Source organism: Pinus tabuliformis, chromosome 4_2 (assembly GCF_031772625.1).
Source record: "Pinus tabuliformis cultivar Carrire ecotype Pingquan chromosome 4_2, CPIR1, whole genome shotgun sequence".
Taxonomy (NCBI): Eukaryota; Viridiplantae; Streptophyta; class Pinopsida; order Pinales; family Pinaceae; genus Pinus; species Pinus tabuliformis.
Window position 1 is genome coordinate 1,061,467,063 of NC_142304.1, and position 72,089 is coordinate 1,061,539,151.

The following is a 72,089-nucleotide window of genomic DNA, read 5'->3' on the forward strand; positions in this document are numbered from 1 at the left end:
GACTGATTCTGGTGAACCCGAATGTTATGAAGAAGCAATGCAGGTTGAAAGCAGGAAGAAGTGGGAGGTAGCCATGGAAGAAGAGATGGACTCCTTAATGCATAACCAGACTTGGGATTTAGTCAGGTTGCCTGCAGGAAAAACCACATTGACGAATAAATGGGTTTACAGGCTGAAGGAAGAAGATGGAGGAAAACAGAGGTACAAAGCTAGACTTGTGGTGAAGGGGTTTGCATAGAAGAAAGGTATTGATTTTGATGAAATATTTTCTCCTGTTGTTAAAATGACTTCAATCAGAACTATTTTAAGTCTTGTAGCAGCTGAAGATTTTCATCTTGAGCAATTAGATGTAAAGACAACCTTTCTCCATGGGGATTTGGAGGAAGAGATATATATGCAGCAGCCACAAGGATATGAGGTGAAAGGGCAGGAGAAACTAGTGTGCAGGTTTAAGAAGAGCTTGTATGGCTTAAAACAGGCTCCAAGGCAGTGGTATCTAAAATTTGACAAGTTTATGTCTGAACAAGGTTATACTAGATGTCACTCTGATCATTGTGTTTATCTGAAAAAGAAAAATGGTGGCAGCTATATTATATTGTTATTGTATGTGGATGACATGCTTGTTGCAGGATCTAACATGCAGGAAATAAATGTACTCAAAAGAAAATTGGCAAATTCATTTGCAATGAAGGATTTGGGAGCTGCAAAACAAATCCTTGGTATGAGAATAACTAGAGACAGGAAAAATCGCAAATTAACATTGTCTCAGAATGAGTACATACAAAAGGTGTTGAAAAGATTTAATATGAAAAATGAAAAACCAGTTAGTACACCTTTTGCTAGCCATTTCAAACTTAGCAAGGAAATGTGCCCAAAGACCCAAGAAGACATGGATTATATGTCTAAAGTTCCATATGCATCAGCAGTTGGAAGCTTAATGTATGCAATGGTCTGCACAAGGCCTGATATTGCACATGCAGTGGGAGTTGTAAGCAGGTACATGAACAATCCAGGAAAGGAACATTGGATGGCATTGAAATGGATTCTCAGATATTTGAAAGGTACCACAAATCAAGCATTATGCTTTGGTGGTTCAAACATTTCTATATAGGGATATGTTGATGCAGATATGGCAAGTGACAGAGATAACAGGAGGAGCACTACAAGATATGTATTTACTGTTGGAGGAACATCTGTCAGTTTGGTTTCAAAAATCCAAAGTGTTGTTGCACTTTCAACAACAAAAGCAGAGTATGTTGTTGCTACAGAGGCTAGTAAAGAAATGATTTGGTTACAAAGGTTTATGGGTGAATTGGGTAAGGAGCATGATATGGGCACGTTATACAGTGATAGCCAATGTGCCATTCATCTTGCAAAGAACTCAGCGTTTCATTCTAGGACTAAACACATACAGCTCAAGTACCATTTCATACGATCAGTGTTGGAAGATGGAGAGTTGAAGCTGGAAAAGATACACACTAGCCAGAATCCTGCAGATATGCTAACAAAAGTTGTAACTAGGGAGAAACTGATAATATGCTCAGTTTCAATTGGTCTTCAAGGATGACGATGAAGAAGAGAAACAGCCAGGTCCAAAGAGGAGTCATTGTCCAGCAAATGAAGCAGCGGTGGAGTTTCTACAATCATTCTCCAAGTGGGAGATTGTTGTGTGTGGAGCATGATTGTTCAGAGGTCTTTGTTTCAGCCGGATGTATACACCAGGAAGTTTGTACACCCCTCCACGCGGGGGGGTGCGGGGGGGCTGATCCCCCCCGGCTGGGGGGTCCTGGGGCCAGCGGTCCCCCGGCGAGGGCTCGGGGGTAGTGCCCCCGAAGCTAAAAACAAATGTAAAATTGCCTTGTAAAAGTATAGTAATTTCTAGTCAATCTGGGTCGTTCATTAGGCAGATGATCTGATGATAGAACTTATGTTTAGGGTTTTTTGCCCTAGAAGGCAACCCCTTCTCTTTGTATGAGGGCATTGTATTTGAGGCTGAGATATAGATGTGTATTCTGTGAGCGAGAAACAGAGAGGTGAGGCTGTGAGAGAAAACAGAGGATATTACAGCGGATTTGTTGTAGGTTGTGTCTCTTCATTTTCCTGGATAATAGAAAGGAAGGACTGGTTGTTCGGGGTGGACGTAGCCCAAACTGGGTGAACCACGTATATCTGTGTCTCTCTTGTTTTGTGCATTTTCTGTGTTTATATTTCTGCAATATTTTATGTGTTCCATTGCTCCGTAATATATAATTTTCTAACAGTTTACATCAAGATGGACATAATACCCCAGCTACGACAACAAGGATAACATATCATTGTTGCTTCAACAGGTGATGGAAAACACATCATCACTGCAACACATGATTTACAAAATGATGCCAAACACTATTGTTTCTTTGACAAGCGATGGAAACACGACATCACTTTCACATTTTAAAATGCAACTCAAAATAAGACTAGACATCATTGTTGTTGAACAAGTGATGGAAAACACATTATCACTTTTACATTTTAAAATGCAACAAATGATTTACAAAAGCACGACCATGAAACGCTAACATATCTAGAAACAATTTCTCACATATCAAGGTGAACCGGTCGCCTCTCTGTGGTGGTGTTGTTTGTCGAACAATTGTTTTATCTGGTTCATGTATCGACACTTTTTCTTTAAGGCGCTGCTCTGGATGGAGCCTCCAACATGTGGCTTTTTGATGGCCACTTCTGTTGCAATGACTGTAATAGGTCTTCTTCCTCCAGATCTTCTTAACATGTTTCTTTACCTGTTGTTGAGAGGGTCTTTCATGCCTCATCCTTTTGTGTGCTGCCATTCTTTTCCAACACTTAGATAATGTATGGTTATGTAATCCACAAAAGGTGCATGTCTTTCGATTCCATGGTTCACGTTCATCTCTAATAACATGATTATAATCGAAATGAACATTTGAATGTCGAGAGTGGTTATACCTTTCCTTGTTGTCTCTGGTGTAAGTATGGTAAAGAAGTATGGTGTATCTCAAGCTTGCAAATTGAGGTCTCTGCACAACCTCCAATGGTTGAGTTATGCCTTGGTTATTAACACCAAGTTCTTCTTCTTTCTCGTGCTTCATCCTGGTAAGGAGCCTCATGTTTGTCCCTGTAATTGGGATCTCCACATCTCCAACAGAAATCATACTATGTGACGACGAAACCGAAAGGAAATCAACATATTTTACCTCCTCTGTCGATTTGGAAAGAAATAATGAGGGCTTCTCATCATCTATTGTTGGTGGTTCGCTAGCTGTCTCAGCGCATTCCCCAACTTCTTTCTTGACATACCCAAGTCATGCCTGACGGGGTAATTCTTCTACTTTGATGGGGTTTTAAATGCCTTGGCCATTAATGCCGAAGCCTTTTCCTTCATACCCAATTCTCTTCAACAATTTGGAGCCAATTCCCGTGGCTTGATTTTCAAAAACAGTGAAATCATCATCAGGACACATACATGAATTCAAAGAACTACTTTTTACCTCACATGGGTCACGTTGTAGCTTTTCCAAGGCCTCATCCTTTGCTTGCAGCTGTCATAGCAAACTTTGTTTTGACTCTTTCTCTTCATGCAGAAGCATTTTTACTTCAAAGTTATCTATTTGAAGATTTTGGTTGTTGTGCTTCACTTCTTCCATGGCCTCTTCTATGGCTTGTAACTGAAGTTGTAATCGCTCCTTTTCCTCTGTCTCTTTCTGTAGAGTTTCATACATTATTTCCACCCTTTTGGAAATTTTGAGCATGGTCTCGTACATCGCTTTTTCATCCTCTGTCGCTACACGTTCCATTGTTCACACTTGCAATTCACATCAATGCAAAGACCGCTCTGATACCACTTGATCCAGGTCTGGGTGTGACAAAGGACCCTTCCAAGACCTTTTACTTTCATGATGTGTTAAATTGCATTTTTAAAAGAACATAAGTGAATACATTTGCATGATGTAAAGAAGAGGAACATGTCAATCATCAACACATAAGAACATAAGCCGTTGATAATGGAGTTCGTCCAAGAGGGACTACGTCTCCGGGCCCCGGTGTCAAGATGGTGTAGGCCACTGCATTAAGGGTTATCAATAGTGATGATGTACATAGAGGTGACGTCATTATCCTACAAGGAAAAATTCCCTCACGCAGGAGTGGCTCCAAGAGATGTTTCGCTATAGAAACTCTCAACCAAAAAAGGAATCCTATTAGTATGACACAAACTCATGCATGATGAGCATCCCGCCAACATGGCATAAAAGGGATCTCAATGCAAACATACATGGCGACAACATGAGTATCACATCAACATACAACAAAGGGATCTCAAAACACAACATGACGAATCATGACAACAAGTACATCACATAGATGATTCTGCATCACATCAAGCAGTAATCATGAAATCAAGTAAGAAACAAGATCCCACATCAAACAAGGATCTGTAGAAATAGAAGTACATGAACACACTGCATATACCTCACATCTAAGGGCCATCTAAAGAAGCGGATGTCAAACTGTTGAAGCTGTTCGGATCATCGATCTCACGACATTGAATCGCATGGGAATGACTGCTCGCTCATGAATGCTGACACCTGCACTCCACTTAGAAAAGTGGCTGAAAAATAGAATGAGAAAATGGAAAATCTGAACACACCATCAGATTTGTGGCATCGAATAATACAAAATTGACTGTCAAATTTCTGAATTCTGAGAAAGTGGAAATCTCGGGCTCAAGGAATCTTTTAGATTCCCCCTAGATTCCTCAAATATTCCCACCTCTGGGTCCCCTGCACATCGGCTTCTCAGATCAGGGAACTGACTGTGCCATCGGGTTCATGTCACCGAGAGGTGTAAGATCGACATAAAATTTGTCCAATTTGGACACTGCAAGAATTTCACCCTCCTGGAAATTTCACTCAGTCATGGTTCCACCTGCATAAAAATTAATTAAAAAATAACTCTGTCTCGTTTTCCGTGCCCGATCCTGGTTCCTCTATCTGCCTGGGCACATTGTGCAAAAAGGTTTATATAATTTTTTGCGGGCATATCTACCGATGGTGGTCGTTTGACGCATTAGCAAGTAAGGAAAATGGTTGAGGAGGGGTCGGGTGGTCAAATCCAGCACCTCCCTTTTTAAACACATTATCATTTTAATGTTTAACCAAAATGTATTTGGGGGGGTCAGGTCCACATTGGGTGGCCCACCCCCATAACTCCCCGCAGCTCCGCGTTTATTTGTTTTGTGATTGGGCATGGTATGTTGGTACTGGAGTTCATGTATTAATGGGGCCACCCGCTTGGGGCCCAGCCATGTGGGCTAGGCGGATTCGACCCCCGTCGGCACCCTTACCAAACTTCTGTTGTCGCGTTATGAGGTTTTGGGGGTGTGGGTTGGGTCCACCAGAGGTGGCCCATGCCCACCCCATTAATATTATGTTTAAACATAGGAGAAGGGTGTGGCGGGGTCATGGCCGCTCACCCAACCTTTGATAATTTGTTTTGTGTTGTGGTTAGGCCGGCGGGGGTCATGGCCCATCGTCCTTTAAATAATTTATTTTTGTTATAGAATTTTTGGGGTGGTGGGGGTGGTGGGGGTGGTGGCCCGCCACCATAATATATATATATTTTTTATTTTATTAGGAATAGGGGAGATTTTCCAACCTTTAGAAAATAAGGGATATTGGGAAAATTAACGAGGCCACAATTTCGACCGCTTTTGGGAGCTAGGTTTCATGCCCCGGGGTTGGTCAAATTGTAGGACACTTTAACGTGGCCCAAAGCGCAACTTTGTTTTTTGCTTAAGCAAGAGTGGGTCCTTCTTATCCATTAATAAAATACAGCATTTACAAAACGCCACCCCGAATGGTGGCGAAGGAGAATAGCCCCTCAAAGGAACCAAGAACGGGCCAAGGCAAAAGACTCGGCACAAAAACCTTACCTCTCAATACAACCAAGCTGAACCGGAAAAATCCAAAATGTACCAGAAACTACAGTGAAGAACCAACAGGCCCAAAATAACGGCTCAGAACTAAATCACCCAGGAAAGAAGTACGCCTCTTAACTGGCAACGCCTCCAAGCTGCTCGACCCATCGCCACCGTTGCTCAAATAGAAAAGGATCCAACGGTCAAGGGACAGAACACCCCACCAAGAAGGCCGACAAATAGCTTGCGGGGATTTTCCTAAATTGCACGATCGATCCCGATCGTTGAAATTCCTCACTCCATCGGACGGTTGAGCTGCATATCGCGCGTCCGAGGTGCTCGGCCTATAAGCAGTGGGGAAAGTGGTATTTCGAGCGGGCCCGTCTCCACGTGTCACGCTCTCAGTGGCATCGCTGCCCAAAACAAAAAACCACTTAAGAATTAAAAGTCGTGCGATACTATGAACCCTCTCCGGAGGCGGTATTACCTCCAGCCAATGGAAAAGCCCCACTAAATCGCACGATCGATCCCGATCGTTGATTTTCCTCACTCCATCGGACAGTTGAGCTGCATATCGTGCGTCCGAGGTGCTCGGCCTATAAGCAGCGGGGAAAGTGGTAATTCGAGTGGGCCCGTCTCCACGTGTCCTGCTCTCAGTGGCATCGCTGCCAATAATATAAAACCACTTATGATTTAAAAGTGGTGCGATACTATGAACCCTCTCCGGAGGCGGTATTACCTCCTGCCAATGGAAAAGTGGTTGATGCGTACAGTCATGAACCTTTGGCACTGGTCCTGGAGAATAATCTCGATCGTGGTCAACTTTGCTGCAAACCTAGACATACCTCTGACAAAACTCTGACGACGGTCGCTTAGCATAATCCAGAACTTGGTCGACTTTGCCGCACACCTTGTCGTACCTCTCATCGTGAACATATCAATCCAACCTAAAGAAGCCCTCTGGCTGCGGTCCTTTACTGGTTTGATGTTGTTCTTTTCCTTCTAAACTCTGCTTTGTCCTCCTCTGCCTGGTTATGACAGAGTTTTTTCAGATTGCTCTGCTCCATAGTGTTCCACTTCCTTAAAATTGTGTTGTCCTTGCAGCTGACACCTTGATTTGCAAGAATGTCCACCAATTTGTTGGCCTTTCTCCTCACATGGATGAATCTGAGAGTGCGAAGTTCCCGTAGATGTTCTTGGATCCTGTGTAGAACCTGAGTTAACCTCCAGTGTTTAGTGACCTTTTCCGGTCCTGTACCATTATTGATTCTCTTGGCAACATTTATGACCAATTCTGAATCCGCTTCTATTATGACATTTTGACAGTTGTTCTGAATAAAAAATTCTAAGTGTTGTTCCAAGGCCATTAGTTCAACCATAGAGGAAGTTTGCCATAAGCGTCCACTTCAAAGGTTCAAGTAAGTTACTGAGTCCATCATCTATTTATTGGTATCAGAGCCCTGTTCTAGTCCTGAGTTTGTAAACTACAGACAGAGCCTAAAGAAAGCCAGGTAGCCTTCGAAAAGCATCTTTGTTTTACATTGTGCTGAGTAGATAAAAGCTTCTTTAGTCGGCCTCTGGTTTAGTTTATAAAACATGGCAAATCTTTTACGCTCATTCTCTTCCATTGATCGCAAAGTTATCACTGAAGTTTCATCAAGGTCCAATGAGTCTAAAATTGCTGAAAATGAAAGTCATGAGATAGTTGAGAACCCTGCAAATTGGACTCCTCCTGCTTTGCATGCTACTGATATATATAAACTGCCTATGACTTTTGTGCTGAAAAGAAAGAATTTCCTGAAAGAAGTAGAGATTACAATAAAGATTTCAAGACCATCTGTTCAAATCCTTGCTTTAAATATGTTTTCTGATGATGAGATTAAAAAGTTCCATCAATATGCCAAAGAGGGAAAATATTTCTATCTTCATTTTGGAGGTATAAGGATAGGTCTAGCACCATTGTTCCGTCATGGTATAAATACCCCTTGCATTGCTGAACTGTTTGACACTCGTCATCAATCCTATGATAATGCTAGGATTGGAACCATAATGGGAAACATGTCCACAGGATGTCAATATGGGACGATATATCCTGATTACTCCATTAGTTTAAATGATGCTCATTTAAAAGATTGTTGGAAACTGTTGACTGGGGTTCAAGGTCTAACCATGGCAGAAGAAAGCGAATATCTTTCTGTAATAGGACAAGCTTCATTTCAGTTGACAAACACTGCCCATCCAAAGCTGAAACAACCTGTGTTAAAAGACTGTGTCACAGTTGGTTTATCTAATGCCCAGGTTGAAGGTGTTTTATATGACCCTGCTGAATTACCCGACAATTGGTATTTCCAATACAAATCCATCGCTGATGAAAAGAAGCCTGAGTCAAAATTAAAAAGAGTCGCTATAGATAATGGCCAAGTAAAGTTGATTCCTCCAAGACCAAAAGCGCCTCGACCAGTAACCAGGCCAAAAAGATATGTTTTTCCTATTGCTCCAAGTGAAGTTCCATCTAGTAGTAATGATTTGTCTACAATTCAAGAAGTTAGTCAGTCTGAACCTCAGTTGTCTTCTACTGAGTTGTACATACCAGAGTCAAAACCTTTTCTTCCTATTGTAAATAAAATGCATCGTATAGGTTATTTTCCTCCTGTTGAAGAATGGCAATATGCCAATCGTCGGTTTGTCAAAGGTGGCAAGTGGCCTCCTCGTACAAAGTTCTGTACAACCTCTTCATCATCCCGACAACCAGCCACTCGTGCTGACTGTGCTCCCCTGATAGAGCATAATGCACAGAATACAAATGATTTGGATCAGACTTACCAGATCGGTAATTATCTGACCACCTGGTGTGCACATGCCGAAGAAGTACTTGATGATCTAGGTTGCCAGAGTGAATTAATTCTTGCCAATCTTAAATTATTACATGATGAACAAACAGCAGATAGACAGAAGAGGGAGGATAAAGAGAGAAGAAGAAGAGAAAAGAAGAAGAGAGAATCTCAGCCTCCAAAATTTTCCAAAACCATGGAAGTTCCTCAAAATTGGGCTACTAGTGAATCTCAAGAAGAAGATGTAGCTGAATCAAGTAGTCAAGTTGGACATAAAATAGAAAGGCCAAAACCAGTTATTGTCCACAAAAATAAAAGTGAATTGGCTACTTTAGAGAATGCTGCTACTTTGTTTCCATCCTTTATAATGCCATCACTCCAAAAGGCAAATGTGTTTACCGAAGCCAAATATCCAAGAGTAGAAGAAGATTTGTTTCCCACTAATTCATCTGGGTATGTTCTAGATCTTGATAAATCAAAAAATCCAGCTGAATCCATCAGAATCTGGATTGGTGCTCTATACCAGATGCAAGTTGTCTCCAAATTGGACAACTATTCAATCTTCTTATTAGCAGAAAAAAGAATGGCCGGTATTGTCTATGATTGGTGGATGGGTGGAACAGCTGAAGAAAGAGTAAATGTTGTAGCCTCAGGATTAGCTACTCTAGAAGTCCTTTTGCTTACACAATTTGTCCCTGAACCTGGAGATGAAAAGAAGCAGCTTATTACAGATTTAACAAGAATGGAATTGAAAGACTTAAAGGATTTAGATAAATTTGGTTATGATTATATGTCAATAATATACAAAGCTAATCTGACCAATGATGTTACTCAGAAAATTTCCTTTTTGTCTAAGCTGCCAGGAAATCTAGGAGATATGATAATGAAAGATCTAGAAGTCCAGGGCAAAAAGATAGATCAAATCTACTGGATAGATCTTTTATTCAGGTGTCAGGAAAAAGTAAAATATTTGTGTTGGCAAAAACAGGTTCATAATGTTTCACCAAATCTGAATGTCTGTCGTTCTGTATTACCATGGACTCCCTTTAGGAAAAGAAGATCTAAAAAATATGGTAAGTACAGACCAAAACGTGTTGCAAATCCAAGACGACCATTCAGAAAATTCAAGTATATCAAAAAGAGAAAACAACCCAAAAGAGATAATGCTTGCTTCATTTGTAAGCAAGAAGGACATTTCGCTCGTAAGTGTCCAAAGAGTTCATCTAATAAGTTAAAAGCCTGTATAGAGTTTGAAGATTTTGTAGATAATTGGTCAGTTGTCGATTCTCAAGATGAAGTGTCCGATGTATATATTTTGACAGACGCTTCTTTGTCAGATGTTGAATCTAATCCCGATGTCAGTCAGAAAATGAATATATGTTATGGTGAATGGGAAAGTGAACCCAGTGAACAAGAGCTTCATTACAGTGATGAATATGAGTCAGAAGATTCTACAGAAGAATACTCAGATGACTCTTCAGTTGATACTGTTATCACCACAGACTCTAAGAATGTCACCCCCATTTTAGATTCCCTGTCTCCACAACCCATGGTGAATTCTTTTTGTCCATATCCAAAAACAGTTGCGTCATCCTCATCATCACTTCCTGTAAATACTACTGCTCTTGCTGAAGAAAATGCTTTTCTAAAAAAGATTGTCAAATCCAATAACCTTCTATATATCCCAGTTGAAGTTCAAGTGAAAGGTGAATGGATCGCTGTTGATGCTTTTATTGACACTGGTGGCTCCAATAATCTTGCACGACCATCTCTCTTTAAAGGTTTATGGAAACCTCTACAGCATATTCTTGTCTCAGAAACTATTGGCGGATCAGTAAATCTCACCCACTATGTAGATAATATTTCTTTGAAACTTGGGGGGAGTATTATCAAAATCTCTGCCATACAGCATTATGATGCTTCTGCCAGTTTGTTTTTAGGAATGCCATTTATTAATTCAGTATTGCCTGTTACTATCAGTGAAGATAAAATTATTTGCAATATAAAAAAGAAGGCAGTTGCAGTTCCTAGGCTAACTTTGGCAAACTCTGAAGCAAGAAGAGAGCAGAGTCAAAAGAAAGTAGGTTTAAAGAAAACAAAGAATGAGTCTCATGATTGGAAAGAAGTGTTACAAATTTATGAGGCTAAATCTCAACCTACTCAGAAAGCCAATAGAAATCCTGATTGGTCACCAGAACAAGTCAGAATATATGAGGAATTGCTAAAATGTTGTTCTAACAATCCTCAAGCTTTCTGGCAAGTTGAAAGCCCTCAGCAAGAAATTATTACGTTGCATGATAATGGGGTAACTGGTAAATTGATACCCTGCACCCCTGCTGAAGAAAAAGAAATGAGAAAGCAGATTGAAGAACTGTTAGATCTTCAACTTATTGAACGAAGTGGATCTCATTATTCTTGTTCTGCATTCCTTGTTCGAAATCATTCAGAAATAGTCCGTGGAAAAGATAGGATGGTTATTAACTATAAACCATTGAATGCCATAACTAAAAGTTTTAATTATCCTATGCCCAGGCAAGAGACTATAATGCAGAAAATCCAAGGTAGTAAGATCTTTAGCAAATTTGATATGAAATCTGGATATTATCAGGTTCAGATTAAAGAAGAAGATCGCCATAAAACTGCTTTCACATGTCCTGCCGGATTCTTTCAATGGAGAGTTGTTCCATTCGGTTTGAAGAATGCTCCTGCTTTCTTCCAGAGAAGAATGGACCATATCTTCAGTAAACATGATTTTATTGTTGTGTATATAGATGACATTCTTGTACATAGTCCAGATTTAGAAACACATTTGAAGCATCTACAAGTGTTTCTTGAAGAAGCAAAAACACATGGTCTTGTGTTATCAGAGAAGAAAATGCTTCTTTTTCAAGACAGTATTGATTTTCTTGGAATTCATGTTAGTCAAGGAAAAATTCAGATGCAGCCACATGTTTTGACAAAACTCTCTGAATTTCCTGATCAGTTGACAGATGTAAAGATGATCCAAAGATTTTTAGGAATTTTAAATTATGTACATAAATATATTCCTAATCTTTCTGAAAAAACTGCTCCTATTCGTCAGCATCTACATTCCGGATGGTCACCTGAAGCAACTAAAGCAGTTCAGCTCTTAAAGACAGAATGTCAGCATCTCCCAGCTCTGAAACCGCCAGGTAATGGTTTTTTAATTTTGCAGACAGATGCTTCAGACAATTTTTGGGCAGCCGCACTTTTTGAACGAAGGGGAGAAGGAGAAAAAACAGAAGAAGTTCTTTGTGCTTATGCTTCGGGAGAATTTTTAAAACATCAAAAGAATTATTTTCCTGTTGAAAAGGAAACTCTTGCCATCTTCAATGGAATCCAAAAGTTTGAAATTTATCTTGCTCCAGCAAAGTTTTTAATTAGAACAGATTCCATGAACTTTAAATATTTTCTAAATGCAAAGATCTCAAAACAGTTAGCTCGTGGAAGATTGTTAGCATGGCAAATGTGGTTCCAAATGTATGATTTTGATGTTGAATGGATTCCGGGTAACTCTAATTTTTTGGCAGATGCTTTGACCAGGGAAATGAACAAGGTTCATGTGCATCGGAATGAAATATTCAGCCTTTTAGGCAAAACCCCTGCTGATGACAATTTTGAAACGTTTGTTCAAAGGTTCCGAATTTTGGAATTCCTATTGGAAGATGTTACTCAAGAAATTAAAAAGCTGGTTGGCTTACGGTTGAGAAGAAACCAATGGATTCAAAGATGCCAAGCTTGGCAACATAAGAATGTTGGTGTTTTTCTAAATCTTGATGAAGAATTGGTAAAGGTTTATCCTCTACCAAATATGAAAGTAAAAGTTTATTTTAAAACTCTGGATGATACATGGAGCAGTCACTATACAGAAGAAATGATCAAAGTTTTGAAAACTTTGAACTATTATCAAATTATTGGTGGAATTGATTTCTCTGTTGCTGTTTATGTCTCTGCACATATGTTAGATTTAGTAGATATCAATATGAATGAACTAGTTCAACGTTTTTTAAGTTCATTGAGAATTCCTGATTTATTTGAAGAATTAGATGCAGCATTTCTGCAAAGGTTTGATGAAAATTATATTGCTACTGATTCTTTCCCACAATATGAATTGTTTCAACCTTTTGCTGATTGGGAAATCAGGAATGGAAGATGTCAAAAAAAGATTCAAGTTCGAGCTTCCCAGTGTATTGAAAGAACCCTCCAGTATCTAAGGACATTCACAGAGCCATGGGATTATCAGAGCATGGAATTTAGAAACCCAATCATTCCTAATCCTTTTTCTCAAGTCTATGGGACAGATAGTATAATGGAATCTACATTGGCAGAAAATCCAGAAGAGATAAAGAAAGTTTCTCATTGGCTGCAAGAATTTCATGGCTTGAAGCTACCTGAAAAAGTTTCTTTAATTAAAACTTTAGAGCCAATGCAAGGAAGATGTGGAGTAATGCGATTGATAATTAATCAAAAGGCACTAATCACAATTAGTGTATCTGCAGGATGTTGGACTGAAGATGTGGTATGTCTTATCAATTTGCTGTTATCAAACAGAGTATGCTCATCAATGATGTTCGAGATAGGATGGCAAGAAAAAGGAGGTATCAGTCATCAATGTAAATTATGGGTACAAGCTGCTATAGAGCAAGGTGTCAGCATGTTTCAAATATTCAAGTGGGAATTATTGGATGGTGTTGAGTTGGCAGTTCAGTCCTTGCCCGACTTTAGAAAAAGTAAGAAAGATTCTTTTCTTGGCATCGAAATTGATCCATTCGCTTATGTGAACAGGTGGAATAAGGATGATTATCTCTTCCCTCAAAAAAGTTTAAGAAAATCATCTGACTCTATAAAATTTTCATATGGGACAATCCTCAAAAGCAATATTCGACACCGGACAAAGTTCACATGCACCTCAGAAAGAAGAATCTTCAATAGTGATATCTGACTCTAAAGGAAAAGCAAAAGTATGGGACGAAAAAGAAACAGTATTTGTTGATGTGTATCAAGATGCTCAAGTACAGAATGACCCCACTTGGGAGAAAGAATATCTATCGTGGCTTACATCTTCATGGGAAAAGCCAGAGGAAATGCTGTCAAAGCTAACATATTCATGGGAATGACAAAGAACTCCACCAGATTCGGATTTTGAAGCAGATTTTGATAGTGACTAGCACTTGTTAGTGCGTCTTCTTTTTATAATGCGTTTTGAATTATTGTACTAAGAGAATATTGAGCAGACACCGTCATGACTAAGTAATGTCAGACAAGGACCCTCAATTATTCTCATATGTCTTATAAATAGGTGTGTTGTAGATAGTTTAAGCATCGTGTGTTTGAGTGTGAGTGTGTGTTTGTATTCTGAGCTCTCAAAGACCAGAGACTAGCAAGCTCTAATCTTGAGGCTTAACTTGGTATGTAATTTTTTGCTTGAATTAATATTGAAGCCTGCTGGGCCGCCAGTCTGAGGACTGTTCTGTTCCAAGATCATCTTAAGGAATGAGATTGTAAGGCGCGTTGGAGAAGCGAAAGGGTCGCGTTAGTCCGCGCATTTCTCAGGTTGATGTGAGGAAGTTTTCCTTAAGCGTCCACTTCAAAGGTTCAAGTAAGTTACTGAGTCCATCATCTATTTATCTGATACCAATAAATATGCCTCGAAAAACATGCATTCTCTCCCCTGGGCGCACCGTGTAAAAAGGTTGATATATGGTTCGGTGGGTGGATCTACCAGTGAAGGTGGTTTGGCGCATTGGCAATTAAGGGAAATCATTGAGGAGGGGTCGGGGGATCAAATCCTACTCCCTTTTATTATTACATAGTGGTTAAATGTTTGAATTGGGAGGCGGGTCCGCTGGTCCGGTGGCCCGCTCCCCTAAACTTCCGCCAACCGTTTGTGTGGTTATGAGTGGCATGGAGGGGAGGCAGGGTTGACAGCCCCCCCCCAATACATATATAGTTTATATGGATGCGGTGGGCACCGGGGGTGGCGGGGTCATGGCGCTCGCCCCATTTTTAATACATTTGTGTTGTGGTGGTTTAAGGTGCGACAGGCTCATAGTCACCCGCCCCATATATATATATATATATAACGGTTCCACCGCCCACTTAGAAGTTTTCTAGAACCTTAGGCGATATTAGACAAATTAATGGACCCACAATTTCGCCCAGAAAACTAGTCGGATTCCGGTGCCAGATTCTTGCCAAATTGCACCCTCCTTAAGCCTACCACATGGGTAAGTCAACCCTGAACTTTGACTTCTTCTATCTTCTTCATACAGACTCGGATTGGAGTGTCGTTCACACCGTTGGAATCAGGGCGATGAGCACTTCGATTTGATGTCAAGTTAATCGACTTTCTTCCACTTTGAATTTTGAGCCTTTTTCATGCCACTGGTGTCTGGAGATCCACCTGGATCAAAAGAGAAAACATAAATCTCTTTCTCCTTTTAATTTAAACAAAGATTTGGTTTAATGGTTTGGTGGTGAGCTCCAAAAAAACCCAGTTCAGAGTTAGGTTCATTCCTCATTGTTTATCTCTTTTTTTATTCAAATCAAAATTAAAACAAACTTGTCCTAGAATATTTCCACCACTTTTAACACCAAGTTAATTAATTTCGGACTTCTCTTTTACTCTTAATTTATCATTTCACTTTTCTTTAACCATTTTTTTCTCTTAAATATATTTGATAAAAGAAATGAAAAATATTTCCTTTAATCGCAATTTGATACAATTTCCATTCACTTCATACTCACCAATTTTTTCTCCTATTAGCTTTCATGTTTCTCTGTCCCCTTTCACCTTTTTGCCTCTACCTCTTATTCAAATCAAAATAGAAACAAACTTGTCCTAGAATGTTTCCACTAGTTTTAACTCCAAGTTAATTATTTTGAGACTTCACTTTTACTTTTACTTTCTCATTTCACTTTTCTTTAACCAATTTTTTTCTCTTAAATATATTTGGTAAAAGAAATGAGAGATATTTCCTTTAATCACAATTTGATACAATTTCCATTCACTTCATACTCACCAATTTTTTCTCCTATTAGCTTTCACGTTTCTCTGTTCACTTTCACCTTTTTTCCTCTACCTTTTTCTCTGTTCATTTTCACCTTTCACTTTTCTTTAACCATTTTTTTTCTCTTAAATATATTTGATAAAAGAAATGATAAATATTTTCTTTAATCACAATTTAATACAATTTCCATTCACTTCATACTCACCAATTTTTTCTCCTATTAGCTTTCACGTTTCTCTGTTCACTTTCACCTTTTTGACTCTACCTCTTTCTCTGTTCATTTTCACCTTTCTGGCTCTGCCTACTTCAACACAAAGATGTTGTTTCTGGAAGTAATATAAAATATATAAGAAATGTATTCACCTTACTTGTGGTCTCATATTCTGGAAACATCTCCATATTCATTTAATTTTTACAAATCCTTGTCAAAAAATTATGTAATTGTTTTTTACTTTCACTTTCATGAACCCTGAAGTATGTGGATTACATTCAAATGCCAAATATGGAGAAAAATATTCCACTAAAAATAATTAATAATTCACTTCAAAAAAAATGCTTCAGAGCTTCCATAATATTCAATGTTATTTATTCACTCTCGATTGTGCCAACAATACGAGTTACTCGTGGGTAATCACTTTTATCTTGATTTCTTTTAACTTTGTTTCCAACACTCCGACAATATTTATTGCAGGGTTTTGCAAGTAATGCACTCCTCAAAATGCATTTTATGAAACTTGTACATTCTTCTCTACATAAACTTCAAACTAATGCCTCCTTAAAAACAAACTCACTAAGCATGGAGTTTATAAACAACTCAACCATAAAAGCAAACTAAGTAATCATGGAGTTTATAAACAAATCAACCAGGCTCTGATACCACTGTACAAGCGTGAATAAACTCCACAATGAAATAGCACAATGAAAGAACGTCATATTAATGATAAAATCACTTATTTATACATGTGCAATCTAGGTACGAGACAATTGTATCTTGGTAACTTATTAACTGTAAAAACATAATATAAAACTAATTACATATTGTACAATAACAATCTCGAAAGATTAGTTAACATTATTAAATTTGGGAGAATAAATTCATTTAATAATACATATTTTTAACATTTAAAATATATATTTTTTGGATTTTAATGTATATATAAAATTTCCCGGATCCGGGTGGCATCACCGACCTTACCGTTCCCCATGCAAGGAATTAATGCCCGGTACTGCCAGCTGCAGAGCAGCGTGGCCTCCCGGAACGTAAACTCATGCGAGTAGGGAAAGGCTATTAATGTTGGATCGGTTGGCGGATTTGCATTTATGTTCTGCGTTGATCGACGCAACATTCCTTCTGTTATAATCATGCCGCTCCATCGTTCTTTCACCATGCCTTGTGCTCAGTCGCGCGGTAACGGAACCTGGTCTGCGGAGGCTGTTGGTGATGGTTTAATTCTGGTTCACTGCTGCGAGCTCCAAGCCAACTCTATCAAGGGTAATTTCTCCCCTGTTCTAGATTCATGCATTGTGTTGTTGTCTGCAAGTTTTGTGGTCATCTGTAAGTTCTGTTATATTGCATTGTCGGTTGCAAGCTCTGTTGGGCATCCCTCTCGCCTCAATCGACTCCGTCCTGTTGGTTATCCCGTCCATAATCCATTTGCGCCCTACCTCCTGTCTGTCATCATGGTTCGCTCGGGCAAGAGGCAGCGTTCAGGGGGGCGTCGTGACAGTCGCTTGCATCCTCCAGTCGGTCATGCCATGGAAACTGCGCCGGAACCCTTCAATCCCTCCCCCGTCCATGAAGCTGGGCCTTCTGTAAGTTCTGGTCGTAAGCCTATCCCGAACAGTGCTTTCCAAACCACGCACTTTAAATTCCAAAGTAATTTGCATAGGCCCCTGGTCACTGCTCACATCACCATTATTCTCTCGGAAGAGGAAAACCTAGTCTCCCCTTTGGCCTGCATCGCCCCTGATCCTTCCCCAAGCAGTGAGCATTCCTCGGACAAAGACAGCATGGAGAATTGGAAAAATGAGAAGCCTGAACAGGAGGATTTTCTCAAAGATCTTCCTCCCCTTGAAGATACAGGACCTGCGGCTGAGGACGGGACTCATGGCGAGGCAGACCATGCCATGGCAATCCCTGGCAGCGATTTGAGCGGCAATGAAGGTCTGAAGACTGTTGATATAGGTCTGGCTGAGAAGAAGAACCATGACCCGGCAAAGGAGAAGTAGCGCCACTTGGGACTGTCTCTTTTTGTTTCGGCTTCTGTTTCAGGATCGTGGTCAAGTTTCAATGCAATTGTCCTACTGTTTTTTGGCTCCCAGATGGGAATTTGGTGACACATTATATGCTGGGTTGCAATGTTTTTGTGTTTCTGTGTTGGCTCAGTTCTCCTTCTCGGCAACACATGTCTCTCTTTATGTCTGTTATCTGGTTTCTTGATCTTTGTAACTGGTTTCCCCAGCTTATGTCTATAAAGGGGCAGTTCTGTTCTGTCGAGTGCTTCCAAGCCTCGACACTATGTAAAAATATTTTGCCTTACAGTTACTAGAAGTTAGTATTTGCAGAGAAAAAAAAATGTATATATAAAATTATGATGGTGGAAATCATAATTTTTTAATTTAATTTTAAATATTAAATTTATAAAAAAATATTTTATTTAAAATAACATTTTTAATTGAAAATTTAAAGTTTTATTTAAATAAAATATATTTTCTAATAATTTCTGAGTGACTCGAGGTTCAAATTCCCTCGATTCACTTGTGCCTATGGAAAGGGCATCAGTAAGCACCTAGAAATTATAGTGGTAGCAGTTGGAATCCGTGAACCCACTTCTTGACTATATAGTTTTTCAATTTAATTTTAAATATTAAATTTATAAAAATTTAATTTTAAATATTAAATTTATAAAAAATTATTTTATTTAAAATAACATGTTTTTAACTGAAAATTCAATGTTTTATTTAAATGAAAAATATTTTCAAATAATCCTTTGTTGTGTGATGATGTTGAAGGTTCAAATCCCCTTGTCTATGAAAGGGGCATAAGTAAACACCTAGAGATTATAGTGGTAGCTGTTGGAATCCACTAAACGCACTATTTGATTACAAAAAATATATACTCCTAATAATTATTGAGATATAAAGTGATCATAGCCCATTTCTAAACAGAGGTGAAACATGTAAATAAAATGCATAATTACTATTGTGAATTTTAAATATTCTAAAAATATATATTGAAAAAAAAAATCTTGCACCAAATTCTTAATAATAAAAACTTACAACCAAAGTCAATAATGTAAATGGTTTGGTGTTAGTATATTTTGCAAAAAAAATCAATTTAGTAATGAAGATTTGTATGGTGGTCCAAAAGGTTAGTATAGTATAATGGAGGTTTCTATGGCGAGGTTGATCGGGTTTATGGACACATTTCTTATGTCACAAGGTTCATTGAACTTCAATTCCAAGGTTCAAATTTTGGCAAACTTTAAAAAGATTTTGAGGTTTCACAAACCTCATGGCCATTAACCAAGTCCATAGATCAAGACTCATAACATCATGTCAAAACTCAAGCTTGTAAGCCATTAACCAAATCCATAAATCAAGACTCATAACCTCATATCACAACTCAAGCTTGTAATCTAATTTCCATGCATTTTCTTTTACTATGAATATTCTATAAAGATTAAATATCCACCATCTACATAATAATTATTAATAAATTCTAATTCTAATTCCAAAATAAACATACTTGTCAACTTAACTAAGTAACAAAATTTTAAAAAACCATTATTTTTAATAAATTTTAATAAATTCTAATTCTAATTCCAAAATAAACATACTTGTCAACTTAACTAAGTAACAAAATTTTAAAAAACCATTATTTTTATATTTAAAATATAATTTTTTTATTTTTTTATTTTATTAAAATAATAAGACCTTACTATAAGCAGTTCAATCCTCAAGTAGTGGACATCCATGAGCCACCATGAACAAAGAATTCCTTCACTAGACTGCTTTTTGACTATTCCGTCATAACACTTCTCTCGTTATCCTTAAAATTCTACTATGGTAGATACTTCTTCCACTGTATTTTTGGTTTATAATTGGAGAATTCTCATTAATACACTTTGAGCATTGAAGAATTGAGTATTTGACTATTCCGTCATAACACTTCTCTTGTTATCCTTAAAATTCTACTATGGTAGATACTTCTTCCACTGTATTTTTGGTTTATAATTGAAGAATTCTCATTAATACACTTTGAGCATTGAAGAATTGAGTATTGAAAAATTTATAGTTGGATATTCATTTTCTAAAATTTAAGATAATATAATTAATTAAAGTGATTAGAATTATTATTATGAATTGTCTATTGAATTTTTACAATATTTTCTATTTTAATTTAATTTAATTTTTTGATATATTAAATATTACAATGATAAAAATATAAGGGTGAAAAAGAATGTGCAAATAGGTTTGTTTATGGGGTCAGATATCTTTTATTTTTGAGTGTCTATTTGTAAAATGGTAGAAAAAATATATTTGCTCAATTTACTTAAAAATTAGGAAGGTATATATGAAGATCTTTTAAACTAAAGATTCTCCTCTCTTTTGCTTAGGCTACAATTTTTACATTGAATATTTTGGTAATTCCATAATTACCACCCAAAAACAATAAATATAATTTATTAATATTAATTAGAATCAAAATAGATGAATCCACCGAAAAACAAAATTGTAATAAAGAAAATTTAAACTCAAATATTTAAATTCTCTATTATTAATTATAAAAAACTACTTGTTATAGAAAAATCAAAACTCTTTATTGTTGTATTATGGAAATATCAATTTTTTTTATTAAAATTCTTTATTATCTTAAAAATTAAAGAAAATTTAAACTTAAATATTCAAATTCTCAATTATTAAGTATAAAAAAACTACTTGTTATAGAAAAATCAAAACTCTTTATTGTTGTATTATGGAAACATCAAATTTTTTTAATTAAAATTCTTTATTATCTTAAAAATTTAATGAAGTTTGGGACTGGTTAACTTTCCAATTTTAAGACTGTAAAAACCAAAAGTGCAAAACAGAATAACTGTCAATATTATTATTCATAATTAGGGATAGAATTTGATGAATAAATTGTTTGTTATAAGGTGATTTGCCAGTCAAATATAATTAAAATATTTATAAAATCATCAAACTCTTTGTTTAGAAGTGTAAAAACGAGTCAAAGAGCCGTGAAAACTGTATTATGTCAATCCATTAATGGATTATAACAAAGAAGTGTAAAAACGAGTCAAAGAGCCGTGAAAACTGTATTATGTCAATCCATTAATGGATTATGTAAATCCTGCAGCATCCATAACAGTGAACCTTCTGCTGTCATCCTTGTCCTTTTAACTCTTTGTACAATGTTATTATTAAACTAGTACAATTATATAGGGCTGTTGGTAAACTTCTCTTTGTAAAAAGTTAAACTAGTACAGTTATATAAAGCAATTGGTAAATATAGACAGGAATCCATTTATTATATTAATTTGAAATAAAATTTATAATAATAAATTTGTTGGTTATTGGGATTTTGTTAAAAAATTTACAGATTTCGTTAAATCCCATGAGAATTATTTATATAATTTATAATTTAAATTTAACTAAATATATTAATAGTTTTATGAATAATATGTGCATCTTCTCTTCTAATTTTTTTACATAGTATCAACACCTTTACTAATAACCAACCCTTATCCGGATTGCAAATTCGCTAAACCTTTTGACATAGCTGTACGAGCCCACCATCTTTGTCACCGTTTATATAAACAGACGTTAGCATTATTACCAGAATTATTTATGGCTGGAAACGTTTTTCCAGCCAAAAACCTCCCCTGTACTCCGTAGGTACTAATTTTTTATATTTTTGTTTGCTTTTGTGTTTTTATGAAATGTATCAATGATATAAATAAATAAAAAATCTTTGCAAAGGAGAAAACAATAAAAATTATTTTAATATAAAATTAATAAAGGGAAAAATATATATATATATACGTGAAAAAATATGTATATACAAATAAATAAATAAGTGAATTAAAAAAATTATAAATTCATAAATAAAATTAATTTATAATATAATAATAATGGTTGTGATAACTATGTTATTTTTTATTAAAAAATGTGTAGTGACATATTTTATTTATATATATATATATATATAATTGTTTGTTTTTAAATGTAGATAAAATGTTTAAATTTATAATATGTATGTTGATTTAGTGATAATTAATATATTTAGGTTAAGGATAGTTTGGTTGGTTGAGTTTTGGTTGCTAAGTATCTTGTTAATTGGGAGGTCATGGGATCAAATTTCCTAGGATGTGAATGTAATTTAGCCTTGGTGGATGTGGATGTAATGTAGCCGTCACTAAACCTGAAATACATTTTATTTTATGAAGGCTATTTTGATTTGTTTATAACATTTATGAAATAATTGTATTTCATATAATAATGGTAGCTAGTTTAATATAAATTATAGCTTTTCCCTAATTTTTTGTATATATATATATATATATATATATATATATATATATATATAATTTAAAAGTAATATAATATTTAAAAAGTAATAGATTAATTATTTTTTAAATATTATATATAAAATTAAAATTTATGATATTACTATACTAATAAAAATTATGATATTATGAAATGATTATTTGGTTTTGGTTATATATATATATATATATATATAAAAGATATATGATTAAGTAAAATATTTTTTTCCCACATTTTATAAGGCATGGTTTATATGTTTTTATGAGACATTTGTTAAGGTATAATTGATAATGTTTTTGTGTTTTATTTATTGAACTAATAATGTTATGTTTTTATATAAGATTAGTTAAGATATAATTTAATACGGTGGGAGATTTGATTAATTATTAATGTCTTTATATAAGATTTGTTAAGAGATAATTTAGTGTAATGGTTTTAACAATTTTTTAAAACTGGAGAATTACCAACACATGACATGACTACATTTTCATATTATCCAATATATCACCCGGGAGGGGGGGATTGAACTGGTGACTTCACATCAAGGAGTGCCTTAACAAATCACCCCATCACCCTCTATCCAAGACCCCATGGACAAGGAATTTGGAAACTTATTTACAAGGGTAAGGAATATATATATGGCCAATAAATAGTTATAATTTGTTGGAAGAGACATTTTAGTAATTATTTAGGTACTATTTTTCTTTTATACTTCTCCTAGTAATAAGATCTTTTGATAAAGTTAATGAAAGTAACAACCTAGTGATCATGGCATAATTTGCAAACTCAATTCTAGTTTATATGAATGATGGGTTCAAATGTAAATTGGATTTGAGATTATTGTTGAACCTAACTCTTAATTAATTGTTATTCGATTTTCTTGATTTGAGGGCGTTGCATCTTGAAGATGAAAAGAATAGTGATAAAAGTCTCACTATGGACATTAAGAAAATACCATCAGATGTGAAGTAACATACAATCCCATAACATGCTAAACTAACCAACGTGACATATGAAAGTAGAGAAGACACTAGCCATTTAGGCAAGATGTGGATATGAGCAATAAATTGTCGTGGACATTCCATTGGATCAATTCATCACAATAGATCTGATAAAATATTAAAACCTTTATTGTGAATGTCAATTCCTTTTAGAACTTAGATTCTTTATTTATTGTTTGTGTGCTTAAAAATAAATTAGCTAAAATGTGAGCAACATAGAATGAAAATAAATACACACACCAACCAAAATAGACACAAATTTTTCCCTCGTAAACCCATATGCGAGAAAACCTATTTAGAAGATGAGGTTGTTTTGCTCTAATTCTCTAGTATGAAAAAACATGTAGATACAAAGAAAAAGGTACTATCTATTGAGTTACCTAAGAACTGTGGCTTGTAAAGTTGCTACAAAATCTTAACCCCCTTTGTTTTTCTCTTTAACTTCCCACACCTATTTGTTTTGCTAAAATATGGAAAAAAATACAATAGCATCGAGTGGAACCCCTAGTCCTCCTAGTGTCCAGGTATTTAACTTAACCTAATAACTAACTATGGGTAATGCTAGACTCCCTCAAGCCTCAACTAGAGGTACAATTTTGGACCTTCTAGTGTATTTTTGAAAGTCCACACATGGTTAGCTCCATATGCATGAACAATAGGGGTTGATGTGAAATCCACTTGTACCATAGTGGTTGATGCGATATATCAACTTGCAAGAGGCATAAATTTTACATATGAACTTCTAGCACTAGAGGGTCTCACACAAGTAATATTTTTTTGACCCCAAAAAATTGTTTAATGCCTCAAAATGACTCTGGAAGGTCTTAGACCTTAATTTTTCAAACTAGGATCCATTGATAAAAATGACCCTGCAAGTTGATTCCTCTAATTCTTCCAATCTGAAAGCATTAAGATAGATGACAAATAATATAATAATCCAATACAGATCATGAGAAACTATATTGAAATTCCTTAAAGTATATGTGATGAAGTTAAAATTGGAAGAAACTTACCCTTCAAATGATAGTGAACCTATGAGAAGATAGAAAAATAAGTATAAAGAAATGAGGGTTTTAAGAAATGAATGATGATAACCTATTGTAGTGCTCATAACCATTATCAATCTAGAATGATGATGTGAACATAAAATAGTAATAAATAGATACATAAAGTGAATATGTGGAAGTTTCTCAAACAAGTGTGAGAAATAAGCCAAAACATGATGCAAGTTTTTGGAATTAGGGAATAGTCATGATGAAATAACTTAGCACTCTAGTGATATCTTGTAAATGAACAACCATGAGGCAGGTGGTTGTAGAATCACATAAGTTATTTATGGAAAATGAAATAAACTATGTAGACTAATGAGAAAACACCTAGCATGAAGTGTATGAAGGAATGTTGCAAGAAATTCTATAATGAGACCTTGAGAAGGATTACGCATAATTGACAAAACAAGTGAGAATTGAATAAGGGAACTAGCATGAGAATGATGGCCCCAAAAGTGGCAATGGGGCCATCAGGAACACATTCCCATAGTAATTCCTACATGTTCCTAGGTGTCTAGGCTTGACAAGGCCTCAACTACCAACCAGGATGCATGATCCAAATAGAAAGAGGTATATGCCCATGGTATTGAATGATGTAAAGAAGGCACCAAGAATATTATAAATAATGAGCCTCACCTTGAAAAAGGAAAGATTGGCCGACCATGATGTAATGATTTGAATTTTATCTCATTTAATAAATGGGTTTCTTGAATAGTTTTCTTTCCTTCCACATGTTAGATGTATTTACTGCACATTTTTTTTCAATTTTTTTTTTGAGATTAGTTTCCTGGAAAATTTACGTTCCCACTTTTCTCTCAGAATTCAAGGTTCTTGGATCTTAGCACCTAAGATTTGGATCAGTGGTATCAGAGCCAAGTTACAATTCCATGGCAATCAGGGTTTTATAAGGGTTTCCAGGATCGATCTATCAACTTCTTGCCATAAATTGTTCTGATCAAAAGCATTTTGGATACATTGTTTACACTTTGTCCCTAACATATGGTGGGGTAACATCCATGAATATGTTCTCGGGAAATTATTTCTCGTCGTCTACCACATGCATCAACTAAAACATGATGAAAGCTTTTGGAATTAGGGAATAGTCATGATGAAATAACTTAGCACTGTAGTGATATCTTGTAAATGAATAACCATGTGGCAAGTGGTTGTGGAATCACATAAGTCATGTATGGCAAAGAATTCATATGTGGCAAACAAAATAAAGTAGGTAGACTAATGAGCAAACACTTAGCATGAAGTGTATTAAGGGATTCTACAAGAAATTTTATAATGATACCTTCAAAAGGAATATGAATAATTGACAAAACAAGTGAGAATCGAATAAGGGCATTAGCATCAGAATGATGGCCCCAAAAGTGGAAATGGGGCCATCAAGAACACATGCCCATAGGAATGTGTGCTCATTCCTAGGAACATATTCACTATGCCTCCCAAAGACATAGATGCACGCCTCCCTCATCTGGATTGTTTCTTGTTGCATAAAATAAGTATCATCTTCCATCAAACAATATAAATTTTTGAACTTCCTAGTTGTCAATTCCAAATTTAAAAAGTCCCCAGGAACAGTGGTTTGAATGGCCTCCATAATTTTCTACCAGGAAGGAAATTCATCGTTCAACATGGTTGAAAGGATGATTTTGGACTCTGTTGCTACCAAATATGTAGACACAAAAGATGCATGAATCTAGAGCCTCTCTTCTTCAGTTTTTAAAATGTGGGAACTCTGGATGATCTCCTCTGCATTTACAGAAAGGCTCAAGAACTTTGTGCCTACCTAAATATCCACATCATATAATTGTAGACAACACCTTGAAGAAATTAATTCATCAAATATTTTGGTAATTATAGGCTCCAGGGTCAAGGATGTCCTAAAAGAGTACTCCAGAATGCATCTCCTACACTTGCACATGAAGCCCCAACTCTTGCACTTGCCTTGGCATTGCAGTAAGGGAACGAGGACATCGAAGTAAGGGATGGTAATCTCTTCTCCTCTCCCAATGGGTTTATGCATGAATAAACATGGTGCTTCCCACTTCCACCTAGCTTGAGTTTGGCAAGCAGAAATGGTTTATGAAGGAGTGCAGCAGCCAGAGACCGCTAAAATAATAACCTTGCTAACTTAGACTGGCTTCATATATTTTTTTATTTTGAAGAAAACATCTTCTCAACATCAACATCCAAAACCACATTGCCAGAAAGTCGACCTCCCAAGTATTCATGAAGCGCTCTATGCGGGCATTCAAAATTCAAATTTAAAATTTCAAATGGGAGGGTTGTGTTAGTGAGGTGATGTATGGCCATCCCATCTACAAAATCTTAATGACTTTGCTGTCAAATGGATAGTGCTTGTTAGTTTGGTGAGCACCTTTGGAATACATATACAAACGTGAAGTGATTGTGAGTTTTTCGACTTCGACAGGGGATGGGTCTTCGTGTTTATGTAAACAGACAGAAACAAAGATGAAGAGTGGCCTAGCTGGCTATGTTGACAAGCCCAAATAACCTAAAATCGAGATAAGTTTTGCTATTGTAGGTTAAGAGCAAGAACAAGTTGTCTCCATTGTTTCCTTTGAGTGATAATGGTCTGCCTTGAATGTAGTCAAAATCCAAGACTCCATGGATCGTTGGGTGTAACCTATGAAAAATGTTGTTTGGTCCCTATACTACTAGTGTTAACCCTTATTGTTATTGTTGTGTCCATGTAGTCCCCATATTGTTATTATTGTGCCCCATAGAAGTCCACTATTATTATTTTTGTGCCCTTACATTACTATTGTTATGTCGGCTCTGATTATATTATGACCCCTTAGACTCCTATATATAGAAAGGAGGTTTTGTCATTTGAATCATCCAAGAATTATTCATTTTTGTAATGTAAAGGAGGTTTCCCCCTCGAAGAGGCTTATTTTGAAGTGGCTGATCTATAGTTTCTTCTATTTTGCGAGTTGGTTGCATAACATTTGATATCAGAGCTTTGGATTCTAGGGTTTTGTTGCTTCAAACAGGTCGTCGTGGATTTTTCACTATAGCGTTTTTTCTACGAAGTTTCAGAATCTGAAATTAAAACCCATTTGAACTGCAATCTTGATGAACCTCATGTCCAAATTGCAGATCTTGTCTCGCTGCATGTTCAGATATATGAGCTGAGGAAGTTAGGGTTTTTGCAGGCTCCATAATTCCATCTCAAACAGGACATCGTGGCATTTTCACTATACCATTTTTTCAACAAAAATTAAGAAGCTGAAATTAAAACCCATTTTAGCCGAAATCGTTCTGAACCATGTATATGAATTTCAGATCTCGGTTTGCTATATTTTCGGAGATAGGATCCAAGGAGGTTAGGGTTTGTGCAGGCTCCAGAATTGGATCACAAATAGGTGACCTTGGGAACATCAATATAACTTTCTCTCTGAGCATCAGATTCAAATTTATTAAAAAGTGACAGAAAGAGGATAGACTGTAGCTTGTGGGTTATCATTTGCAGGGCCAAAGGTCTAAACAGTGACTCGTGTCACGTCGTAAAAGTTCGTTCTACTAAACTAGTCTATAATCACGTCATCGTGGGATATTGGGCATAACTATTTCTTGAAGAATCCAATTTTGATAAGATCTTCGGGGTTGGAAAGAGGACTCAGAGGAATACCACATGACATAATTTTAGTCCTTTTAGATCTGAAATTACAAAGATACATCAAATTCAATATCGATCTCATACAAAGCGAAAAAAAAAGGGTGTGTAGTTTTTTTTTTAAATTTGCATAAGTTTTATTTGAGAAAGTAGTTTGAAGTGATTCAAGGGAATTATGAAGCATAATTATCATTAATTGATGGCATAAAGAAATAAAATGGAAACACCTAGTAAGCAACCCGAAATTTCTACTATGACACATGAAGAAGAGGAAGAAATGCAACATGATATATCAAAATTACGAGACCAAGTGCAACAAATTTCACTCTCACAAAAAATAACTGAAGCTAAGATGGATGGTTTAAAAAATGCAATGGAAGCTAAGATGGATGGTATAGAAGTAAAACTTAAAGGCATCATGGAAGATTTGAAGATACATTTGACAAAGGTGCTACAATAAATGCTTACTAATGGCGAAAGGGTAGTAAAGGAAACTCATGATGAGAACAAAAAATAATGTTAATCATGATTTCATAAACTCTAACGTTGGATTGAAGACCCACCACGTTCCAAAGATCGATATGAGGAAGTGTTGAGGGCCCCAAAATCGGGTCAACAACAAGGGGGATACCCACCCGGTCCGGAACCTGGTTGGCAGCTCCTTGCCCGTTTGGTGTAGCAGGTCCGACTGGGGATGATGGGACCAGCTTCCCAATCTAAAGGGTGTGTGTGTGTAGAGTTTGATTATGTTGATTCTGGAAGTACTTTAGAGCTAACTCAAATCTAACTTATAAACTAAATCTATGTTATTATAATCTAATGAGAACAACACATCTAATCTATGCTAACCCGGGATATAACTCTTCTATCATGCGATCTAAAAAGATTTCGAACAATAACTGGTAATAAAGATCATTCAGCTATTATAAGAATATAAATCAATTAAGATGAACCATTCTGCATAAAAAGTTAGGCAAAACAGTTGTGAACAGCATATCACATAATAAGTCATTCATATGTCAAGCACAAACAGATGATTCCACCGTACAGAAGTGCCAAATGGTAACCCAAACATCCATACATTAACATATAAACAACTAAAACTGCATATCACTTTAAGAATATAAGCAGAAATTCGTCAAGAGATAAAAGTACCATTTATGACTGATTTTCGGTCACAAACTTCAAGCAATAACGATTCATCTCTACTTACTTCTAACATCTACCAAGAGTACAGTAGTGCAACATCAGTAGCAGACATTAAAATGCAAACATAAATAAATCCCGATCCTTCCATTCATCAAAACCTCCTCTGAGGGTGCAGAAGTGCATGTTCCGAGGACAAGTTTTTGACAAATTTCTGGACCCTTCTCCAATGCAATGAGAAGGGTTAAAATACTACTTCCTAATTCTAATAATAGTATCATTACAAAATTTTAGGATACGGTTTTCAAATGATCGTCCTTTTTCTAATTTAGTTAAAAGGAAAAAACAACATTCTAAATGAAACCACTTGTGAACTTGGTCTTTGCAGTTGCAAGTGTCCGGCATAGGCTTGAGAAGAGTCGGTTGGATGATTTATGCGCTGAGCTGGGCTGCGAAAACGACATCTATGAGAGCTGGCGCTACCTTCTCGGCTGCGTTCGTAATGCACTTCACCGTCATCCATTGGCTGTGCGGTTTAACCAAGTACGTCCAGTAACCTTCCCAATTCAGCCTAGCCAATGCTTGGATTGCTTTCCCTTTTGCCTGCGCTTTCTGCCTCCATTCTGTCTCCAGTTGCAACTTGTTTGGTAGGTACCCCGGGGTGGTCTCTGTAATTAAATTGGCCCTGTGTAAATTTTCATTTACACAGTCGATAAGAATGCTTGCCTGTGTCGCCGCTGTCTCTGCTGCTTGCTCCGCCTGCGTGATTTGTTCGTCCCATTTATTAAAGAGCAGCTCCTTATGATTTTCATTAATCCTGGGTGCCCCTGCTCTTTTCCCTTCCTCATCATCTTGCCAAGTCAGATATTCTGTCACCCTCTTGTCGTTCTGATCATAGTCGCTCCGCAATTCCATCACCTGACTGGTGATTTTGTCGCTCAGCTCACAAAAGTGCCTCCACTGTGATATTTTATGTCCCAACTCTTCCTGTTGCTGCAGTAGTTGCTCGTTCAAGCCGATGGACTATGAAATAAACTCTGCCAGCTTAGGCTCATCTTTATGCATTTCTTGCACCGTCTGCAGTTGTTTTTCTTTTTCTTCAAGACTTTTTTGATAGCCTATCTGCATCTGTTGAAAGTCTTCCTGTAGCTTTTCGAGCTGTCTGGAAGCTTCAGTGTTCGTGTTGGCTTGTTGCAACTATTGTTGTAGCAGTTGTATATGATTTTCTTGTTCCTTTAAAAGTTGCTGAACTTCAGAGGCCTTGTCAATAGTTGCAGAAGCATTAGCTCCTGCAATCTGAGACAGCTTCGTGAGATTTTCGGTCAGATTATTATTTGGGTCTTTCCACACGACGTCCAAATGTTCAGCATTTTGAGACAGTGTATTCTCAAGCTTTCTCTTCTTTCTCTGTCTCCTTACAACTGCTTTGTGTTGGGGACTATAGAATACATCCAGTGGGGGAATTTCTTCTACGTTAAGTAGAAGTTCTGAGGTTGGAGCGACAGGAAGGTGTTCAGCTTCTGTGGCACTACTGACCATGGTCGAAACGACTTCTTGCACCACCTGTGTATTATTCACAGGTGCTTTCGGGACTTGCCCTTCAAGATTGATCAATTCATTGAACGTTTCCCACTCTTTATCTAGCTCTGTCGTGACAAGCGGTGTTTCGATGACAGGAGGGGGGACATCTCTTGGTGGTGAGGCAATAACTTGCTGCTGAGACATTGTACTCAACTGAGCTGTGTCTTTGGTTGTTTCTTCGTTTTTCCTTTATTCATGACCAGACTCTTCAGGATGCTCAGGTACTTCTTGTGCGGCGTTGGACTTAGATCTGGAAGTGCTGGAGTTTTCACTGAGGCTGATGCTCAGAGTCGGTTCTCTAGTAGGTACTCGCAGCCTCTCTAGTGGAATACTAGCCAGCCTTCTTTCTCTGTATAGCGTGAATTTCTGGAGGTCACCTGAAGACAACCTCGACTGGGCTTCCCGCAAAATTTCTTTGAGTGAGCTCTTACTCTGAAAGAGATCATCAAACAGATCTTTCTTTCCAGAGAACACTCTTATCTTGACGTTCGTTGTGAATTCTTGGGCCACATAATTTGGGTCGAATGGCCTCGCTAGGAACTTAAATAATTGAAGACACGTCACATTCTCCACCTCGCCAAAAGCGTGTCCTACATCGAACAAAGAGAAGGCCCCACAAGTGACGGGAAATTGAGGCCAAATGGCCTTCTTCTTGTCCTTTAGGTCCTTGGTCAAGCCGCCTTCAGAATAGGTTTGATAAGCGATTTCCCGGGCCAAAAGTTTATCAGGGATATATAGGGGTAGGACATGCGGAGGTACAGTGCTTCCAAAAACTCTAATGTAAGTAAACCATTCTTCCCCAAACCATCTTGCGACGGGGATGATGTCAATTTGGGCCTTGGGGGAGCACCTTGGGGGGTCCTTATCGTATATCATTCTATATAGGGGCAAAATAACCCCATGGCAAATCTGGTAAAAATGAGGGGCAAACTGGGAATCCCATAAGATCTTATGATAAACATGGATGGGCAATGGGTCTTGGGTAGTCCATTTCCAACCCATAGTAGGAAAATTAGATACAAGACAAACAGAATCCATAATATAGGCAGACAGATAAAAACGAGGATAGACCCTCTAAGAGAAGGATCTCTTAGACCGGTAACTGAGAACAGCCGTGTATAGAGTATCTGAAAGGATTTTGGCCCAATCTAGGATGTCGACGTTAGTGGCAGCATCAATTAGTGGTAGCCATTCAGATGAAAACTTGTTGATATCGGGCATACCAAATAACCTACAGAGCATGGCTGCAGCAAAACAATATGGAGAGGTAAGGGAACCAGTGCTGTACATACCGTTTTTATCCTTTTTTAACGGCTCGTCTCTTCTAGACCATTCTTTAGTGGTGTCTGATAGATCTGGATTCTCTACCGCGAACTTCTTAACAAATTGTGCATTATAGGTTGCTTGCGGTTCAGGAAGATGATACATAAGCTTCAGATCTTGGGCAGCAAACGATCCCACGAGCCCATGTCCATGAACTTTGAATTGCCTACCCTTCAATTCTGCATCATCCAATATCCACTTGATCATATCTGTGTATGGTAGAATTTTGGGTCTTGCCGCTATTCTGTGAAGGAATGAACACGCTAGGTCCTCCAAGGACGCCTCAGAAGAGTGTGGTGCACCCGCTACAGCAGTCACCTTCATTATTCTAGGCTTTTCTTCCTCTAGCAGCTTGTACATGCCTTCCCATGTTGATGTCCCTGCGTCTTTGTTGCAGGTTGTGTCTGTGTACAGGGGCGCCATCTCCTTGGTCTTCTCCTTCACTTCGGAGCTTTGAGCTCTATTTTTCTTTCCCATTTCTCTTTGCGTTTCTGTCTGAGACGTCTTAGCGTTTTGTTCCTGCAGATTACGAGTGAAATGGAAATGACTGATCCAGAAAGGTGATGGGAGAGTTTTAAATGCAAGAGATAAAACAAATATGCCACCTTACGTGAAGTAAATCTCTACCAAGGCACGCGTCTTTAATCCATTTAATAACTGACAACTAATTCATTTACTATCATTAAAAGCGCATGATTTCGGGTCAGATTATAGTAAGTGGCTTTTCTTTGAATGGCGCGCCCGAAGGATTCGTACTAAGGTGATTTATGATTTGCTGACGTACCCTCGCATGTCGTGCAATCGCAAATTGCACCGTCGCAAATTGCATGATCACAAATCGCATGGATGTGGTATCGCAGCGATCGCAATATCGCAAATCGCAGGAATTTGATGTTCACCAAATCTTGCCTGGCTCATTTCTGCGATATGCGATCTAGCAATCGGCGTTATCGCAGATCGGCGAATCTTTAAGTTTTTCTTTATGAGCGTTACTAATTTGCGACGCGGTGTCATTATTAACACGAGGATGCTGCGCATAAAAAGGGAAATGAAAGTGTTTCCTATCCTTTTGCAACGCGACCTTAAAGGTTTTCTCTTTTATCATAGACTTAGGCTTTAAAATATCCAAGAGGCTTTTTCTAAGCATATGATTGTGACTTCAAAAAGAAACTCTTGCTTTTCCTAAACATTAACTAAGGGTCCCCATTCATTCAGTATCATGGTTGATACTTAATTGAATAAGGGGGGGTGTTGCTGGCTACAACAATTGGCGATTCACTTGGGAGAACCAGTTATCTTTGCTTTTATATTAACGCTTTGAAACTCCTAAAAAATTTTCTTAAAGAAAAACTTGAACTTTATTATAAAAAGATAAAGCAAATGATACTTCAAACTGTCAATGATGTTTCGTTTCAACCTCTTTTTATTTCAATTACTTGCATCTTCAGCTTGTGCTTTGCATTTAAATCAGTCATTACTTGGTCTTGTAAAACATAAAATAAAGTCTTCTCTATGTATCAGCTCTTTTTAAATATGCTCCTTTGTCGCAGGTATAGCCTCTGCTGCCAGCAGGCGTCCATAGCCTCGACAGGGTTACCTATTACCCAGCAATGATCCTTTATCCTTCTTAAGGTTATTTACAACTTTTTCAGAGAAAATCCTTTTTTGACACTTTTTCCTTTTTATTCTCTAAAGAACAATGTCTTGGTTTGGTGGCCAAATTACGACACAGTCATTCACTTGATTTACACTTTTGCTGAACAAGCTGGCTCGTGATGAAACCCCTTGTCTTTTGATTGCAACAATCTTGAGTCATTGCCCTGTTTTGGTAGACATTTTTGGCAAAGTCAGCAAGTTATAATATCTGTGATCATGATAAGCCGGCTCGTGATGAAACCTCTCATTCTTTGAGATATAGTGTCTTTTTAGATTATTCCTCTGAATGTTGCGTTTTCCTTTAGCAGGGAGGAAGTCAAATTTTCTTTCCTTAAGAAAGTTCTGGATGACAATGATAGGGTTGTTTTTGGTAATGGTTGCTTTCACAGAGAATTTTTATTTTAATATTGATACCTTTCATTGTGCTGACCTAAAACAAATCCTTCACTGAGATAGCTTTCTTTAAATTTTTCGGTAGTTGAAACTATCATCATATCTAGGTTAAAGTCCTATTGATAATAAAGATCAAATTCCCAAAAGATTTGCTGTTTATAGAAGCAGAAGTTCAAAATCTTTAACAGAGACAAGGTGTCTTTAGTAAATGTCAAATGTTGTTTAACCAAAACAAACATTATTATGAGAGGCAAACATTCCCTAGGGTTATGTAGAGAATATGAATAACTTTGCCTATCGATTTATTAAAAGCAAACCTAAAAACCTAGCTAAATTACTCCTACTCCTATTCTAACTATATACAGGAAATAACTATGTGAAATGATATTTCCAATGGAACCATCTATTTATTATTATTCTTAGCCGTATGAATCTTCCAAGCATGAGTAAAAAGAACCAAAATTTTCTTGGATCATAAATATGGGCTGTGAAATAAGAACATACAACCTCAATTGGAATTCTGTCTGATTTTCCTTTCTCATGAGAGCTTTTTCCCAACTGGATACCTATTGGATCATAAAAATTAGGATGAATTCCTGTTATGAATTGATGATCTCTCAATAGGAAGGATAACAAGTCAAATTGTGAAAATGGTTTTTTAGTTTCAATGGCTTGTAACCTGTTGTTTGTTAACGCTGAGTTTTTAGCGATTTCGTTTGGAATGAAAGTTCTCATATATAAATCGCTAAAACATAATCTATCAAAAGTTTGAAAATTTAAAAAGAAATCCGATTTTGTACAAAATGAGTGCAAGTGAGAAAGAAATGATTGGGTATTTATACAAATAGTGTTACAGCACAACTGGGATTTACTTGTAACATCTTGCTCCTCACAAAAACTGGCCAGGTTTTGTGAATCAGGAACTAAGTTATGATTGCGAACAGGGATGGAGCTTTCCTCATGATATGAATCATAGATCGGGGTATTGTCTTGGATAGTAAAATTATTCAAATGAGCTTTTACTTTGAGATGAGGATCGGCCGATATGATTTCTAATTTAAGATGTTCCTTATTATCTGACCCTAGTTGAGTTACTTGAGATAACTCAACAACATCATCATTGTCAAAGTAACTATCGCAAAAGACTCTACAGATTTCCCTAGGTTCCTCTTTTTCATTATATATTTTCAGACAAGGGAGGTCAGGAAGCTCTTGTTTGACATTGATCAAAGGCTGTGCTAAAGCGGTCTCTTTATCTTGAAAACCTAATGATGAGTCGTTTGAATAACCCTCTGTGTTTTTTGAGATATGCTTGATATTGAGAGGGGAAAAATTGTCATCACTAAAAACATCGGGATAAAGAGAAAAATGTGAATCTGGAATAATGCATTTAAAAACATCATGAAAAAAATTTTGTTCATCAGATTCATCATAAACATCGGGCTTTAGATCATACCTTTGTGCGCTGATACTTTCTGAAAGAGAAACAGTTGGTTGATCTAACCTTGGCATCAGCATTCGTTGATTTGAAATGATATTGTCTGACTTTATGTCAGAGTCATCTTCTGGTTCCAAGGTAGTTTCCCTTTCAGCGTTTTCATCTTTATTTTCTGGTATTAGAGCATGCATGACTCCTAGGCTTTGCAGATTTTCTTCATTATGGATGATTTGTGTATTTGACTTGAAATGCTCATCTATATTAGAAGAAAACGAAACAAAGGTCGAGCTAATTTCTGCTTGGTCAGATATAGGAGGTAGGAAATACTCATCATAATCTGAAGATTCTTCATCTGTGAGCTCATCCTCGAGATCACACTATAGACATTTAAGATGAAATCGCATATTGAAATCCCTTACGGGTTCATCTTGTTTCCGTAGATAATCAATTTCATTATATACCTGGTCGTAGTCATAACAATCAAATTCCAAGATGAAAGTCCAAACGAATTGGTCCCAGCTGTGGATTGATGCAACTGGGAGGGTTCTGCACCATTTTCTAGCTTCCGCTATGAATGTAAGAGTAAAAATCCTGCACAAAACGCCTTCATCAATTCTCTGAATATCAGAACTTGAAACTTTTTGAATGAACTGAAGGGCATGATTAAATGCAGAAGAATTATTCTCACCGTTGAATTTTACCTGAGACAAGAGCCTTACCACATCTGGTGGAGTGTTGGAAGAGGTAGGAACATGGATGCAACTCCAAATAGGAATTCTATGAGCAGCCATCCTGTTTCAAGATTTATAATTTGGAAAACATTCCAACAGACACTATGCTCAGGCCCTCCTTCTAGCGCCAAATATGTTGAGGGCCCCGAAATCGGGTCAACAACAAGGGGGATACCCACCCGGTCCGGAACCTAGTTGGCGGCTCCTTGCCCGTTTGGTGTAGCGGGTCTGACTGGGGATGATGGGACCAGCTTCCCAATCTAAAGGGTGTGTGTGTGTAGAGTTTGATTATGTTGATTCTAGAAGTACTTTAGAGCTAACTCAAATCTAACTTATAAACTAAATCTATGTTATTATAATCTAATGAGAACAACACATCTAATCTATGCTAACCCGGGGTATAACTCTTCTATCATGCGATCTAAAAAGATTTCGAACAATAACTGGTAATAAAGATCATTCAGCTATTATAAGAATATAAATCAATTAAGATGAACCATTCTGCATAAAAAGTTAGGCAAAACAGTTGTGAACAGCATATCGCATAATAAGTCATTCATATGTCAAGCACAAACAGATGATTCCACCGTACAGAAGTGCCAAATGGTAACCCAAACATCCATACATTAACATATAAACAACTAAAACTGTATATCACTTTAAGAATATAAGTAGAAATTCGTCAAGAAATAAAAGTACCATTTATGACTGATTTTCGCTCACAAACTTCAAGCAATAACGATTCATCTCTACTTACTTCTAACATCTACCAAGAGTACAGTAGTGCAACATCAGTAGCAGACATTAAAATGAAAACATAAATAAATCTCGATCCTTCCATTCATCAAAACCTCCTCTGAGGGTGCAGAAGTGCATGTTCCGAGGATAAGTTTTTGACAAATTTCTGGACCCTTCTCCAATGCAATGAGAAGGGTTAAAATACTACTTCCTAATTCTAATAATAGTATCATTACAAAATTTTAGGATGCGGTTTTCAAATGACCGTCCTTTTTCTAATTTAGTTAAAAGGAAAAAACAACATTCTAAATGAAATCACTTGTGAACTTGGTCTTTGCAGTTGCAAGTGTCCAGCATAGGCTTGAGAAGAGTCGGTTGGCTGATTTCTGCGCTGAGCTGGGCTGCGAAAACGGCATCTATGAGAGCTGGTGCTACCTTCTCGGCTGTGTTCGTAATGCACTTCACCGTCATCCATTGGCTGTGCGGTTTAACCAAGTACGTCCAGTAACCTTCCCAATTCAGCCTAGTCAATGCTTGGATTGCTTTCCCTTTTGCCTGCGCTTTCTGCCTCCATTCTATCTCCAGTTGCAACTTGTTTGGTAGGTACCCCGGGGTGGTCTCTGTAATTAAATTGGCTCTGTGTAAATTTTCATTTACACAGTCGATAAGAATGCTTGCTTGTGTCGCCGCTGTCTCTGCTGCTTGCTCCGCCTGCGTGATTTGTTCGTCCCATTTATTAAAGAGCAGCTCTTTATGATTTTCATTAATCCTGGGTGCCCCTGCTCTTTTCCCTTCCTCATCATCTTGCCAAGTCAGATATTCTGTCACCCTCTTGTCGTTCTGATCATAGTCGCTCCGCAATTCCACCACCTGACTGGTGATTTTGTCGCTCAGCTCACAAAAGTGCCTCCACTGTGATATTTTACGTCCCAACTCTTCCTGTTGCTGCAGTAGTTGCTCGTTCAAGCCGATGGACTCTGAAATAAAATCTGCCAGCTTAGGCTCATCTTTATGCATTTCTTGCATCGTCTGCGGTTGTTTTTCTTTTTCTTCAAGACTTTTTTGATAGCCTATATGCATTTGTTGAAAGTCTTCCTGTAGCTTTTCGAGCTGTCTGGAAGCTTCAGTGTTCGCGTTGGCTTGTTGCAACTGTTGTTGTAGCAGTTGTATATGATTTTCTTGTTCCTTTAAAAGTTGCTGAACTTCAGAGGCCTTGTCAATAGTTGCAGAAGCATATGCTCCTGCAATCTGAGATAGCTTCGTGAGATTTTCGGTCGGATTATTATTTGGGTCTTTCCACAAGACGTCCAAATGTTCAGCATTTTGAGACAGTGTATTCTCAAGCTTTCTCTTCTTTCTCTGTCTCCTTACAACTGCTTTGTGTTGGGGACTATAGAATACATCCAGTGGGGGAATTTCTTCTACGTTAAGTAGAAGTTCTGAGGTTGGAGCGATAGGAAGGTGTTCAGCTTCTGTGGCGCTACTGACCATGGTCGAAACGACTTCTTGCACCACCTGTGTATTATTCACAGGTGTTTTCGGGACTTGCCCTTCAAGATTGATCAATTCATTGAAGGTTTCCCACTCTTTATCTAGATCTGTCGTGACAAGCGGTGTTTCGATGACAAGAGGGGGGACATCTCTTGGTGGTGAGGCAATAACTTGCTGCTGAGACATTGTACTCGACTGAGCTGTGTCTTTGGTTGTTTCTTCGTTTTTTCCTTGTTCGTGACCAGACTCTTCAGGATGCTCAGATACTTCTTGTGCGGCGTTGGACTTAGATCTGGAAGTGCTGGATTTTTCACTGAGGCTGATGCTCGGAGTCGGTTCTCTAGTAGGTACTCGTAGCCTCTCTAGTGGAATACTAGCCAGCCTTCTTTCTCTGTATAACGTGAATTTCTGGAGGTCATCTGAAGAAAACCTCGACTGGGCTTCCTGCAAAATTTCTTTGAGTGAGCTCTTACTCTGAAAGAGATCATCAAACAGATCTTTCTTTCCAGAGAACACTCTTATCTTGACGTTCGTTGTGAATTCTTGGGCCACATCATTTGGGTCGAATGGCCTCGCTGGGAACTTAAATAATTGAAGACACGTCACATTCTCCACCTCGCCAAAAGCGTGTCCTACATCGAACAAAGAGAAGGCCCCACAAGTGACGGGAAATTGAGGCCAAATGGCCTTCTTCTTGTCCTTTAGGTCCTTGGTCAAGCCGCCTTCAGAACAGGTTTGATAAGCGATTTCCCGGGCCAAAAGTTTATCAGGGATATATAGGGGTAGGACATGCGGAGGTACAGTGCTTCCAAAAACTCTAATGTAAGTAAACCATTCTTCCCCAAACCATCTTGCGACGGGGATGATGTCAATTTGGGCCTCGGGGGAGCACCTTGGGGGGTCCTTATCGTATATCATTCTATATAGGGGCAAAATAACCCCATGGCAAATCTGGTAAAAATGAGGGGCAAACTGGGAATCCCATAAGATCTTATGATAAACATGGATGGGCAATGGGTCTTGGGTAGTCCATTTCCAACCCATAGTAGGAAAATTAGATACAAGACAAACAGAATCCATAATATAGGCAGACAGATAAAAAGGAGGATAGACCCTTTGAGAGAAGGATCTCTTAGACCGGTAACTGAGAACAGCCGTGTATAGAGTATCTGAAAGGATTTTGGCCCAATCTAGGATGTCGGCGTTAGTGGCAGCATCAATTAATGGCAGCCATTCAGATGAAAACTTGTTGATATCGGGCATACCAAATAACCTACAGAGCATGGCTGCAGCAAAACAATATGGAGAGGTAAGGGAACCAGTGCTGTACATACCGTTTTTATCCTTTTTTAACGGCTCGTCTCTTCTAGACCATTCTTTAGTGGTGTCTGATAGATCTGGATTCTCTACCGCGAACTTCTTAACAAATTGTGCATTATAGGTCGCTTGCGGTTCAGGAAGATGATACATAAGCTTCAGATCTTGGGCAGCAAACGATCCCACGAGCCCATGTCCATGAACTTTGAATTGCCTGCCCTTCAATTCTGCATCATCCAATATCCACTTGATCATATCTGTGTATGGTAGAATTTTGGGTCTTGCTGCTATTCTGTGAAGGAATGAACACGCTAGGTCCTCCAAGGACGCCTCAGAAGAGCGTGGTGCGCCTGCGACAGCAGTCACCTTCATTATTCTAGGCTTTTCTTCCTCTAGCAGCCTGTACATGCCTTCCCATGTTGATATCCCTGCGTCTTTGTTGCAGGCTGTGTCTGTGTACAGGGGCGCCATCTCCTTGGTCTTCTCCTTCACTTCGGAGCTTTGAGCTCTATTTTTCTTTCCCATTTCTCTTTGCGTTTCTGTCTGAGACGTCTTAGCGTTTTGTTCCTGCAGATTACGAGTGAAATGGAAATGACTGATCCAGAAAGGTGATGGGAGAGTTTTAAATGCAAGAGATAAAACAAATATGCCACCTTACGTGAAGTAAATCTCTACCAAGGCACGCGTCTTTAATCCATTTAATAACTGACAACTAATTCATTTACTATCATTAAAAGCGCATGATTTCGGGTCAGATTATAGTAAGTGGCTTTTCTTTGAATGGCGCGCCCGAAGGATTCGTACTAAGGTGATTTATGATTTGCTGACGTACCCTCGCATGTCGTGCAATCGCAAATCGCACCGTCGCAAATCGCATGATCGCAAATCGCATGGATGTGGCATCGCAGCGATCGCAATATCGCAGATCGCAGGAATTTGATGTTCACCAAATCTTGCCTGGCTCATTTCTGCGATATGCGATCTAGCGATCGGCGTTATCGCAGATCGGCGAATCTTTAAGTTTTTCTTTATGAGCGTTACCAATTTGCGATGCGATGTCATTATTAACACGAGGATGTTGCGCATAAAAAGGGAAATGAAGGTGTTTCCTATCCTTTTGCAACGCGACCTTAAAGGTTTTCTCTTTTATCATAGACTTAGGCTTTAAAATATCCAAGAGGCTTTTTCTAAGCGTATGATTGTGACTTCAAAAAGAAACTCTTGCTTTTCCTAAAAATTAACTAAGGGTCCCCATTCATTCAGTATCATGGTTGATACTTAATTGAATAAGGGGGGGTGTTGCTGGCTACAACAGGAAGTTTGATGGCAAGGATCTCGTGACATGGATACTACAGATGGAGCAATATTTCGATCTCCATAGTGTGCAAAACACACAAAAGGTATGCACTGCAACTTTATATTTGGAACCCAATCAGTTTGTTTGGTGTTGATGGCTTTTCTCTCCTAAACAAAAGTTCACTTGGTCAATTTTTACAAAGGAAATGATAGCACATTATTAGGATACAAAAAGCAACACCTTCTTCAGCCAATTGATAAATCTCAAACAAAAGGGTTCAATGGTAGAGCACATTGAGGACTTCCAAAAATTGAATATAAGGGTAAATGATATTCCACAGGAGCATATGATTGATATATTCATAGGAACTCTAAAGGATAACATCCAACACGAGGTTTGTCTTTGGGAACTTGATTCATTGGAGAAGGCATTCAGGTTGAATACTTTAATACATGCCAATGTTGATGGGATGATAAACATTAAAAAGAACACTCTTTGTGATATTAAAACTTGTCTACAGTATACACAATAGAAGGTAGAATTTTTGGAGCTTGAATCTGATCTTCAACGAGCATAATTACAATAGTGGAGTGATCATTCTGAACCTATTTTTTTTCAGAACATTGAGATAGAATCCCATTAGCAGCAAATCAGTGATGTTGATCTAGTACCGAATGAAGGAACAAATTTGCAGAAAGAAGCAAAAATTCAGCATACACTTCCCAAGCCCATCATCAGACCTTGGGAAGAGCTTGTAAATAATAGAAATATAATAGGTATTGGATATGATAAGGATACATCCTTTCATATTCCAGATTACTCAAAGCCCATCCAGTTTCAGATTGTTGGATTTCTTTATGACAGTTCACCTTCACCTGTTCTAGATTTTGTTCCTCCACATTCACAGCCAAAAGTTGTTAAATGCAAACACTGTGACCAAGTTGTCCATATGAAATATCATTGTTTTGATCTTCATCCATGCAATAATTGTGGTTAGCGTACTCATTCTTCACACAAATGCTTCAAAAACAAGCCTCTTGCAAGAACAAAGATTCATCTTGGATGGATCGCTTCTTGGCAATGGGATTCGACATCCAAGAAGATATTTCGCTCATACAACAGGATTTGTTATCGAATATTAAAAAGTCTTGTAGTTGAGATCTCTTCATCTTCTCACCTTGTATCTGATAGGGGGGGAATTGATGGTCATATACAACCTTCAAAACCACATCAAGCAAGCTTGAGACACAACCTGCCATACCAGATTCAGAGTTGTAGCCAGATACAAAGATGCCCCTAAGCATGCCTTCGGTTGGTGGTCAACCTTAAACCATCTATGTGGGGTTGAGACCTCCCTTTTGAGGTTGAAGGTATCCCTCTTTACATCATTAGGGACACTTCCTCTAGCAAAATATTTCAACTTCTTTCCAGACTTGGAAGAATTCTGGGAATTTCACTAAGCATTCCAGTGTCAGCGGTCATCCTTAAACCACCACCTTATGCCAAAATTTCAGAGAGCACATTTAGCCTAGTGCTACCATGATTTTTTTCACATTTTGAATTACAACTCTCTTCTTGGACTCACACATGCCCCTTTGGATTAAGGGGGGGAATGTTGGACACCTAATCTGCTAAGGGTGAAGGTGTGGAAGTTGGGCAGTCAAAGGGAGTCCAAGAGACGTTGGAAGATGAATCCAAGAGTCACAAGAATGTATTATAAATGTGTATCTATGCTAATAGTAAATGCAATTAATGATTTACCTTTCGTATCTTATCTATGTTTAACAGATAGGGATTCTTTCTCAATAATGTCTTGGGTGTCCTTCAGGGGCCTTTATGATCATCTCCCAATTGTTATTCAAATTGAGTTTGACAATTTAAAAATTTGTTCCCCTTTGAAATTCAACAAAGATTGGTTTGCTTTGGAATATTTCTGCAATTTGGTGAATTAAGAGTGGATTTTGCTATCTGTGGAATCAACTATGTTGTTTATGAGGCAATTCGTTGATAATTTTTGTTGGGTGCAAGAAGTGGCTTTTAAATGGGAAAAACTCCACAAAGCTTCTGAAAAAGCATCTCTGATGAAAGTAGAGGATCTAATATCTTCTTTATTTCTTTCCATTTAATGCTCTCTCTCCTCTGGACATGAGGATATTGCACAACTTCGATCTTTAGAATATGTTAGACAATGCCTATTAAAAAAAGAAGAGTTTGAATGGCGCTTGAAGATTCATGCCATATGGATCAAGGATGGTGATAATAACACGAAATTTTCCATAGATACACCAATTTCAGGAAAATTTTAAATACTATATGGCACATTCATTCTAGTATTCTAGCAATGGGGATCTATGTTCCTAACTTGAAATGGTAGAAGAGAGCGTAAGGAATTTTAGCTCTATGTTTACTTAACCTTCAGGATGTCACATTCAAGTGATTGTGAAAGCCTCAAATTTGTTCTCGTCTTGTATTTTGAAAGAGATGAACTTCAATCTAGTGGTCAAAGTTTCTGAAGTGGAGGTTTTATATGCTCTTTCCTCTATGAAAAAAGACAAGAGCCTGGGTCCAGATTGGTTTCTGGTTAAATTCTATTCCAATTTTTATGATTTAATCAAACTTGATCTTTTGTTGTTGATTGAGGAATCTCAGAGGTCAGGAAAAGTCCTTGGCTACTTCAATAAGACCCATATAGCTCTCATTTCAAAGAAATACGATGGTTTCTCTTTTGAGGATTTCAAACACATATCTTGTTGCAATATTATATATAAGATATTAGTTAAGGTCATGGCTCCTTGTTTAGAGCCTATCCTTAGTGAAGTGATCTCAAAAGAACAATTTGGTTTCTTCCAAGGGAGACAGATTCATGATGCGTTGGAAATTGCAAAAGAATCTATCCATTTGGTCCATAAAGAAAATCCATCTAACTAGCTATCCTCCATGGACCATATTATTCCTTTGAGTTATTTTGATGGAGCATGCCAAGGAAATACTCCCCTTTGTGATATTGGTGTAGTTCTTTTCATAAGAAAAAATGATTTTGTTTAAGTCAAATATGTGCATCGTAGGGAACCAATACAAAGCAAAATTTTTGGGTTTATGGTCTCATACCTTCGGTTATTCATAGATGATAATGAAATAAGCAAACAATGAAATTGTCATTGAAAGTATACCCTCAACACTATTCTCCAGAAAGTTCTTGATTCCTTTTAGTGTTTCAAATGGCTCTCTTTCAAGCATATTTTCAAGGATCTAAATTCCCGTGTAGATAATATATCTAAGGAAGCAATGGAGCTCTAAGCTGGTACTGTGAGTATATGGGAAACTATTGATGGCACTTTCATGGAAGCAATAAACATCAGGGTATAGAGTCTTTTGCAGAATATTTCATTTGCAATGTTGAAAGAAGGAAATGATTTTTGTTCTTTGTGTATCAGTGGATAAAGAGATGGATTTTTATTTTCGTTTTTGTTGTATTAAAATTTAGGCTGATTTATATGCATAAATGAATTTACCAGTTGCCAAAGTGGAACCAAAAATGGCTATGCTCATCCATATATAGGTGAAACATGTATATTTCTTTTCGAAATATAAAGACTTTTTATGTTTGGAAAAATATAACATTTTATGAGTTTTGACCATTTACATGTAACTAATCTCAACAACATTGTAACTAATGGAAGTTCCATAAGGGAAAAGATTAAAATTTAAAAAATGCCAACCTTGCCATAATGGAAATCTTCAATAATTCTAGACCTTGTTTATTCATCTACATTGCAATGAAATGACATTTAATATAAAATTACTATTATAGAAGCAAAAATGCCATATATTTTCACTCTTAACTTCAATGAAGAAGAACTTGAATGTATGGAGAAAATCCGCCTCCATCTCCTTCATCTATATGCCCTTATTTGTATGTTAAACTTGAGGCATCTTCAAATTTATCTTCTATCCTTGTTTAAGCACTTGATCCAAATATTTCAACTTTAAGGATGCATACAGAATTGCATATAAAAGAGCATGTAACCAAGTAACTTAAACACATGAAAAGAAGTGGAAATCATAAATCAACCATGAGATCAAAGGCATATAAACGATTTGATTATGGAGTTCACCCAATGTGGGCTACGTCTCCGGGCCCTGGTCAAAGTGGGGTGGTCTTCTTTCATTAAGTGGTAGCAAAGAAATTAACTACAATCAACTTTACAAAAATGACCCTTATACCTCTAATCTCGGCCATGGAAGAAAAATACAAAGCTCAGATGAAAAAACAAGAATCACCATTGGATTCGTGTCGCGAAATCATATAAAAATGACTACAAATTTGTCAAATTATGACACTGACACCTCTGGACCCCAAAGGAATCTTTTCAACATCTAGCAAGATTCCTTTCTCAAGGTTCTGCTGCCCCTAGCCGCTCCTTGTTTAGTCGCTCTGCTCCTTCGCTACCCGGTCAAATATAAAATTTGGGTTTTTAAAGGTTTTCGTGGGTAGAGTTTTCAAATGACAAGTCGTTAGCTTGTTGGAAGCCATCGGCAGGTTCTGTAGGGGCGGGCTAGGTTCAAAACCCACCCATCCCACATTTGGTTCGAACTTGTTATAAAAACGTGACCTTGTTTTCTTTTAATGTTATGGTTGTTTGTGGTTGAGTTTAATGTGGTCCCACCAACCCGCATGCATCGGGCGGGTTCGAACCCCAGCGACCCCATGCAATGATGACACCTGTCAGGTGGGTGGAACCTCCATGTTATAATATATACATTTCCGTTGGTACCGTTGGGGGGGGGGGGTGTGGTGGGGGTGGCAGCCTACCCCCAAACATATATTTATTTTTATTTTTTACACCATAATAATTAAAAAAATCCCGCTCGAAATTGATTGTTACTAGACACATTAAGGAGGCGAAAAATTCACCTTTTCCGACTGCTTTTTTCCGTGCACCATCCCTTCACCAAATTGTTGCCTCGTTAGTGACTGCCACTTGGCCAAGTTTGACCAGAACTTTGATCGGCTATTACTTGAGTATATGAACTCGGATTTAAGTGTCGTTTGCATCATTGGAATCAAGGTGACGAGCACTACGATCTAGTCCTGGTTTCACTTCCATATAATGACTTTTATTTTTAAGCTATTTCAAGTTCATTTCTATTTATGGAGCCACCCAGACCATTCCTCCCAACTAATGGTATTTTGGACCACCAAAAGCTTTATTAGTCAATTGGAAAGTGAGGGAATTTCTCTCTCACTTTTTCCTTTTCAATCCATCGGACCTTACTTTGATGCATTCCTTTGAAACCAATACGATGGTACTCCACATCTCCCCATACTGAAGTCCTAGTCTTCATGTCAAGAATGATATCCTCTTGTAACTTGTCCAAGTATTCTGGTGCAAAATCGCCCATTGTAGGAACTTGTCCAACCTCTTCAGTGTCCATGATCAATGGAGGCTCATAAAGCTTCAAGTTTTCAACGTTCACCACTGAGTACATTTGCATGTATGTTGGAAAATCAAGACAAAAGGCATTGTCTCCAATCTTCTACAATATGGTGAATGGGCCATATTGGATTGGTCTCAACTTATTTCCTTCCCCTTTCATTCCGTCTTTGCTGATGTGGAGCCACACTTTGTCTCCAACCTATAATTGGTGATCGACTTAGTGTTGTTCATGTCGAGATTTGTATTGAGCTTGACTTTTCTCCAACTGTTCCTGCATTGCCTGGTGAAACAACTGAATTTGCTAAATTAACTTTCGTGCTTTGTCCCAGTCACCTTGGCCACTGGAATATTCATCTCTCCGAAATACCATGTCTAAGGGATCCTTTGGCAAATAGCCAAAGCATGTCTCGAACAATGAGCTCTAAGTGGATGAATGCACTATCCGACTATATGTGTGTTGTACATAAGGAAGTTACTCATCCCACAACTTTGGGTGCTTGCCACAACAGGGAGTAAGTGTATCACTATACAGTTGAAAACCTCTGTTTCTTCATTGGTCTGCGAATGAAATGTCATGCTCCTCTTCAACTTGGTGTCCATCATTATCCACAAACTCGTTAATAACTCTCCAAGAAAGTGAGAGTCTCGATCAGACATAATGGATGTGGGTAGCCCAAAGTGGACCTGATTTTTACAAGGCATTAAGACACACAGTTTTCTAAATTGATCCACAACGACATACAAATAATCATGACCTCTCCTAGACAAAGGCAAACCACCTACACAATCCATTGATACACTTTCCCATGGACGACTTAGAACAAGGAGTGGTGTGTAGAGCCCCAATTTCTATTAGTCGTCTTTCTCACTGAACACAACACACATCCCATTTACATATCGAGTCACAACATTTTTCATGTGAGGCCAATAACACAACCTCTGGAAATGACACAAAGATGTATGTGCCTCTCTGATTACATGTATTCTTTCATTGGTTGGGATAGAAAGTTTTCCAAGGTGGTACAACAACTTTCCTTTCAAATGGTAATTATCCACCTGCGATCCATGAGTCAACTTTGCATAAATCTCCTTAAAATAATCATCATCACCATATTGTTCAGCATAACTTTCAAAATACAAAGAGGCATTTTGCAAAACTATAAATGAAAAAATAGGAGGGCGAGAAAGAATATCTGCCACTTTGTTTTTGGTGCCCTTCTTGTATTTTATTACCAAGTGAAACTTCTAGAGGAATCACATCCATCTAAAATGACGTGCTTGTTGAAGCTTGGTCTGTGACTAGAGACTCTGCAAGGGCTAGTAATTTGTGTGAATAATTGTCTCCTTGTCGATCAAATAGTGCTTCCACTTCTTCACGCTTTGAACCAAGGCATACAAATTCTTGTCGTATGTGGGACAGTTCACAAAATCTTGGAAGAATGTCTCTGAATGGTAACATACAAGTTTCCTTTGCTGCATCAATACTACTCCCATGGTATATCCATTGGCATCTGTCTCAATCTCAAAAGGCTAATGGAGGTCAGGTAAGGCTAAAGCTGGTGCGGTACGGATCTTCTATTTCTGTTTATCAAAGGCTCTCTGTTGCTTTCCTCCCCACTGAAAGGTTTGCTTCACACTCGTCAATGCATGTAAGGGGGATGCAATGATGGAGAAGTTGGAAATGAACCTTCTCCAATATTGTAATGCACCCAAAAAGCTATGAACCTCTATAACATTGGTGGGTTTAGGCCACTTTATAATCACATCAATTTTAGAAGGATCTATTTTCAATTGTCAACCTCCAACAATGTGACCTAAATAAACCAAAGAGGTCTTCCCAAACTCACACTTGGACATTTTGACATACAATTTTTCTTTTTGAAAAACATCAATCACCTTTTTAACATGACTCACATGAGAGCTTTCTGGCTCTGCATGAATGGCCATGAACCCTTCTGATGGGGTTTGCAGGCCGGTCCACGGCCCTGTAAACCCCCACCTGTACCCCTGTACCTCCACCTTTCTTGCTATTGGCTCGCGCGACTGCTCTCGGGTCCCCCGCGCCCCGTGATTCACCTTTTTCTTTTTTACCCTGCTGCACTCCGCGTTCACGCCCATTTCACCTAGGTTTTTTACTCCCCCCAGGGTTTACTGCGCTCCCTGTTTTGGTTCGAAGTCCCCGCTCCGCTTGCCGACAGCTCGCAGGCGTCGTTTTCACAGCTGCCGAAGATCGTGACCTGCAGCTAGACCTCCAACAGTATCATCCCAAACGGTTACTCCGCTGTCGGTGCCGACGTCCTGCGGTTACCTGGTTTCGAGGCTGTCCCTCTCAGGCGGTTACCTGTTTTCCGAGGAAGGAACTGCAGCTGTCACCATGGATTCGGAGGAGGTAGATTATTCGGAGTCCCCGCTGGCGGAAAGCTCCATCTGGCACTCCACGTTTGCCTCCTCAGGGGGTTTACACAGTGAGCACTTATCTGCTAGTCTGGAGCATCTGTCGCCCACCATCGACCCTTCACTCCCCACCTCCCTTTACCCTGGCGAACCCTCCTCCTGGAACTCATTTGCGGTCCCCTCTCCTGCTTCACTAGGGTTTCTGGCGGATTGTCTACAATCTTCCCCGGTTTCTGCTTCCCCACAAGCTCCGGTCAATCCCTCCCACCCCCCTCCCCCGATTACCTCTCTGGAGCTCCCCTCCCTCTCGTCAGTAAACCCTCCCATCTCTATCTCAAACCCTCCCTCGGGTCCCTCTGCCCCCTCTGGTAGTTATCACGCGGTCCCTCCCCTCCCGGAAGCTTTCCCCTCTCTTGGGACCATCCCCCCTCCCCCTCCCTCCTTCCCTCCCCCCGTGGGTTCTCAGGACACTGCAAATCCGGGCCGTATGTCCTCCCGCCCTGCCAAGAAGCAGCGTTGTTTCAAATCTACTGCGGAGGACGTTTTCCTTCGGCTGGAAGAAGATATTCAGTGGGGCGACGTCATGGATCTAGCGGACTGTGTCCTGGTGGGTCGGATTAGAGGCAGACATGCTTCGGCTGCAAAATTAAAACAGTGGGCGACCGAGATTTGGGGACCATATCTTGCGGAGATGCCATCGGTCCAGACTTTTGTGCGAGGATGGTTTGCACTCCGATTTGCAAGAGCGGACCACACGAGCTGGGTTCTTTCCTCGTTCTGGCATTTTGAGAAAGCCCCGGTCCTCCTCAAACGGTGGACGCCCCTTTTCGACCCGGAGACGGAGCTTTTAGGCATTGGACCAGTTTGGGTCCGGCTCCCGGGCTTACCTCCGCAGTACTGGTCGGAAGATATTTTCAAAAGAATCGGGAATGCCCTTGGCACCTTCATGGAAACAGATAAGTCCTATATTGCATCAGGCTCTTTGGCATTCGCAAGGATACTTGTTCACATGGATACCAGGGGGGGCGTGCCTGAACATATCACTATTCAATGGAAAGCTACTTCTAGGAAGCAGAAGTTGGACTATGAAGGTATACCCTACAGATGCAGAAGGTGCCACCAGGTGGGACACCTATTCAGGGACTGCCCCCTCCTTCAGAAGTCTCAGCAGACTGCTCCGGGCCAGGAGCTACCCTCCTCTGAAGGAATGCCAGATCCTCCGGCTGCTGAGGCACCCAGAGCGGATAACATCATCAACTCGGATACGGTGGAAGCGCCCCAAGCCCCCCGCCGCAGGAAGCAGACATCTAAAGCGCCCAGGCCTCCATCCCCTCCGCTGACGCGTTCAAAGGCAGCAAAGGGAGCGGTCTTCTCCTCGGGTATGTCCACTTTTTCGTCTGCCTCTATTTCTCATTTTGCATCATTGAGTTTATCTTCGGCTGGCATCCCCCCCCCCCATCAGGCTCCCTCCCCCCTCATCCCCGTCGGCACAGGACCTGGTAAAGGTACCCTGTTCATCCCTCCTCCCTGTCGGCTCACTGTATGTTACCTGCCCCATCCCCGGACATACAGGCCATCCTTCTTTATCCTCCTCCCCCTCTTTCCCCCTCCCTTCCTTTCCCTCGCCGTCCCCCTCTGTAAACTCGTCTCCGAGATACCCTACCCGATCGTCCACAAAACTGAAAATCTCGGACTCCGTTGGGATGCCGGTGGATCCCCATCTCTTTTCGCCCAAGCAGGGGCGCGGTCGACCCTCCTCAAAATCGATTGCTCAGAAACAAACGGAGGAAGACATACTCCTTGGCAAACAAAAAACTCTTCCCAGGGCCCTTAGAGCGCAAGATACCCTCCCCCATCCCCCTCCATGATTATTTTGTCCTTCAACTGCAGAGGGTTGGCCAGCCCGGACAAAAAAATGGCACTGAAGCGACTCTTACTCTCAAACCCTGTGGACATTATCTTCTTACAAGAAACTTTATGCAAAGCAGACTCGGCATCCTCCATTCTGGGTTCATGGCTGCCTGGGTGGACTTTCTCGGCCATTGATGTCTCAGGCCGATCAGGAGGCATAGCTATAGGCTTCAAGAACAAATCTCTTATGCTAAAAAACATCTGGGGTGGAGGGGGTTTTCTGGGGGCAGAGATATACTCGAGAGACTTGGAGGAAAATCTCATAGTATTAAATGTCTATGGCCCCTGTGTAAACAGAGAGCATTTCTGGCAAAAGCTCCTTGGTTCCCCAATCCTTCAAGCGGAGAACATCATTCTGGGTGGAGATTTAAATTTCTCTATAGGGTTCTCCGAATCCTGGGGACATCTAGCTCAAATTGATCCCCTCTCTGATTACTTTGGGCAGCTACTTGAAGATCACCATTGGATTGATCTCCCTTCAGCTAAGCTCCAATTCACTTGGAAGAACAACAGATCAGGGGATCAAAGCCTAGCGAGAAGGCTGGATCGTTTCATCATGAAAGAAGGGCTCTGCTCCCTTTTCCCTCGAGCTCGTCAATGGGTGGGAAGTGGAGGGATCTCGGACCATAGGCCCATTTTCCTGGAAATAGAAGCAAGACAACGAGCTCAAAATGCCCCATATAAATTCAATGCAACTTGGCTCCGGGATCCATCATACTTAAAGTTGATAACGGATTACTGGAATGCTCACCCAATCTCTGAGAATATGGACCCAGCCAATGGTTTGGTTAGAAACCTCACAGAAATCAAAGGAAAATCTAGAGAATGGGCGAAAACAAAGAGGAAACAGGATGATCAGATTCTCTCCCAGGCGGAACAAGCAATTGAGGCCCTTGAAGAAAATTCAGATGGAACCTATATATCTCCTGAACAGAAAACTTTATTTGAAGACCTAATCAAAAGGAGATCTCAGATACTCAGAGATAGGGAGGACTCTTGGAGACTCAGGAGCAGAGCCATATGGCTCAAGGAGGGGGATGAAAATTCAAAATTTTTCCACCGTTTTGCAAATGGGCGAAAGGCGATCAACACTATTTGGGAACTGAAAGATGAACAAGGACATCAGGTCAGCAGTCAAGGGGAACTTGCACATCTTGCATCCTCACATTTTAAGAATATATACAAAGCTCCAGGACAAGCAAATCTCTTGGAAATAATGAGGGTTGCAGAACTTTTCCCAAGATTTGTGGATGAGGATGAGGCGGAGGAGCTGACTAAAGATATCTCTCTGGCGGAATTGGAAGCCACTATCAAAGGTTTCCAAAAGGACAAAAGCCCGGGTCCTGATGGCTGGACTATTGAATTTTTCTCAGCCTTTTTTGAGCTTATTGGAAATGACATCCTCAAGGCCATTAACCACTGCTGCCACAATGGATCTATCCCCTCTAGCATCAAAGCCACTTTCATTGCACTCATCCCAAAATCTGATAAGCCAGTATCTTTTAATGACTTCAGGCCTATCTCGCTCTGTAATTGTCTCTATAAGATCCTGGCCAAAATTCTAGCGAATAGGCTTAAACCCATCCTTTCGGCCAACATATCCTCTGAACAATTTGCTTTTCTCCACAAGCGCCAGATCCATGAAGCAATTGGCACTGCACAAGAACTCCTCCACTCTATGAAGAGCAAAAACCTAAAGGGTATGATCCTCAAGGTGGACCTCTCAAAAGCCTTTGATAGGGTAAATCTTCTTTACATCAGAATGCTCCTCACTCATCTGGGTTTCCCTTACCTATTCATCAAAAGAATCATGTGCTGCATCTCTGATGTATCTTTCAGTGTCCTCCTTAATGGTTCCCCCACCCCTTTTTTCACTGCTGAAAGAGGGCTCAGACAAGGCTGCCCCCTATCTCCCCTACTTTTTTTACTCATCATGGAAGGTCTAAGTAGATTGATTGCAGCAGAACACAGAAGAGGTCGTATAAAAGGAATCAAAATCACAGACAACTGTTTCCTCACACATCTCCTGTTTGTGGATGATGTGCTAATTTTCTTAAATGGAGGTATGGCTGATTCATCGGCATTACATCAGGTTTTCGATCTCTTTCAGAAAGCTACAGGGATGGTAATAAATGTTCAAAAATCTACCCTTTCAGCGATCAGTTGTTCTCCACAAGAAGTCATCTATACCAGGAATCGCTTTCCTTTCCATATTCACCCAATGGAGGAAGGGCTAAAATACCTGGGATTCCGGATCAAACATGGAGGTTACAGAATAGCAGATTGGATTTGGTTAATCTCTAAGGTGGAGAAAAGAATCAATGTCTGGTATAACAGATACCTTACTAGGGCAGGCAGACTCATTCTAATTAAAGCTGTGCTGGAAGCAACGCCGGTGTACTGGATGTCTTTGGCGTGGATACCTAGGGGGATACTATCTAGGCTTCAAAAAATTTGCTGCAGATTCTTATGGAAGGGATCAAATCAAGGAAATCTCTTTGCCTGGGTTAAATGGGACTCCATAGCTAAACCGAAAAAATGGGGAGGATGGGGAATTAAGAGATTAGATTTTTTTGCAAATGCTCTCGCTGCAAAAATGGGATGGCAACTCCTCACGTCCAATAGCCTCTGGCAGAAAGTTGTCTTGGAAAAATATATTGCACCTGAAAGTGTCTTCAGCTGGATCCGCAGGGAACATAGGGGAAGTGGTAATCACTCCATCATCTGGAAAGCTGTCCTAAACTCTCTTCCTCTAATCAGGGAGGGCTTGACTTGGAGAATTAAGCAGGGAAACTCTGTTCGCATTGGTGTCGACCCCTGGATTGGCTGTGGAAACATGCAAAGACTATCAGAGCGGCTCCTAACACATCTAAGGGATCAAGGAGTCACGCACATTGCCCACATTGCTGACCATGGAAATTCTGGTTTCCTCCATCAAGCTTGGAGGTCTTCCCGCGATCTCCACATTCCGGATCAATGGAGACAAGAATGGAATTCTTACACTGAGGCTCTCTCACAAGCTCACATCAGAATATCGGAGGGAGAAGATGAGATTGTCTGGGCCCATGCAAAATCAGGAACATACTCCCCAAAAGAAGGTTATTTGCAGCTAATGCAACATCACCAGCCAGACATCTCACAGCCATGGTGGAAATCAATCTGGCATCTAAAAGCCGCCCCCAGAACTCGGCTACTCATGTGGGCTATTCTCTCCAACAAGATTCCTACTGGGGCAAATCTGATCAAAAGGTCCTTCTATGGCCCCTTCTGGTGCCATCTCTGCAGAAGTAACGAGGAAGATACGGAACACTTATTTCTCACCTGTCCGGTGATTCTTGAATTATGGTCACTCCTCTCTTCTCGTTCCCCCTCCCTTCACCTGTGGCAAGGCCAGACTATCGCTGAGGCTTGGGGTAACTGGCAGGTACAACACTCAGGAAAAGACAGGAACATACCTCTCCTCATGTGTTGGTCAATCTGGATCGCAAGAAATAGAGCAATTTTCGACCAAAAAATCCCACACTGGCCGATCACCATTGCCCACATATTAGCAGACCTCGCTCTCATTCCTGATGATCCTCCTCCGGCCCTCCCTCGATCCATCACCCCTGAACTCATTGACAAATCTTTCCCCTGGGCATACTTTGATGGCTCAGCCCAAGAGGATGGCTGTGGGGGGGGAGGCATTCTTTTCTTGCGTGAGAACCATTCTTTCTCGCTACAAATTCCACTGGGAAGAGGCACAAACAATTATGCGGAACTCTCCACTGCAAAATTTCTCATATCCTTTGCACTAGAGAAAGGATGCACAAAATTACAACTGTTTGGTGACTCAATGATTGTTTGCAATTGGCTAACAAGAAAATCAAATTGCACTGCTTTCTCTTTGAGACACATCCTGGATGAGGCACTCAGACTAACAGATGCTTTTGAAAATTTTGACTGTCGACATATATACAGGGAGCGCAACACTCGGGCGGACTACCTATCCAAACAAGCAGCGCAGAGGCAAGAAGAGACCTGGTTAATACAAGAAGATCGGGATGGTACCTTCTTTCAGCACTATCACAGACCCTTTGTTGAACAGGCACAAAGGGATGCTCACATTTGAAAGGGGTCCCAACATGCATAATCTTACTGTTATTTTGTTTATATGCTTTTACTTCTTTCTGGTTAAAAGACTGTTATGGACTATGGTGATAAAAACAAAACTATTATTATTTTTTGTAAAATTTTGGGCAGCAAGCTACAGCTGCACAATGATGTCTGAACAATGAAAACTCTATGTTGTTTATCTTTTTTTGATCTTATACCTCTCCAAACTCCCTGCGTGGACAACAGTTTGATGAGAGGAGAGAATACAATCTAGAATATCTGGTTTTTCTAGTGGCTTGGAACAATGACAAGTCTATTTTGGTTTTCACTGAGAGGCAAACAGCCTCGGTATGCATATGCATAGCATCTACAAAATGTAATTTCTTATGATTAATAGAAATTGCGACTTTTTCTACGGGAAAAAAAACATGACTCACATGATCATCCCATGTCCTATTGTAAATAATAATGTCATCAAGATACACAAGTATAAAATCATCAAGAAAAGGTCTAAAAATATCATTCATCACCCCAAATGGCATCACCAGCCATTCAAACAACCCATGTTTTGTCTTGAATGCAATCTTCCATACATCTTGTTTTGCAATCTTGACCTGATGATAACCACTACACAAGTCCAATTTTGTGAAAGAGACAACATTTTTCAATTGATCTAATAAATCATCAATGTGAGGGAGAGGGCACCTATTCTTCATTGCTATTTTGTTGAGTGCCCTGTAGTCTACGCACATCCTCCATGTGCCATCTTTTTTCGGCACCAACATGATGGGTGAGCCACATGGAGCAGAAGTTGGCCTTATGACCCCTTGGTTCAACAATTCTTATACCTACTTATTTATCTCCTCCATCTGAATGGATGATAACCTATACATACCAATGCTAAGTAAAGGACCATCCTGCTGCAAGCGAATCTCATGCTGGATCTCATGCTTTGGAGGCAACCCACTTGGTTCTTGAAAAAGCCCATCATAGTTAGAAACAATTTCATACAATTCCTTTTTATGAGTGGGATCACAACCTTGGAAAGATTCAAATGTCTCGGCATCTTTTTCTCTCACAACCATGAGCATGAACCCTTTGTTGGAATTTATCAATCTCTTCATCTGACCTACACTTACAAGACTCACACTGATTTTGGTGCAATGAGCTCTAACAATGTATTCCACCTCATCTTCCATGAGGTGATACTTGTTTTCATGGCAAAAGAAAACTTATTTCCTGTCATACAAATATGGACTCCCCAATACAATACCACAGATATCCAAGGGTACAACATCAAGATCAACCTCATCTACTAGTTTGGATTCAATCACAATTCTAGCTCTACATTGTTTGGTTACATGTAATTTTTCTTTATCACACACCCAACCAAGAGGGTAGGGTTTCGAATGAGGCTTTCTCTCTAATCCCAACTTTTTAACCAAGGATTCTGAAATCAAATTTGGTTGTGAGCCCGGATCAAACAAGGCTTCCACTTTAGTATGTTTCATTACGACTCTAATGTGGAACAATTCAAACCTCTTTCATTTATTAACAAGATACTCATTTGAAGAACATGTACTTGCATGAAATTCAGAATTTTAATTAGCATGAAGAGAAGGAGAACCTTGGGTGGCCACTACAGTGATTAGTGTCTCATCACCGGAATCATATCCAAGGTCTTGTTGCACGTTTACCACCATATTTTGCTTGTTCTTCCCACCAAATCTCTTTTGTTTCAACTTCTGCAACTTCCAACAATGTTCATCATCACGGCCTTTCTTCTTGCAATGTGTGCAAGATGGTTTTTCTCTTTCCTCCTTCTTGGTTGTAGCTGCTTTCTTGTCCTTTCCCTTGCCTTTTCCTTTGAACTTGCCATTATGAGGTGTGAAGGAATATTTCTTTAGTTTCTCTTCTTTATCATTCTTGCCAATGCTTTCAAGGTGAGTGGCCTTCACACTAGTCACATCAATAGTAGTAGGCTCAAATAATAACAAAGAATTCCTGATATAACTATGTAAAACACCAATATACTTTGTTACAATTTTGTGTGAATCAAGTGAAATGCTAAAATTCAATGCTTGTTTTCTAAACTCTTCTGTGAAGCTTTGTACATTTTGACCCTTTCGTTGCCTTAAATATTGTCATTCCATTAAAGCCTTTTCTTGATAACCCAAAGGATAAAATTGATCTTTTAATTCAGAAACAAAATTAGACCAAGAAGAAAAGAGATTACCCAAGTTTTTGTTTCCTTTCTACTACTTTCTCTCCCATGAGACGAGAGTGGTGCCACTGAACCGAAGAGATGCTAATTGGATCTTGGCCTCATCTTCCTCGATTTGCTGAATCCGGCAATACGCCTCGATCTGACTAATACAATTGTTTAGTTTCTCTGCACTACATTCTCCATTATATGTGGGAAAATCAAACTTTACATCTAGCTTAAAAATGGCTTCTTAGATGTGTTGATATGATGCCTGTTAGAGTGATGAGAAGAAGAGGAAGAACTATCACTAGAGGATGGAGAGGGTGGTTTAAGAGGTTCTCCTCTTCCACCTTCATGATTTACTGATGCATGATCATCTGGCTCTTTCTTCTCAGGCTTGATTGTCTTCTCATATTTCGCAAAGAACTTGTCAACTTTCTCTTCCATGGTGAAGAAGATCTTGTGATAATTTTGCTCTTCCTCCATTTGAGCTTCCTCATCTTCCATATTCTGTCTTCGTGATGCACGCCCCATTTTGGGATCAAAGGATTTAGGTTTTCCTTCTCCTCTTTGGAGCTTATTCATGGTTAGCATTCACTGATGCAACTCGCATCAAGAAGACCTTCTCTAATACCAAACTTGATCCAGATATTTTAACTTCAAGGATGCATACAAAATTACATATAAAAGAGCATGTAACCAGGTAACTTAAACACATGAAAAGAAGAGGAAATCATAAAGAAACCATGAGATCAAAGGCATAGAAATGATTTGATTACGGAGTTCACCCAATGTAGGCTACGTCTCCGGGCCCTGCTCAAAGTGGGGAGGCCTTCTTTCATTAAGTGGCAACAAAGAAATGAATTACAATCAACTTTACAAAAATGGCCCTTATACCTCCAATCTTGGTCATGGATGAAAAATGCAGAGATCAGATGCAGAAATGGACATCACCATTGGATTCTTGTCGTGAAATCATATAAAAATGATTATAAATTTGTCAAATTCTAACACTGGCACCCCTAGCCACTCTTGGTTCCACCGCTCTACTCCTCCGCTGCCCATACGAATGGTAAATTTGGGTTTTTAAAAAAATTTATGGGCGTAGTTTTCAAATGACAAGTCGTTGGCTTGTTGGAAACTGTCGGCGAGTTGTGTGGGGGCGAGCTGGGTTCAAAACCCTCCCACCCCACATTTGGTTTGAATTGGTTATACAAATGTTGCATTGTTTCTTTTAATTTAACATCCTCACTCTCAAAAATACTCCATGAACAAAAGCAACATCCTCAAAATTACCCAAGGCTTAATTTTGTATTCAAAACATTGAAAACCAAAAAACTAAATTCTTCACCTAACTACCAAACTTTACAATGCCTTTTGAATGGTCAATCTTTAGCTATAATAAATTTTACTTCATAATATCCACACTAAGCTTCTCTACAATAGAAAAATCAGAAAATGGTTTCATCCTTGAAGGGGCTATGGTTTTCATTGTTTGATACACTTGTGATACCTAGAACATGCAAATGGTACAAAAGCATGAATTGAACAAATTAAAAACTACTCCCATCAATTCTATAAGTGGTCAAACTCTAAAGTTGTCCACATGAAATAAGCAACAAATGATAGAACAAATCTTTCCACTTTTAATATGAAACTTCCGTGATGTCCACTAATGACCTAAAATGTAGTCAGCAAGACTATAGTAAAAGACAGAATTGAGAATGCCTAATGCAACTCCAAAATTAATAAGAGATAATAAAAACGAATGAGAGCTACACAAGTTCAGAAAGTCAAAATAAATAACAAAAAATAAATCTTGGAATAGTGTAGGACCTTTAGTATGAAAGAAGCAACAATTGATACATTAAATGTTTCCAATTTTAACATGAAATAGCAAAGGAGGCCAACAATATAATTGCCTCCATTTTTCCTTCCATCTCTTGCTTATGTCAAGCCTTATGTTCTAAAATTGCTTAACAAGTTTATGTTAAATTAAACAAATCTTATGAACAATTGACCAAACAAGAACTCAAGATCCACTTTCCTTTGTTGCAGTAAGGAACTGGGGAAAATCTTGGGACCAATAATTGATTCTTTATGGTGCCTGAAATTTTATGATGTTTCTTCAACCCAAAAATATAGAAGGTATGACCAAATTATAAGTAGTATAACCGTGCAATATGGATCACGTATAGCCACTGGATATTGATTCTTGTAACAAGGTGGAAAGATGAATTTTTTTTTTCCTTTGGTCATCTTGGATGTTTTTCAGCTATGTTAACTTGAACCACTGCAACAGAATCTTCTCAATCAGCCGATTGAATCAATTCTAAATAGTTAGATCACCTAACGAGTTATTCATAAGTAATGATTTAGTCTAAATGCCCATGTATTGCACATGATAATTAATAATTACTAATAATAGGTAAATCATGCACTTAAATAATGGCTTAGTTGTTATTGCTTTCAAGAGCTTACACATCATAAAAGTAATATAAGACAAATCCATCCTCTATTCTTATTCATAAAGGAACTGTAGAAAGGACAAAGGAGCTATTCCAATTTATTGGCCACGAAAGTCTGACTATTATGAATTTAGTTGACAAACATTGTTCATCAAAATCACATGCCTGGGTTGCACACATAAACTTGAATTGTAACTTGGGATAGTTGAATCAAAAGAAAAGATGGTAGATGTAAATTATATATATACAATGTTCCACCAAGACTCCGGTGTGGGGAGACGCGGGTGCGGGGAGACGTACAGGGGGGACGTGTGAGAGTACCCTAAAAGTTTAGGGAAATTTCGGGGGTGCGGGGGGGTGTCGAGGTATACAATTTTATTATTATTATATATATATATAATTCAAGTTCATATGCATTGTTCAATAATGAAAGCATAAATATTAAATAGACTAATAGTAATATGGATACCAATACATTGAAAATTGAAATTTGATCCACACATAAAATTTAAATTCATGATTGAATTAAATAATGACATACATTGATCAATATCATTCATCATTCTAGAATCTAAATTGAAAGCAAAACATACTAGTATATTACCATATACTATATACTAGATACTAAAGTTTTGAGGGGGACGCCCAGACACACCCCTTTTGGGGAGTCTCGTCCGCCATACTGGGCAAACACACCCCCTTGCGTCTCCCCAAGACTCCCCAAAAAGGGTGTGTGGGGAAAGGCACCCCTGTAGACTACCCGTCCCAGGGGCATGGTGTGCGAGGGATGCGTGCACCCGACCCGGGGGGGCACGTCCCTGTGGAACACTGTATATATACCATATACAACCACTTAGTGCTCCTAAATAGCCAACAATTGGATGAAAACTTAGAAGTAATGGCTTATGATAGAAATAAATGATCCCAAGGATTGTAACCATCATATGCAGATATTTTCAAACATGCTTTCAATTCTGCAAAGAGTATGAGATGCCATAATCATCTACTTGAACATATCTAGTATGCCAGAAACCTGAATAAGAGTGGGTCATCACACTATTGTTTATAGAAGATTCAAACTGCCAAAAGCCACTGCCACCATCTAGGGCAGTGTTAGCCAATCTAGTAATAAAATTTGTAACATTCAACAAGAAATGTGATTTAAGGGAACTTTATATTGAGCGCAAGTTCCTTACTTCCGTTAATATCCAAACAACTTTTAGTCACTATTATCTACAAACAATTATTTCTATTTTAATCAGAGATATATATGTTACATTAAACTCAATGCAGGGCAAGTTGTCTGAGACTAGTAATTCATTATTTCTCAAGATGAAACTGAAATTGATATTTAATTTGATGTTAATTAAGAACAAATTCTGTTCATAGCCCCTTCATAACTTAGTGGAGTAGGATCCAATAAATCCCAAAAATTACATGTCATATTGATTCGTGATTAACAGACAATAGGTTAATGAAATCAGGGTAAAATGAACATCCCAAAGCCCAAATATGTCCACTATACAAAAAAATTATTTTCCACATTTCATAAGCATGACCCAAGTTCCACTATTCTAATACTCTCTCCCCAAATATTATCATGATTTAATTCAATCAACAAACTACTCCACAGGATATGAAAAACTACAAAAAGAAGGGACTAGAAAAAGGGGATTCCATTCAAATACCCGTCTTAACAAATCTCAGCTAGTGTCCTTGGTAAGCCTCAATGTTCTTCAAAATAATGTTGTATGGGAAAGGAAATGAAACCAAATACCTGGAGAACTTAGGATTCCATCAATAAATGATAGAGACTGCAAAAAATCATGAAGCACAAAATCAGATGCTTTTCTGTGCATTATTACAATCTAATTGCAACAAAAAGAAACATTACTTGCATATAAATTATTTATTCATCTGGACCATACAAGATAATAAATGCCAATGGCTGCTTCCTGCTCAAAGCATGCCTTACACAGTGCTTCAACTTCTCCTGTATTGTTAACACTAAGAGAAGTTAGTACTTTGAATTTTGTGAAACATATAAATTTTATACTGAAGAGCCATTTTTATATCTCAGGTCAAACCAGACTCCTATTCATGGTGTTTTGACAGGTACAGAAAATTGGAGAGCTATCAAGAACTAATTTGTTAATTTGTTAATGGGTAAGAGAGGTCCAGACCCATCCTTAAGATTTCATTAGGAAATTTTCCACTGCAAGACTGTAATGTTAAGGATAGTGGTTTGGTCAATATGTCACAAAACCACGCAAATCCACAGGCAATGATACAAATCACTATATGAGAGAGAATGTACTTGATACTCTATTCAATATGGTGAGTGTCAATACATAAAGGAGGCCAATGTTCCATGTTACGGCTCGTATCGATCTAGAAGGTTTAGTCCACATGAAATAAGCAGCAAATGATCGAACAAATCTTTCGACTTTTAATATGAAACTTCCCTGATGTCCGCTAATGAACTAAACTGCAGTCAACGAGGCTATAGTAAAAGACAGAATTGAGAATGCCTAATGCAACTCCAAAATTAATAAGAGATAATACAAAGGAATGAGAGCTACACAGGTTCAGAAAGCCAAAATAAAGAACAAAAAATAAATCCTTGAATAGTGTAGGACCTTTAGTATGAAAGAAACGGCAATTGATACAATAAATGTTTCCCATTTTAACATGAACTAGAAAAGGAGGCCACCAATATAATTGCCTCTATTTGTCTTTCCATCTCTTTCTTCTGTCAAGCCTTATGTTCTAAAATTTCTTAACATGTTTATGTTAAATTAAACAAATCTTACAAACAATTGACAGAAAGAACTCAAGATCCACTTTCCACTGTTGCAGTAAGGAACTAGGGGAAAGCTTGGGACCAATAATTGATTCTTTATGGTGCCTGAAATTTTCTGATGTTTCTTCAACCCAAAAATCTAGAACGTAATAGGTAGCCTGTATGACCCAATTATACGTAGTATAATCGTGCAATATGGATCACGTATAGCCACTGGATATTGATTCTTGTAACAAGGTGGAAAGATGAAATATTTTTTTCCTTTGGTCATGTTGGATGTTTTTCAGCTATGTTAACTTGAACCGCTGCAACAGAATCTTCTCAATCATCTGATTGGAACAATTATGAATAGTTAGATCACCTAACTACTTATTCATAAGTAATGATTTAGTAATCATTTAGTCTGAATGCCCACGTATTGCACTGGATAATTACTAATTACTAATAATAGGTAAATCAGGCACTTAAATAATGGCCTAGTTGTTATTGCTTTCAAAAGCTTACACAACAGAAAAGTAATATAAGACAAATTCATCCTTTTATTCTTATTCGTAAAGGAACTGCAGAAAGGACAAAGGAGCTATTCATATTCCAATTTATTGGCCACTAAAGTCTGACTACTATGAATTTAGTTGACAAACATTGTCCACCAAAATCACATGACTGGGTTGCACACATAAACTTGAATTCTAACTTGGGATAGTTGAATCAAAAGAAAAGATGGTAGATGTAAATTATATATATACCATATACAACCACTTAGAGCTCCTAAACAGTGAACAATTGGATGAAAACTTAGAAGTAATGGCTTATGATAGAAATAAATGATCCCAAGGATTGTAACCATCATATGCAGATATTTGCAAACATGCTTTCAATTCTGCAAAGAGTATGAGATGCCACAATCATCTACTTGAACATAACTAGTATGCCACAAACCTGAATAAGAGTGGGTCATCACACCTTATTGTTTATAGAAGATTCAAACTGCCAAAAGCAACTGCCACCATGTAGGGCAGCATTAGCCAATCTTGTAAGAAAAATTGTAACATTCAACAAGAAATGTGATTTAAGGGAACTTTACATTGAGCACAACTTGCTTAATTCCGTTAATATCCAAACAACTTTTAGTCATTATCATCTACAAACAATTATTTTTATTTGATAAGAGATATATATATGTTACATTAAACTCAATGTAGGGAAGGTTGTCTGAGACTGGTAATTCATTATTTCTCAAGATGAAACTGAAATTGATATTTAATTTGATGTTCGTAACCCCTTCATAACTTAGTGAAGTAGGATCCAATAAATCCCAAAAATTACATGCCATATTTACTCGCGATTAATAGGCAATAGGTTAATGAAATCAGGTTAAAATGAACATCCCAAAGCCTAAATATGTCAACTATAGATTTTTCCAAAAAAATCATTTTCCACATTTCATAAGCATGACCCAAGTACCACTATTCTAATACTCTCTCCCCAAATATTACCAATATTTAATTCAATCAACAAACTACTCCACAGGATATGAAAAGCTACAAAAAGAATGGAGTAGAAAAAGGAGATCCATTCAAATACCCGTCTTAACAAATCTCTGCTAGTGTCCTTGGAAAGCCTCAATTGTTGGAAGTTTGACAACAAATTATGTAAATATGAGTAATAACTGTATTAGCTACTATTAGTTAGTTTTATACCGAAACAACAGTTATGTAACAGAGGAGGCTTGTATAAAACTAGTGAATGCCCGAGAAACGTAATCATGGAGAATCATTATTGATTGAATAGAGATTCCAATCCCTTGCCCCATGGATGTTTCCTTGACACCGTGTCAAGGTTTTACCACGTAAACCTGTGTTGTTATTTGTGTGTTTGGTTTCAGTTTTCCAGTTAGTTATGAATCTTTCTTGGTCAATGTATAACTGAATGTTTATTTTCTTTCCTCATTTCCCCGCTTGTATAAAACTAGTGAATGCCTGAGAAATGTAATCATGGAGAATCATTATTGATTGAATAGAGATTCCAATCCCTTGCCCCGTGGATGTTTCCTTGACACCCTATCAAGGTTTTACCACGTAAATCCTGTGTTGTTATTTGTGTGTTTGGTTTCAGTTTTCCAGTTAGTTATGAATCTTTCTTGGTCAATGTATAACTAAATGTTTATTTTCTTTCCTCATTTCCCCTATTCGAACAAAAATTGGTATCAGAACCAGTGAGTTGAGTCTGGAGTCTAGGAGTGTTGTCCAGAGGTCTCTCCAACACCGAAGCCGTCGTGGAGTGCTGAAAGACAAATGTCGATGAGTGCTGCATATTAAAAAAAATAGGACGGAGCCATTGCTGCGTGAAAGGGAGGAAGTCGAGAAAGCTCTCAGCGTAAAGGCTGCGTGTCTGTATTCTCAGCGTGAAGTCTGCGTGTCTCTGCGTGAAGGCGAGCAGATCTCTGCGTTTTTTTCGGAGTCCCCTCTACGTGTTGGTTGGGTGAGAAGCTAATCAAGAATTAGTGTAAACTACAGAAGGATTGACTCTTGAACATATCGACAACATGAATCCAGAGTTTGGTAGATTTTGGATCCATAGGATCGGAGGTCATGATGACATGGAAAAGATTAGATGGAAAGGAAAAAAGTGGATGGCCCAAACCTATGAAGGTCAATGATGAAGTGAGGATATCGCAACCCGACACGAAGCAGAAAATGTCATGTTCAAGAGTGACTAGCTGCCGACACAACTGGTAAAAATTTCCCATTTTCCCCCACCATTTTTGGCAGGTACCCCAATTAATTTTTATCATAAGCTTGAAGGGGATAGCATATGCTTGCATTATAAGTCCATCCTTCGGACATATCCGACCTATTAAGATTAATGAGCCCTAGGAAGGAGAAGTTCATGTTTGTCATGGTGACGAATCCGATGTTGTTTAATATTTTAACAAGTCCGACAAAGGTGTAACTCTGTATATTTTCATGTTTAGAGAGTTTGAAAAAGACACGGAAAAGAAAACTCCAAAAGGTCATTTTTCATGCATTTGTCTCTCGAGCCCGAAAAGGTAGAAAAAAATACTTGAGAGAACCTCTTGACCATGTCAGCCAAGGAGTACCTTTTTCGTAAATAGTTTATCCCAGCCCGAAAAAGGGGTAAACATATACTGGGTAAACGACGTTTCGGAACCGTTTTACGAGGTCAAAATGACAAGAGCTCGACAATCTTTTCGTGTTTTAAGAGTCGGAAAAGAACTTAAAGAAGACCCCCCATTTTATTTTCTTTAATGAGTCAAAAATGGAAAAATACTCGGCGATCTTTTCATTTGAGTTTTTTACGAGTCGGGAAAAGATCTTAAACACAACTCCAGCATCATCATTGGCAAATCATCAACTGTCACTGCACAAGAAGAAAACATATTATCCGTTTCTAAGGCAAAATGGAAAAAAAAATATTTTAAACCCTAAAACATGGTGAAAAGTTTATAAAAAGGGAAAAAATAAAACATTTCTTACCATTTACCTCTTTTACCTCATTTGGAGCAACTTTTACCCACTTGTGCCCTAAATCTTGAGGAGCAATTGCAGCGGATCCAGGAGGTCGATCGACGAACCGTCTGTTGCAGGTAAGAGATGAGGCCCTAATCTTTGCATTCATACCTGTTCTTCATGCATTTAACCATTTTTCAAGGTTTTGGAGGGATTTTTTGCAAAAAAAATCACCCTCGGTCGGCGCAGGATCTAGGCACGGGACCATGCCAATCGGGGGTTTTTAACACGGGCACTCGTGCCGTCAACACATCTGTTTTTAACATAGTCGCACCGGCGCAGAGAAATGAATTTTTCAAATTTCAACCGATTTCATTGTGTTAAATCCCAAATTCCTCTTGCAAAAATTGATGTTAAGTTGAATGCATGGTGTTTGCAAGCAAATTACAGCACGAAAGATGGTGATCGAGTGGAAAGAATGTGAGCACGAAAGAATAGATTCATTAGCATTGGAAGATCCAAACTGTCTGGATGCATTGAGGAACTAAGGGCTCCTCAAGTTCTTTTTTACACCTGGCCTTCGGGCTCAACCTGAGCTACTACAATACTTGATTAGTCTATGGGACATTGGATGAGAGGTATTTATGATCCATGACCAAGAGCTAGAGCTAGAGACTTTAGTCATCTACTTCATTACCGGACTGTCCCGCAGAGGGGAACCAGTCCAATTGTATGGAGGCAAGCCTTTTGGGGCGAGTGTGAACGCGCTCCTTGCAGAACATTTCCCAGGAGCTCTGAAATCTACAAGCGCCAAGGTTGGCATCATGACCATATGCGACCTTGTACTGAAGGTGTTGCTCTTGACCATTAACAAGGTAGCTGGGGCTTAGGCATTACATAAGTCCAACAAGTCTAAGTTCCAACATGCAATAGACTACACGGCACCCACTGTCTTTAACTGGGCGGAAGCCATGAAAGTGAACATGAAGTGCCAATTATCCAAATGCAAGGCAAGAAACCTGAGGCAATTTGGATATGGTTATGTTCTGGTGACTTTCTTCTTGGAACGAATCCCACTGTTCCACTATCAACTGGCAAAGGTAAATCCCCCAATGCCATGAGATCCACGAATGGTCCAATGGAGTGATCTGATGCCCAGAACTGGAGGGGGCCAGCACATGTCATACAAGCCCGCTTTCTTTGCATGGCTGATGAATCAGTTGATTGTTGTGGAGGATTGGCCATATAGAGGGACAGACTTCCGCTTCGATCCTGACATGACGCTCCCAGAGGGAGAGGCTTTTGATGATGGAGGTGAGCAAAACATTTTGTTTTTTATTTTTTAATGTTTTTTGAATATATGCGTTCGTGACACTTTGATTTTGTAATTGCAGATGTGGGACCAGAGAAACCAGTTGGGATGTCCCCGATCGCTAGACGCGTAGCTCGACAATTTGAGATCTCTCCTTATCAGGAAGGAGTTGACAATGAGGAGGATATTGCGTGGAATCTCGATAACCTGACGAGAGGCATCCCAGAGTATGCACAGATGGAGGACATTACACGTTGTTATCAGCGGCACATAGTGGGAGTGTCAGATCGGATCCGCCGATTACTGACTCGCGTAGTACGATCAGTGACATGCTATCATGAGAATAATATTGAGTAGTCCATAGTTTAGTGTTTACATTTTTTAGGCCTGCGAGCCACGTATGTACTTGGAACACATATATTATTTTTTTGGGTTTTGATGTATGACACACAAACATTATTGACATATATATATATAGATGCTACATTTCTTGTTTACTATGATACAATGTTTTGTTTTTCACATATTGTGTAAATGTTTGTCTAACACATAATTAGCTAATGCATATGTTAATGTATTCATATGCCTAGGAATGTGATGATATGTGATATAATCAAATTTATTTCCAAGAGACGAATACACAAATACATTCTCAATATTGGAGGGTTTCTGACAGAATATTGCCCATTGAGTTGAAGAACAACAAGTTGTGAATCAAGTTTTACAACCATTTCTAGGATGTCAAGAGAAATGGCTTCTGACAAGAGTTCGATAATTGCGCTATATTCAGCAATGCTATTAGTTGTGTGACCTAAACAAATACCTTTAAGATCAATCAAATCACCATGAGGGTCATAAATAGCCCATGCCGCGAATGATAAATTCTGGGTACTACAGCAAGCATCGTTAGCCAAACTGACATAAGGAGTCACAGACATCTGCAAAGAAGGTGAAGACATAATAAGAAGGAAACCTACTTGAAAAACACACCAAACCACACTACACAAAAATGAATAACACACTTATGTACAAAAGTAACCATGCGAGATGACTCACGCATAATACTTTTTGAGGTACAGCCCATTGCAGGGCTTGTTCAAGGGGTTCCCTCGTAATCAATCAGCTCATAGGCCCCTTTTTGTAATACTCACTTGACAATATAGAGCCCATGCCACATGGGTTTGAATTTTCTTTCCCCCAACTTATCATTAGCTTGGTCATATAGCAAGACCAGATCACCCTCAGAAAAAGCACGAGGAGAGACCGACTAATCGAAATGGGATTTAACTCACTTTTTCTGGGCTTCAATGACTAAAGTAGAGAGATGGCGGGTATCATCCAATCATTCCAAATATAGGAGATGCTCTTCTTGAGGCTAGGTTTTAGGGAGTAATTCAACAACCAATTTGAGTGAGGGAATTTCACATTCAATCGGTAAGGTAGCTTCCAGACCGTAGACTAGCTGGAAAGGGGTGAATCCAGTTGCGTCTTTGGTTGAGGTTTGGTAGGCCCACAAAGCTGAAAAAATTATGAGATGCCAATTGGATTTGTGCATCCCAATGGTGCGCTGAAGCATAGTAACTAACACTTTGTTTACAGCTTCAACTTGGTCATTGGCCTGAGGATAATATGGAGTTAAGTCGTTGTGATGCAAGCCCAACATAGAAGTTAGCTCAGCCATCATATAATCGCGAAAATGGGAGCTAGGGTCAATGACAATGGCTTGAGGCACTCCAAACTTGGAAATAACATGATTGAAGAGAAATTGCGTAGCCGTTTTACTGTCAGTTGAATATGTAGGCATCGCTTCAGACCATTTGGTGAAGTAATCCATGGCAATAATGATATAACGATGCCCCTGCGCCGAATGAGGGTTACATGTCATAAAATTGATGCCTCATTTGGCAAAGGGACCAACGGTAATAACGGGGTGAAGGTGAGCAGGTGGGGCGTGCATTTTCCGCTGATAAATCTGGCACTCATGGCATTTGCAAACAACAAGGATGCAGTCCTTAAAGATAGAGGGCTAGAAATAGCCAGCGTGGAGTATCTTTTGAGTAGTGGCGTAGCCAGACAGATGACCACCACATGTGCCAAAATGGTAGTCATTCAAGACTCTTTCAGCCTCATCGAGAGTTAAACGTCAGTGAAGAATTGAATCAACACCAACATGGTATAAAGTATCCCCATCGATGTAGTAAGGTTGGGATTGATGTCGAATGCGCCGGTGATCACCCTTGGAAAACGCAGACCGGAAGGTAGAAGTTTGGAGATACACGATGATATCACCGTACCAAGGATTGATAGTGTTAATCAAAAAGAGAGTCTCATCGAGGAGCTGCTCATCAGCACCATTAAGAAGAGAAGCAGAGGGAAGAGAACAAAACAACTCACCAAATACAAGTGATTTCTTGGATTTGGTAGTAGTGACACCAAATTGAATTCCTGGAGGATGAGAATCCACTTGGAATATTTTCCCCCAAGTAATTGACGAGTCAGAATGTAAGTCATGGGGTTGCACTCGGAAATCACGGTTGTAGTGCGAAGGAGAATATAATGCCGAAAGCGTTGAACAACCTACATAGCAGCCAAAGCCAATTTCTTAACATGAGCATAACAGGTCTCAGTATCGAGGAGATTGTGGCTAAGTTAATAAATGGCATGTACATGACCTTCATCGTCGTCTTGCACCAGCACCATAGAAATAGTGCTAGAAGCTGTAGCTATATAGAGGAAATAATCGCAATGATAGCTCAGAGGGTGCAACAAAGGAGAATTAATGAGGACAGCTTTCAAGTCATCAAAAGACTTTTGGGTAGCCTCATCCCAAATGAATGGAGTTCCTTTCTTAAGCAATTGGGTGAACGCTAAAGCTAGCTCAGCATAGTTAGGCACAAAGCGACAAAGGAAATTTGCTTTCCCTTGCAGACTCTATAATTGATGCAATGAAGAGGGAGGGGGTAGATTAACAATAGCCTCGACTTTAAGAGGATCAAGATGAATTCTATCTTTCAAAACAATAAAACCGAGAAGTCGTTTGGATTCGACGCTGAAGACAAACTTATGTGGATTCAGTCGAATGTTATAGTGTCTACAACAAAGAAATATTTGTCGAAGATGATCGGGATGGTCATGGTGCTTACGTGAATGAGCAAGAAGGTCATCCAGATAAGGTTGAACGATGTTTTTAATGTCATGGAAAGCATAGGACATCGCTCATTGAAAAGTAGCTCCAGCATTCTTGAGGCCAAAAGGGGGCTTTTTATACGCAAAATCCCCCCACGGACAGATATAGGCAGTTTTATCTTCATCAATCAGTCTTATCTTGATCAGTCTTATCTCATATGGAGCACCGATATGATTCACGTAAGGAACATTTCCATCCAATGAGGAAGAGGCAAAGAAGGAAAATTGGTCGACCGTGACGATTTTCCCTTGATGAGGAAAACGGAGCCTGTGGAAAAGAGAGGAAGCTACAACATGCATAGAATGGGTCCAACTCCGTCTGAGTAGAATATTATAGTTAAGGTTTGCATCAACAATTTCTACTTTGACATTAACTATCTTAACCTCCAAAGTAATGGCAAGATTAGGAAGGACACCGAATGGTCGAGAATTGTGTCCATCAAAGGCTTCCAATGTGTTAGGTGATTGGTTCAGGGTAGGAGAACCAATTTCCTTCCAAAAAGACACAGACATAATGCAGGTGGAGGCACCTTCATCGATAATGGTCCTATGAATTTTCTTTTCATTAATGATCACCTAAATGAGAAAGACAATCTGATGAGGTAAGCGTGCAACATGGTTTTCCAGATCAAAGCAAATGAGATTGGAATCAAATGGATCAATACCTCCAATAGCCAACAACAATGATTTTCGCTGAGAAGGAAAACTTTGAAGGACCTCGAGGGCAGACATAGCTGATGGCACTTGAGCCAAATCCTCAACAATATTGTAATGCTGAGCGGATCGAGCGTTTGGATTATACAAGGACTTTCGCAGCACACCTCGAGAGGGTGGTCGAATAGCAAAATCGGGATTAGGTCGTTCTATATGGAGAGGACCAAAGGTTGACGGGATAGAGGAGGAAGGGGTACTTTCTTTCTCTTTCCCTGCCTTCAGAGTAGGTGTTTGATAATATTTTGATCTGGTAGCCACATTTATAGGCGTGTTCATCATAAAAACTTGGGAACCTATGGAAGCGGAAGACTGAGGCTGGTCTACCATTTGGGTCTGCTAGGATGGAAAGGGTTCTTTCAAGACAGCTGGGGTCCCTTTGAGCAAGCAACTCACTTCAGATCATCGGGGACAATATTTAGTGTAATGATCCTCCTCACAGATGAGGCATGGATACTTGGGCTTTCTTTGAGAAGCATTGCCAACAGATGACTTAGGAGGGTCGTGTTTCGGGGCATCGGCTTTGGCCTTGCCTTTGCCCTTCTTTTTACCTTTAGAAGTTTTGTCTGTTGTGGTAGACTGGACAACATGAACTTCAGAGGTTTTACCAGGACCAGGTGAATTTCGAGAGGGATCATTGGAACTAGTGTTCGAGACCGACTTCTTCTTGGAAGAATATTTCGCGGGGGTCTATGACACGGAACCAATCACTCCATCAACAGGCAGTGTACCCGAAGACTTCGATGTTGTCGGATCTGATGATGGTTGTTGAGTCCCAAACTTGCATCTTCCTTATACACCTTTTTAGCCTTCTTTTCCAGTTACTTGAACCACCAAGCTGTCAAATCATTGCATATTAGTTTAAAAAGAGCTTATAAAATGGTTTCCTAACTATGTCTTGTGACTGCTGTTTGATTTAGATTTTTTCTCAGTCAGCTG